This window comes from Vigna unguiculata, chromosome 7 (genome assembly GCF_037176805.1).
Source record: "Vigna unguiculata cultivar grain cowpea cultivar isolate G323 ecotype 2 chromosome 7, ASM3717680v1, whole genome shotgun sequence".
Lineage (NCBI taxonomy): Eukaryota > Viridiplantae > Streptophyta > Magnoliopsida > Fabales > Fabaceae > Vigna > Vigna unguiculata.
This window is the reverse complement of record NC_140798.1, coordinates 8,008,764-8,080,852: the sequence shown is the minus strand read 5'-3', so window position 1 is coordinate 8,080,852 and position 72,089 is coordinate 8,008,764. Positions and strand designations below refer to the sequence as shown.

The following is a 72,089-nucleotide window of genomic DNA, read 5'->3' as shown; positions in this document are numbered from 1 at the left end:
TTTATATTTAACATTCGCATTTAATTTATTAAAGAGATAAAAGAAATATTTTCTAAAATGAAACATTTTTAGCTTGGGAGAAAGCTTTTTATTTTTGACGAATTTAATCGAGAGCAAGAGTTGAGTTGAGTTCTAACTATTTTTAATTGAACGAAAATAAAATCAAAAACAATTTGTTCCATTTTGGTTTCGAAAAGTTTTACTAATTCATAAACTAATCTACAGAAAATTGTTAGAAACCAACCTAATCCATTTGAATCATATTCAAAACCCATTTAGGGGAACTCTACTTTGACATGCATAATTAAATCATTATATTAGCGTATCAACAAGAATATCGAGTTTCGAGTTTGAAGTACACCAAATTATACATTTATGAACTGAAACTCCGACTTGTATTCAACTTAAACTCAAAATATATTGACTCAGTTTTCAAACATTCAATCTATGTTAAAAAGAACAAAACACTAACCTTGCACAAAAATCAAGATAGTGTGATCAACCCACCTTGATATATAAATTATTTATTATAAGATTATCTAAAAGAACATAAATAATTTCTCTTACATGTAATTCCTTACTTTAAATAACTTTCAACCTAAATAAGAGAACTATCAAAATCTATAGGTGTAAAGTAAAGTATCAAGCCATAACAAAATTTTAGTACAAAGGTTAGTTAAGCCCAGAGGATCTTCCAACTAACTCACCAAGATTGACTATAAATCCAAAATAAAATGAAGAAAATAAAGAATCTACATAGCAAAAAAGAAATTACTCTTATTGAAAAGAATGACTAGATGAAAATGATTATTGGATTCCTATCTATTACAAAGTGTGATAAGATTTTGAAAGAGATGAGGTTTGGGATAATGAAAACAGAGAGAAATTAGAGGAGGGAAAAGAGAAATTTATGAAGGAAAGAGAATGGAAAAGTGAAGGTGAAGGAGCGGATAAAGTAAAAAAAAAAAGAAACACTTTATAAAAGTTCTACTTACATTAAAATAAGAATATTTATGAAAATACAACCTTAAAGAAAAATTTACAAAATTAAACACTATGAGATGAAAAAAATCAAATAAAGTAACTCGAATATTTACACTACAATAATATGTCTAAATAGTATCCAATTTCAGAGAAAAAAAATTAGTCAGTGACCAATTTAAATACCAATTTATAAATTATAAATTTTTTATATCTAAAATAATCTATATTATAAATAAAAAATAATAATTGCGTTGTGAAATGGTCACTGATTGGTCTTTAACAGTACCTACTAAGGTTTTGACTACCAAAATATTTAGTGTATAAATTGGTCACTACTAAAGGCAATAGTTTAAGACGGGTCAATGTGGGTCGAAGGTCAAAATAGGTCGGTTTGGGCTAAAGGTAATACTTGGATAGTTTGGCTGAAGGTCAAGCTTATTAAGACTGAAAGTCGAGACGAGCTAGCATGCGCCAAAAGACGAGACGGGTCGAGTCAGGCCGGCTTGGGTCTAAGTTTGAGACTAACCAACCCGAGACGAGCTGACTTGGGCCAAAAGTCGAGACATGTCAGACCGAGACGAAAGGCGAGACAAATCAAGTCAGTTGAAATTCAAGATAATCCAATTTGGACCTAACGTTGAGATGGGCCTACCAAGGATGAAACCAAGCTTGACTGGCATAGACTGAAGGGTGAGACAATCTGGCCTAGACCCAGGGTCGAGATGGACTTGCCAGAGCCAAGGGTCAAGACTTGTTAGACCAAGTCTAGGATTGAGACATATTGGGTTGGGCTGACGACACAAGGTTTACAAAATTCAATTTAACTTGATTTTATTAAGAAAATGGATTTTGGATTTAAAAGTAGGATGACCCTCCTCAATCTCAGTTGTGAGATCGAGGTCAGCCCATTCTTCATATGAATCCGAATGAGTTTGTTTGAGTTTGATGTTATGACATTGTTCTTGAAGACTGTTTTCTTCACTTATTGTATTATCTAGAAGATCCAATACTTCAACTTGAGTTAATTTGCTAGCTTATGGTACTTTCAAAGAGTAAATATTACCTTTTTAAGTTGTGAGCATAACATTGTAATGCTAATACGAGGTAAACTTTAACACTTATGATGACTTCCATATAAAGTTGTCAAAATGGACTACCCGGTCCAACCTGGTCCACCATGGGTTGACTACTTAATGAGGTAACTTAACCCGACGCAGTCATTAGCGAGCTAAAAAAAAATTCAAACTTGTCTTGGCCCACCACAGGTTGGCTCACAACTACAATATTATGTGACTGTTTATCTTTTAGCTGGGTTGGTGAGCCAGCACAACTCACCATGGGTTCAACTCGGGTTCTTGGTGGGTCGGGTAAAAATTTAACTCGTATTAAAATTTGTATAGAAAGTTTAACACAACCCGATCCGAACCCGTGGTGGGCAGGGATGACCCACGGGTTCTGACCCACTTTGACAACTATACTCCCATATCTTAAGGGAATTTCATATTCTTGTGTAGAATAAATATTATGGCTCTGAGTTGATTAAGTTAGGGTAGCAAAGTGGCTTGGCCTGGTGGGTCGACCCGTAGGCCCACTAAAAAAATACAGGTTGGGCTGAGATACTAAGCCTATTGGCTCGCAAAAGCCTGACTTGCATAACATGTTGCCCGTGCGGGTTGGCTTGCGTCCGGCATGAGTGTTCCTGCGGTTGACACGAGTTGGCCCGTCGCTCGCATAAAAGAAGTTGCATTTGTGTATATTGGTTACATTCCTTTTGGACTTTTGTATGACTTAAAAAGACAAGTGTTATGTATTTTTAAATGTGCTAAAATTTGAATAATTCATCGCGCATGTTAAAGTATGAATATGAATATGATGAAAATGTTGAATTATCATTTTATTATTCAACTCCCCAAAGTCTTTGCTTAATTTTGTGAACATGCTCAAGTTTCCCAATTTATTGAACATTGAAAGCTTTATCATAAGAAATAAAAAAAAGGTCGACCCACGAGCCATAACTTATGAGGGGCAAACCAAACTTTTCAACCCACATTTTCAATGTGGGATGGGCTAGCATGACCCGCATTTTGCATGCCAGGTGTGGGGCAGACCTAAACGGGGCGTGTCGACCCACATTGCAACCCTTATGATTAAGCATTCTTAGTCTAATAAGAACGTTATGAGAAGCATATGTCTATACAATAATATATCAGGCCATGAGTGTTTGATGTGACTCATTGGTAAAAAAATTGTTAATAGATGGACATATGTTCAAGTGTTGACACTTTCCCTAGCGAATATGAATATTGAATTTGGATACAATTTCACTAGTGAATAAGAAGTATTGAGCTTAAAAAATGTGAACCATTACAAAACATTAATTAATCTTTCTTGGTCGATGACTAACTATTTAGCTTGCTAGTTGGCTATAATAGTAGTAACAATAATCAGATGATTTTTGTGCAATCCCATTTATACATAAATCATCATATAAAAAAGTGTTTTGTGGTAGAGATCTTGGTGGCAAGTGATTTACTAAGTTAATGCTTTGAAGATGTCTCTTCCTTGCCCAACTAGAACTTACCCCACCAACAAATCCACCAATAATATTTCTTATAACTCCTATAACCTCACTGAGAATTTGTTGAGATTGGTGTATGACTAGATGCTCTTGTTAAATAGTTGTGCCTTTTGTTCCTCTTGGCGATTTTCACATCCTCATCTTATAACCTTCCTCAATTTACCTGACCACATCCTACTTATCCTTAACCTTCTCTAATTTGATCATGTTATACAATATAAGTCTCTCTCTCTCTCTCCCCCCTCTCTCTCTCTTTCTCTCTCTCTCTCTCTCTCTCTCTATATATATATATATATATATATATATATATATATATATATATATATATATATATATATATATATATATATATACGAGTTATTTTACGGACAATGGTATGTTAACTACCATTTTTTGACTCCAAAGTGACTCCCTAACGTGGAAAATGAATATAATGTGTTTTTTATTTGCAAAAGTGAGAGTGACATGTGAGGGATGGAGAACATTAATGAAGAGGAACATTTGAAAGTGGTGAGAGAAGAGAAAGGCGGTTTTAGAGCAAAAACCACTCTCACACCATTGAGAGAAAGGCCGTAAGCCTTGGAAACTTTTCACCCCTCCTTCGAAATCCACACCATCGGTAGTCTTCCTTAGAAAATCTCCACCCTTCCTGCGAAAGGCAAAAGTAGAAACAATGAGAGAAGAGAAAGGCAAAAGGGAAAACAAGTGAGAGAAGAGAAAAGTGGTTTTCACAAAACACTCATAAGCATCGAAAGGAAGGGTTTCTCGTGCAGGGGTAGGGAGAAGTGGTGAAGACGAAAGTGTGGGAAGAAGACGATTGTTGTTGAACCATAAGGGAAACCCATTTTGTTCAAAGATTTGTGTTTTATAATTGTTTGCCATGGATTGTATTCATTGCAAAATACTATTGTGGCCAGCAATCCATTAAAACTGGTTTAGAGGATCAATACCCTAACAACATACCATAGTTGATATTGTTGCACAAAAAATAATGGGTAGGTCACCATGTAATACATCAGGGGTCACTATTAATGGATCCACTATTATCATGTGTGTGAGGTGGAAGTTATGGACCAATTATTCCACATCAATTTATCTCAGGACTAAATATACCTTCCATACATGTTATTGATGTCTTCTAATAGACTATAAAGGCTATAGTTTTGGACTTCCTTAAAACAAAGCAATGGTCATACTGTTGTGCAAAAAGTTAAAGGTCGGTCACCGGTTAATAAGGTCGGTCTTTCGATGCTTACGAGTGTTCTACGAAAACCGCTTTTCTATTCTCTCACTTATTTTCCCTTTTGCCTTTCTCTTCTCTCATTGTTCCCACTTTCGCCTTTCGTAGGGAGGGTGGAGATTTTCCAAGGAAGATGATCGGCGGTGTGGAATTCGCAAGGAGGGGTGGAGAGTTTCAAAGGCTTCTAGCCTTTCTCTCAATGGTGTGGGAGTGTTTTTTGCTCTAAAACCCCCTTTCTCTTCTCTCGCCACTTTCAAATGTTCTCTTCATTAATGTTGTCCTTCCCTCATGTGCCACTCTCACTTTTGCAAATAAAAAAAAAATCATAATTCATTTTTCATGTCAAGGAGTCAGTTTGGAGTCAAAAAATTGTAGTTAACATACCATTATCCTTATTTTATTATGTTATGTACCTTGTAGCATTTTTCAATTGTGTGACCTATGTTTCTGATGATATTTATATCTCTTACTTGAATCGATTTGAGAAAGAGAAGGCATGGGTGGTGTAATAACTCAAGGTTAAATGTCTCGATTATTTGTATCTTGACTAGCATTGAGTAGGGTATAGTTGTCATATCTCTTTATGCATCCATGTTTAAACATTAATAATAAGTGTGTGGTAGTAGAGAAAAGTAGAGGAATATGGAGTTGCAACATCCTTCAATATAATTCTTAAGTATGAGAACCTAACCGGAACAAAGTTTCAGATAGGAATAAAAACCAAAATCGCGTTATAATTTACAAGTGAAAAGCATAATTAACCCAATTTTTTATTATTGTTTAATAACTAAAATTTATAAATATGTTATTATTATAAAAGATGTTAACATCAAATAATGACCTTTATAATAAAATATATCTTTTGTCCTTATAAAATTATAATATTTAATTTTCATCCCTTTAAAATTTAAAATATTTTAAATTCTTCAACATTGTAGTTGTGTTATATCTATTACAATATATTAAAAAAAATGTTACCATGTTAGCATTTTAATAAGAGTTAAATATGTTTTTAATTTATGTATTTTTTTTGTTAAACTTTCTCTCTTTAAATTATTATACTTTTTCAAATTAATAAAATTTTCAAACTTTTGAATATGTGATTTTAGTAATTTGCTATAATTAAATTTGATATTCAACTATTGTTTTATGCTGTCACAAAGTTAATGCGAGAATTAAATATGTTTTTAGTTCTTAAATTTTGATACAAAATTGAAAACTATTCCTATTTGAAATTTTGGTACATTTTAGTCACTCACTTGTTTAGAATAAAAAAACTTAAACAAAACAACTTCACTTATTCACGTTTTGTTTTAATCAACCATGATCTTTTTCCTGTACTCCATAATTTATAATTCCTCTCTTGTAATGTTTAAAATAATAATTTTACCCTTTATAAAAGTCATTTATGGATTACCTGATATGAAGAAGTTTTGTGAAATTTTCTAAATTTTCAAAACAAGTTTTCTAGATTGGAATAGGATTTACATAACAAAATCTTTGTAACAAGATTGTTAGAACAATTTTGTAGAACACATGAATTACACTTTAAAACAATTTTTTAGGAACATAATTTTTATAATATAATTTCTGAAACAAGTTTTTCAGAAAATACATGAATTCTTTTAGAATGAACTTTTCAAAACAAGTCTTTGCAATAAACTTTACTTCTCAAAACATATGAGATGTGTTTCAATGATTTCCATAAAATTTCACGAACAAGCTTTCCAAAACAAAATTTGGAGACAACAACGACAATGGCAGAGACAACGACAAAGCGTAGAAAGTCTTTTAATCGTTAGTGTGGGTGCAAGTAGTGATCATGGGGTGCAGAAAGAAAAGACCCTCAGCCATTATAAATATTTTATGGCTTTGTGCTTCTTGCACCCACACAAAGTATTTGTGCACCGCTCAAGGTTGTATGCTTCATAAGTGACTTTTGGGATTACTGTTCCAAAATATTTTCAAAACAAGTTTTTTAGAATTTCTAGAATAAGATTTAGAAATTTTGGGATTACTGAGATAAGATTCTAGAAAGGGACATCGAGATATTTCTGAAATATCTTAAAATAGGACTTTAGGAATAAACTTTTCGAAATACATATAATACCTTTTTAAATGTGTTTTCCTAACATTAACTTTCAGAAATAAGTTTTGCTTTTCAAAACACATGAAAGGCTTTATGAAAACTTTTTGTTTTCACATTTTCTTTCTCTTATTCTTTTATAACATTTTCCATCTTTTTTCCTCCTCTTCTTTTGACAACAACAATGTGATACAGCAAATAAGGATATTTTAGTCTTTTTGAATATTATAGGTATACATTTGGTAAAGCTGGGTGCAGAAAGCAAAAAGCCATATTTCATTCTCATGATCCATACTGAAGTTGGTAGATGCTTGGTATCTCAGTATTTTCTACGTGCACCCCTTTAATCCTTAAAAAAAGACATTTTCCCTTGATAAAAGATAAATAAGACACTACTTTTCCTTCTTCTCTTTAATTTTATTATATATATATATATATATATATATATAATATAAAATAACAAATTCTTCTATATAACATATCTCTTATATTTATTATATGTCTCACATATCATATATCTTTCATATTTTCATAATTCATAAAAAATCTCAAACACCCAAAATATTTTATATTTTAATTATATGACCTATTCTATATTGTAATTATATGATTCTTAAATAAATTCACATCAAACTTCTCATATTAATACCTGAACTTAAGCGAATGTCTAATGTATATTTCAAAATTTTCATTCTAAAATATATTTTCAAATCCAAAATTACATCTTGAATTATATTTCTAAACTATTTTCAGATTATCCAATCCAAAAGAGAAAACAAAAGCAAATTGTTTTCAAGAACTTGCCTCTCCAAGCGATACAATACACGGGAGTAATGACATTCTAAAGGGTTTCAATAGTCAGTCAAGGATACGAGGTTTTCACTATCCGATTGAGAAGAAGATGGAAGGAAGGAAGGAGAACATGGAGAGTTGACGAAGGAAAAGTAGGATTTAATTTTTTGTTCAGGAAAGGCAAAAATGTCTTTTCACCATTTATGATACTGGATGGAAAATATTGGGTTTAGGGGAAAATATGGGGGTGCAGAAAGCATTGGCTGAAGAAGTTTTCAGCTTGGAATTTAATCCAAAATTGAAAAGCCCAGTCCAACTCATCGACTGAGAAAAAGATATTAAAATACTTGGAGGGAAGAAAAAATTATGAAGTTGGCGCAAAGGCGGCAAAAAGATTTAATTTGCGCTCATTCCCACCCGCGCCGCACCATCTCTTTCATATTGTCTTCTCTCCCTCAACCCTATCGATGTTCCTTTTCCCTGAATCGAAGTTGTTCTCTGCTCGCGCCAAACAGTTCTCAAGGTACGCTTTCTTGTTCAAAACCTCTAATCTATGATAATCGCTTCCTTGACCGAAACCTTCACTGTATGTTAATTCACTTCTCCTCACTTCGAGTATTTACTCTGTTAATTTGCTGTTCCTCATTACAGTGTTTGGGGGCGAAATTTGTTTTGCATTCAATGTTTGCGTCGATTATTGTGTTAATACTTTCAGATGAATTGATTTAATATTACTATTTATTTATGCCATGAAATTGTTTTCTTCCAATTGTTTGAAGACAATTTTCTGTTGCCCGTTTTTGAGTTAGGATTTGTTTTCGTTGCTAATAGGATTCGGAATTTTGTAGTAGCGCGAGTTAGTCCAGTGGATTGTATTTCATTTTACTCTTTGCTATGCTGTCTCGAAAGTTTTCAATCATCATTTCCAGCTTGTCGGAAAACCTCATTGTAAATATCAATGGGTTTTAATTGTACTTTGTATTAATCCATATAACTGGGCACCTTCTATTAATCCATATAATAGAGCTCACGTTATAATCTGATTAAGTACGCGCTGCGCTGGTGAAGAGAGGGGCATGACACTGAAATCTAGAATTCGTAAGTTTAAGCAGTAGTTTGGGTAGAAGGTACTTTGCTGTTACGCAAGTATCCCAGTTAATCTCATATAATAACATTACATGGCTCACAATCCACATCATGTGTTTCTTTTTTCTGGAAACAAGAAACTAGAGCCTAAGTGCTACCACTAGTACATTATTGGGGTCCTAATATGGAAAAACTGCTCAGTCTCTGAGCACGATAGAAAGAACTCAAAGTTAAATTAAATAATGACTTCGTCATTTTATACATGCTACCGGTCAACACACTACGGGTGCGTAATACTGATTTGTCTGCAGTTTCTTCCCCTCAATTAAAAGTTGCTACTGTTAGAAATCAATTCCGGCTGTTCTACATTTGATTTCATTCCTCGTGATTTTGCGGAACTCGATCCCTTTTCTGTCTTCTCTTTGGTCTTAGCCAACTTGCTAGCTGGGAAATGTAGTCTAGCCATCAGAGGACGGGGTGCTCGTGTTTCCCTGTCAAATCCCCGCACGCAGACATAACCTGCAAAACATTTTCAGATAGGTTATATTTTCTGGATACCCACTTTTCTATTCAGCTATGACATGGTTCCTCCCAATTAGGATAGATTGTTCATAATAATTCATTTTCCTTTTTTCTAATTAATAATAAATATACTTCCATATGTTATATAAATCACAATTTGAATAGTAATGCCTACATTTTCTTTAATTTTTTAATTATGTTTTCACAATATTTTCTCTCTTCTTTCATATGTTCATTTCCCACACCACTCTCTGCAATTAATTAAAAAAGTTCTCAACCATCTCAAACTAGTCTTCATTTCTGTGTCCACTTTAGCTACTAATATTTACAATCGATACTCGGATCCACATCTTTAATTGGTTTTTTAAAATGATTTTGTAATATTGAAAATAGCCATTATAATTCAAATTATTCTTCATAAATCCAAAAATAGAATTCATATAATAAAATAATTATCTATTATATATTTTAATCATAATATAATTTATATATTATAAATTTTAATACATAAAAGAAAACATTTATTTTGTTTATTTATAAGTTTTAATTATTTAAACATACTAGTGAATGATAACAACAAAAAACATCATGACTCTTACATCTTGAAGTTTGTTTAGGACACTTACGTTATCATTAATGAAGTTCTAAACGTGCTTGTAATTTGTATTGCAAAGTAGTACATCATGCGTTTGTTTAAGCTTTTGTAGAAAAAAATTCCATTTAATAACATAACCACTTATTACCATAGTAGTGTTACGATTTTCAACAACCAGCATGAAGTTGTTTATAGAAAATGTAAATCCGGTAGAAGAGAATGCTTTTTTACAAGTAACAAACACGCAAAAATGTATGTTATATAAGAATATAAGAATTACTAAAAAAAAAATTACTGTTTAGCAATCACCTTTTTTTAGCACAAACAAACCCGTAGTGTCATGTAAAGAAGGGTATGCGAATACGATAATTGCGTCTGTAAAACAATATATGGAAAGAGAGGCACGTCGGAAGTGTTCTAAAGTGTCTAGTATTAGTGTTAATGCATGCTGGAATGCGCATGAATCTTCTACTAGGAGAAGAGGGTATGACTAATAGAACACTGACAATGCAATGACTGGAAAATATGGAAACAAGGTTGCTAAAATCATCAGACGAAGTGGGTTTAGAGTGGATTGCTACGGCACAAGGTAGTAAGGAGTTTTGATACCAAGTACATTGAAGTGGTAAACAGTGCAAGTTGTCAATTAGACATTGTCATTAGGCCACAGAATGCTTCTGGGTGAGATTAAGATAAGAAACAAGTCGCTCTCTGTTACAACGATAATTTACTCCTAATTAGGTATTTCATATCTTCCGCTTTGGTTAAGAAACTAAGATATATTTGGTTGGTTTGCTATTTATCTTCGATTTTGTTAGAGCAAACTGTTGTCAACTTAAGTCAACGAATAAAGCAAGTTTTAGGTCTATTCGAAAGTTTTAGAATTTATTCGGACGAATTAAGTGGTAAGAAGTGCGTTTATTTAGTCCTTTTGATCCTGTAGTCTAAAAAGTGCAAATTAGTGATCTTACTCACCCCAATAAAAAACTAACTATAGTAGGATATTCAATTAACAAAGCAGGATTACATTCTGAATTAAATCATACCTCTCCAAAAGCATTGTTGAATTTCTTGAGTTGTTAAACCTGATTGGCAAAAAAAATATATCCAACTTCATTCTTTGATGTATAGTCATGAAATCGTAATATATTCCTATGAATTCTAAAGTCTTTACCTTTAAATATTGTTGGTACGGAGGTTCCAAAATATACTGTTCGTCTATTTAGGTTCCAGATCCAACTTCGGGGCACACTGATTGGGTTAAGACTGGACTCATGATCAGCAAATACCTGGTTCAAATCATACGAGTTGGTACTATCTTTTATTTCAATAAATCAATAAATATGCACAAGAGGAAAAGAGATTTAGCAGTCTAATAATTGCACATTATCTTACCTCATTGACCTGGAAATAGGTGCCATTCAGTGGAAAACTTCCCCGCATAGCTGTTCGACATGGTATCTGTTCAGATATTTATGATGAACTAAAGTCAGTCTACTATCATGCTTGGATTCTATGCAGATGTATTCCCTCCCCTGCCCTTAATACTGTATATGAATTATTACGCTGATATGGTTTAAATAATGATTTTGACAAGCACTAATACCAGGAGTGTCCCTCTAACTATCTGTGAATTAGCTTCTCGGAAACTGTTGCATGAAAAACATTCCTTTTCATTACAGAGTTGGCCATATTCTTCTCGGGAGCTGCATTTGCTTTCTGGTGGCTGTATAGAATTTGCTGTTTCACCTGATGTAAAGTTTATTCGAGAAAATTAGTTTAGAGACACCAGAAAGCTGAAAGAAAATATGTATTTTAAAACTTGCGGTGTAACTTATTGTGCTGATGCATGAAGCAGACTAATGCTAGACCGTGTATCTAAATTAATCTGGATGGAGGCAAAGTAGTGAAATGGTTATTTGTCTACCTGGAGTCCATATGGCAAGAAGGTATTTCCCTGGGTCATCAGGCTCTCGTGTGTCCCACTGTAATGCATAAGTAGTCAATAAAAGATTGGGCAGACAGGACAAAACATAGCTTTGATTAACAGATGCAGCAATAACTAACCCCTTGCAGAAGAGCATGTGTATCTGGGAGTTCATAACTGTAAAAGTAAACACAACCAGTATATATTGTTAGAATTTGACTGCTGGATCAGGGTGGTTGTGATGCATTCTAAACTCTGGATGTATTACATGCAAGATTCTTATTACACTCGTCTTATAATATCGCTGAATTATAATTTTGGACTTGTCATTACTAATAGCTGGTCTTGCTTTTGAGGTAACCATTATGCAATTGGAGACGAGTTTGTTATTTTACTTACACACAGTGCTCTGTTCGTAATCGGCTCACATTCTTTAGCTTGGGCATAGGAATTGAAGCAGCTTCTGGATTCAAAGCAATCAATGCCTTTGACATTTCACCTTCTTGAAGTTCCATCTTTTCTTGCATGTAATTTTGTAAATTCAGAGTGAACTCTTCTATGTTAAGCTTGATGGTAGGAATTTCACATGAATCCTCATAGAAAGCATCCTCTATATCAGTTTGTGATACATTGGAGCATTCTGGCTCTGGAGTTGTTGGCTCTTCAATGATAGGGTGACAAATATTCATCTCTGATATTGATTCCAATGTCCTGCACACTTCTGTTAGTTGAATTTCTTCTCCTTGGGTTGTGTTCTCAGGGGGAGGCAAGTGAAACTGACTGATGATTTCAGATGGCTTCTGGTCAATCACACTATTTCCAGCTATGCTAACTATACTCTTCTGCTCTGGTCCAGGCAGTGCAAGCCTTGCACTGCATACAATATTGTTTATTTGTAATTGATCTATCATAACTTGCAATGCATGCATATTATTAGGTTCTGTGTGGCATTGAGATAATTTCCAACTGTTACTTTAGTAAACATTTCTTTATTAAATCATTGTAAAAAAAGATAGAATGCAAAAATACTTTTATTTAATGAGTTGGTGATTATTATAATTTTTATATGAACCTCCAAGAATTCTGTCTGTCAAGTTTCTCATCTATATTGCTAAACTTAATATTTGCAGCGCCTTCTAGAGTGCTAAAGTTTGCAAAGAATTTAGTATTTTACGTATACGTACCTTGCAAATGCACTTGCAAAATGTCTACATTCTCCTCTCATTGGGCATGCATTACAATTTGGTTTGCTTTTTGTACAGAACACCTGCATTCATTGCAGTTTTCGTCTTTGTCATAATGGGTTTTGGTTAAGTACAGTCAGTCTCTTGAGAAAATGCAATATACCTTTCCAAATGTAATCATCTGATAATGTAGCTCATATCTGCATCATATTGAAAAATAACATAAAATAAACAAACAAGAGGAATCAATATTGCCCTTGCCAAACAGCCGGAACAGAGAATATATCGTATGCTATTTTGCTACAGTAATTAAAAACAAACTCTATACAGTGTTTTTTGATCTAGCTTGCACAGTCGGGGCCAGAGGTATTTCTGTATTGATTCCAACACTGGGTACCTACATAAAGCAATGATATTAGTTTTCTTCTGAATAGAAAAGTGCCTCGTATCATTTATGTGGTACTCACAATTCCAGGAGATGCAACTGCAGTGATTCAGGTAGTGGCTGCAGAGGTACCCACCCCAGTCGAACTGCTATTCGTCCAACATTTGTGTCTACCTGTGTTATATGTCAATAATTTATCAGATTTATTCCATATTCCAGTAATTGCACAAACTTCTTTCAACTTACCGGGAAGGCAAGATGATGCAGTGTTAAAAGCCGCACACATTCCACACTTTTCAATCCCAATCCTTTTACACTGAGCAAGTATTCTCTGTATGTGTAAATCAATTTTATTATGGATATATTGCCTTAATGGAAAAAAAGTATCATCACTTGTGTGTGTTTTACTAGTGAATTGAGAGAGCTCAGGATGTTGGTGAAACCAACAAGATTAAATAAATGCTAACTTTATTGTATGAGAAATAGTACTTCATTAGGAAGTTTAATTAACCACTGGACTTACTTTGCTTTGTCTGGTGGAACGTCTCTTAGCCATTCAAGGTCAATGCTTCCATGTTCTTCAACCAGTCGATTCAGGAAATTCTGCATAGTGTATCATGTACTATAAGCTGCATTCATAGGGTGTCTGTCTCAAGAAAGTTATAAGTATTTCATGGTATTTTATTCTACCTGAATCCGTTCTGCAAGCCTGTTGTTCATACCCCGTTCTTTGATGGTCTGGGCAATTTCATTGACATCTACACATCTCACAGCATCCCAATCCAAAGAATCCATGGTGTTTTGTGTCTTTTCTCTTTTCCCAGCCTTAGCTTGTGCTTCTATTCTTAAACTATCCCAGTTAAAATCATCCTTTTGATCTTTTCCTTGACCCTTGCTCTTTGTTTTTATTGGGGCAGAACTTATCTCATTGGTTCCATTCGTGGCATTTTTGTGCTTGCCAAGATCTGATCCTCTTTCTTTCTGCATAAGATCTTGAGTTTGTCCATGGCTGTTGAAATTGAAAAAGCTTTGCTGCTGGTGATTGCTTTGTTCCTGAGGATGGACTTGAGACACCATAGTTTGAGAAAGAGTAATTGCAACTTGGCTGGCAGGTTCTGTTGTTTGTGAACTAGATCTGTTCATACCATTTTCATCCCTTTTCATCAAGTCACTTGATGATTTGGTTTCGAAAGGATCAAAGCAGTCATGGGAGAGGTTGATGGATGCTTCTGAAGAGCCTTGAGTAACACTTGATTTTTGCAAGCTTTCTTTTGGGTTGTCATGCTGCCTGCATAAAGGTTGATCATATGCATCTCTTAAGTTCAGATTTGATTTGCTTTTCTGATTGTTATCTTCATAAAACTTGGTTGAACTAACCATTTCAAGGAGTTTACTGAAAGAGGTGTTACTATCAAAATGGTTGTACTTTGCTGTTTTCGATAGAACTTCTACTTCCGAGTTGCTATCTGAACATGATCCAATTTTCTCAGGATTTTGATCATTTGAAAAATCTCCAGAAATTTGGGATGAAATGACAGAGCCTTGGGATGAAACTATGTCAATGAACTCTTTCCTATCACCATTACATGATTTTTCTTCTCCTTCCTCAATTGTGGAACAATATAGTCCACTTCCCATTGGACTACAGTGTTCCTTAATATTTTGTTGAGATGATACTGACAATCTGGAGTTTGATTCATCTGACAAACTAATTACACTGCTGGTCGTTCCACAGGAATCATTGCTGTTGATGGCTTCTTTTTCTGCAGAACGCTCAACTATATCTGTTGTCAAAGAACTCTGGTCATTAACAGATTGATTCAATAATTTTACATTCCATTCAGTCCCTTCTTCTGGTTCCACTACACGCACTTGTGGTTCCAGCCCTGTGTCTTCGTCCTGGTGTTCTTTGCACATGCTGCTTAAATTTTTAGGAAATCGAGCAGCAAGGGACATGAATGCAGAGCTGTGAACAGAGAATAGAAACTGTTACTGTGGCATGACATCAAATTTATAAATGCACCAAAGTTAAGCTTGTAATGCTTATACCTGGAAAGATGGTCAGAGACATTCTGGGTGAGGAAAACTCCAACCACTGAATCCACAACTGATCCTTTCCATCGAGAAAATCGTCTGTCTCCTGTTGATTATGATATATATTAGCATATGAACTCTTTTATGCAATTGAAGAAACTCTTATTGGATGAAGTTGCTGATTGTTGATGGTGTAGAGATTCTGCATAGTCTTTCTTTCAAGATAAAATTGCAATTATTTTATTCTCTTTAAAGCAGTAACATCCTGGGAGTGTGGTTTCATTATGCTATTTCAGTAACTGGTATATATATCTTAGTCAAATTAGGTAAGTCATTTGATTTATGTATACTAAACCTGAACAAATATTTCAGATACTCATTTTACGTTGCATTATGATGAAACAGCAGGTACTGTCTTTGATCATTTGTTAAAAAGAGATGCTGGAGATATGAATAAATGAGATATCTATGCTATTGTATCTGTCATACTCATACACGTTTATTGCCTTTTAATCAATTCCTGGAAAACCCCCCTAGATGACCACTGATGTTTAGGTATTAAATTTTTTAAACAGGGAATGGCCAATCCATCGTTCTTGTTATATCATCACTAACCTAGGTAGTTCAGATATAATCATTTCATAATTCATGGTTGTGGTGGTCTAAGATGACTATTGTTGTTATAGTTGTTGGAGGTGGGGTTTATCATCGACATTTTGGTTCACATTTATGAAACCTAGGTCAACATATAGTGTTCACTACTCTATTAAGATGCATTATTGCCTTGCAAGAGGTGTATCAAAGGAGAATAATGTCAAACATGATACCTTGTACAAGATGCATCCGTGCAATAAATGAGTCTGCTCGTCCTCGGAACACATTCCGCTCTTCTTCCCACCATTTGGCCTTATCTTCATCTGTTCCATCAATTCCAGGACTGTTTATATCAAGCAACAAAAGCTTCCAGACTCTATCAGTCTCATCATCAAGGTCAACCTTTGGTCGTAGCTGCTGTTTCTTGATTTGAAGGGGAACAATGGTCCCATCTCCACAGATAAGGCTGTTTTGCTTTTGATTTTGCTGTTTATACAGAACAAGTGCATTATGCTGAAAAGCAAGGTCTCTGGCTTCTGTGTTTATGTTTAGTCGTCTAAACTGCAATGCTAATGCATCAACATAGCTCATGCTCTTCCACAGTACTTCGGAAGCAACATCTGCAATGCAAAAAATTTCATGGAGGAATTATTTGTCCTCTCAGATGTATAATGATATTGACACAAAAATAAGGATTTAGTTCAAACCTGATGGCTTCCCCACTGGCATAGGGTAATTTCCCAAAGTAAAATTATGGTGCTGTAGCATCTCGTTTGTGCTAGAATGTGCTGAACTGGAAAGGACTTTCTTCTTTCTATTCCGCTTCTTTTTTGGAAGTGATGTAGGTGTATCTGCGAGTAAAGCATCAACGCATGTTTGAGGTCTTTTTGCATCTCCAAATGTTTCTCTGGCAGCTATCCCTACTTGTTTTGTAGTATAATTTGGTTCAGTATCACCGTTTCTAATTCTGGTAGGAGAACCAGAACCACAATTAGAGGTTTGGGACCTTTCTGCCAGCCTTTTCAAAGACAAGACAAACTCATTAAATGGTCTAGTATTATCAATAAAATTTTCAGCAGATTCACCAATGACTGGGACCGCAGTTGTATTATATCCAGATCCATAAATCCAGCAGCTAGGGCTTGATGCATAAGGATGTCCTGGAGCACCTTCCTGAGGGTATGCCTGTTGGACTTCTTTTGTTGCAGTCACAGATTTGTTGTACGTGGCAGAAGTTTTCCCCTTTTCAGTTCTCCTTTTCTTCTGTATGTTTGGAAACTGAAGGTAAAAGCTAGACTGGTATGAGAACAATCCATTATACTGTGCTCCAATCAGATTCATGCTGCTGTCATCTGCATGACTAAAGTTACCAGAATATTTCCTCTTTGTACCATCCATTTGTAACCTCATGGTTGAACTTTGACTATTACTGATGTTTCCATCCCAAGCGGTTGCCTGTCCCTTGTTTTTGTTCGCTACAGAGTTGTCATTTAGCTTTGCCCCAAGGTGGGTGTATTTTGAAATGGATGTACTAAGATGTGTAGCCCCAGGAGATGTACCAAGTTGTTGCATTCCGTCAGGTAATGGCATGCAATTAGTTAATGTTGCATTCATCCAAGGGTCTTGATTACAGGTGAGACCTACTTTTGTTTCCTCTAACACCACATTTTCCTTTCCCATGTGCAAATGTAAATTTTCTCTCCCTACAGACCTTACATCTCTAGTTCCCATGTCAGGATTTGAAGGCCTCCATGACATATTGTTAGAGTGAACTATCACTGCGTCAGTCAATCCCGTCATTTCTGAAGGAATAGAAGACGGATTCAATACTTTTTTCCTCACATTCTTCCTCTTGGTGGCCAGGTTTTCTTTTGTCTTTATCCCAGGGAGATTGATTTTTGAAGATGGACCTGGGGCTTGTGAGTCCTTAGGTAATGTCATATCTTCATTTAATGTCTGCTTCATCGAAGTGTTTAAATCATAGGCAAGGCTTACATTCATTTCCTGCATGACTACACCAATTTCACTGTCTGGATGTCCACTTAAATTTTCTTCGACTGCATAAGTTTTTTCTCTTTCTCTTTCATCAAAATTTGTGGACTGTGTGCATAATGTTTGGGCAGATGCAGACATCTTTTCTCTAGTCAATTCTCCTGGTACTTCAATTGAAGGAGCAGATGATATCACCCTTTTCTTTCTCACATACTTCCTCTTGGCAGTTGGGTTTTCGTCTGGCTTTGTCCTAGATCTTTTTTTTCTTGAAGATGTATTTGTGGCTTGTGTTTCTTCTAGTAATGACACATAAGTGTTTGATGCCAGCTTCATGGCAGTGTTTAGATCATAGGCAAAGCCTACATTAGTATCCTGCATGGCTACACCAATTTCATTGCCTGGAATGACAATTGGATTATCTTGGGCTGATCCAGGAACATTTTCTGTAATCATTTCTCCAGCTACTTCTGTTGGAGAAGTCGAATTCACCTTTTTCCTTGTATTCTTCTTAACAGCTGAGTTTTCCTCTAGTCCTGTCACAGAGCTATTTCTTCCTGAAGATGTATTTAGGGCTCGTGAGTCGTCTGCTAAAAACATGCAATCGTTTGATGGCTGCATAATGGAAGTGTTTAAATAGTTTGCTAGGCCTGCATTCATTTCCCGCCTGATTACACCAATTTCACTACCCGTACATACTGTTGCATGCTCTTTGACTTCACAGCTTTGATCTCTTGTTCTTTCATCAAAATTTCTGAACTCTGTACATGACATTTGGGTGGACTGGGGCATCTCGTTCGTCATTTCTGCTGCAGGAGCAGAAGTCATGCTCATTCCTTTCCTTCTCACATACTTCCTCTTTGCAGCTGGCTTTGTCCCTGAGCCTTTTCTTCCCGAAGGAAATGTATTTTGGGCTTGTGTGTCTTCTGGTATTGATGTGTAACTGTTTGACGCCTGCTTCACAGAAGTGTTCAGATCATCTGCAAGGCCTACATTCACACCATTTTCTTTTCCCAATAGTGCAGTTATGTTTTCTATGCCAGCAGAACTTTCATCTTTTGCTCCCATGTCAAAATTTATGACCCTTCTACAAGATGTTTTGGCAGTTTCAGGCATTTCTTTTGTCAATTCGCTAGTCACTTCCGTTGGAGGAATAGAAGTCTTGGTCAATGCATTCTTTCTCACATATTTCCTCTTCACAGTTGGGTTTCCTTTTGATTGAACGGGCTTTGGGGTAACAGGCTTCCGAGTTCTTTTGGGTTTGCCTTCTTTGATGACCTTGGGACGGTGCTTTCTTCTCCTTGGTTTTGGTTGTGGTGTTTTATTAAGATCAGTATCAAGATTGCTTCCCTTATCCTGGTTTTGATTCTCCTTGAATGGTGAAGAAATAGCAGCAAATTCCATGATAGGGTCACAGAGTTCTTTGCTGCTTGGCAGTACATTATTGTCAAGCGTACTAGTAGGGCCATCTCTCTCTTTTCCTCCTGAATCATTTTCTTCCATATGTTGCATTGATGCTATTTGTCCGCTTTCTTTGTTGGCATTGTCAAGTGTAAATGGGGTATCCTGTGAAATTCTGTTGCTACAGCAAGCAATGTATGTTTCTGTCTCGAAAGAGAGTATGCAAAGTGTTAGAGCAATATATGATCCTAGATAGACCAAGTAATAAAAGGAAATTAAAACAGAAACTTATAAGAAAATTAGTGGGTGTTGTGCTTGCTGTGCAGGTTTGATGAATGTTACAGAGCAACATATTTTCAAGGTTGATAACTTTCAAGGAGAAAAGTGCATGCAAACAACCTCGCATTCATACTCTCCTCATTTCAATACAAAAATGGAATTTAATGTATCCGTAATATCCCGTTCTAATTTACCGGGTATCCGCTCACTCTAGCTGTTACTAATTTTTTTATTGCCCTATGTCATCATCAGTCTTCTGCTTGGTACGATCATTATGGGTGCACAGAGTTCCAGAGAGACATGAGGGGAAAATCTAATAAAATTATGACACACAACGAGTAGCAAGGACAACATATAGGACTTACCCTGAGGGTCTCGAATATTGTCAAGGATGAAAGAAGGAACAAATGAATTGTTCAATCCTTCATTAAACCCTTTTGTCACACTAGAGTTCCTCGATTCAGCCTCAACTGCGAACAAATGATCACAAAACCCGAGTTTGCTGAAGCTGGAAGCAGCATCCGAAGCTGTATGTTCACAAGTATTGCCACTGTCTCCGGCAACGTTTGACCCAACTTCGGCGACGTTTGACCCAACATCCGACCTACACAATTTCTCCTGGCCAATTGAAAATTCATAACATGCAACAGCTCCATTTGCATGATAACCCATTTGGTTAATCACCCCAGGCGTGTAGATCGGCACTGGTTTTAGAGGAACAGGCTTAATAGGGGTGGCAGGTACCAAAGGAACCTCAACTTGTGGCTCCTTTCCATCCATCTCCGCAACCTCCATTCACTTCACTTATCCAATCCTCAATGAAAAACGTCAAGGAAAAGAAAATAATTAGATTCCTTCCTGGGACTATCACAGGGTCCTCTCAGAAGCTCAATTTCTCCATAAAGGTCACAACTTTATTCAATCAAGATATTTTCCTTACCAGAAGGAGCACCTCCACGGTTGAACCTAATTAAAAAAAATATATAGAATGTGAAATAAGTGTAATAAATTAGTGAAATTGAAGAACAAAATCATAGGCACAGTTCCAAGGTGATGGAATAAAGCAACATTGACAAAGATAGGTTTGTGATACCTTTCACCGACTGACCGCTTAGTGATGAAGCATGTGAGTACTCAGTAAGTGCAGAAGGGATCGAATATTTTATTTGTGTCCAATTAATTTAAAAAAAATCCAAAACCGATAGACTATAGAAAACCAGAAAGCAGAACCAAAATAGTGATTATCCTCTTTGGAATCTCCGCTTTCTGCTCTGCTGCATGACCACCGCTTCTTCCATTCGGCAAAAGCAAAAGCAAAACCAAAATTAAAAGGACAAATTGATGGGAAAGTTAGTTACATAGAGTCAATGCTGGAGATCTAGATATCTCATGTAGGTTAGGCTCACTTCTAACTTGTGAGTTCTCACAGAGTGAGCAGGGAGAGAGAGAAAGAACACACAATTCTGTATGGAAGAATGTGCATTCCGAACTAGGTTAATTTCATTTCTATCTTGCATTAGGTTGAAGACATCACATTTAAAGGGAATGGAATAAATATATTTTAATATTCACTCCCATACTTAAGTCCTGGCTCACTCATAAAGATGATTCATTAGCACTTTAAAAGAATAATGTTATTCTTACATAATGTTTTACTTTCATCCATTTAATTTTAACATATTTTCTCACAATCACCTTTTATTTGAATGCACTCTACGAAATTACCAAGTTCTCACCTTAAAAACTGTACAAAATCTAAACTCAACTCAAACAGAGACTAATTATGTTTATATCTAAGGAAATTCTTACCTATAGAGATGATAAAATATTAAATCAAATAAAATTACTTGTACTGTCAATATCTAGATTTGTCAACTTATCTATACATTTATTATCTTCCTAAGAAAACTGAAGTAACATTGAAATCAATAACTTTAGTCATAATTCAACAATTCCAGTAATTTCTAATCAAAAGGAAGGAATACTTTTATTTCATTAAGTTTTAAAAAATAAATGTTAATTCAAGCCATAAATTAGTCTAACTGTTATTAATATTATTCATACATTATTGTACATTATTTTATACATATGAAATAAACATAAAAATTCATTTAAATTAATTTTAATATGTTAGTATCATCTTAAGAATAGATGAATAATTTTATAAACTTTTAAAATCACTTTAAATTTCTACTTTTGCTAACAGTTTTGAAAATTTATGATTTTTTATTCACCAAGCATATTTTATCTAATAATATTTTTTAGTTTTAATAATATTACAAAATTATTAAAATTTGATTTTGTTTATTGTAAAAGGGTTTTCTTGAACTTTTGTTTTTATTTTTCTTTATTATTATTATTATTATTATTATTATTTAATTATTTAAACATGCTTTTAGTATTATAGAATGAGTTTTGATATTGATATTTGTAGAACATGTTTTTATCACTTTTAATCATTATTATATAATATTAATTAACTACTTAGGTATGGAAAGAAATGTTAAATAACAATTCCAAGGAAATAGTAGTTTATATATGTAAAATGAATTATTCTATTTTAAAATGAATATAAAAAGTTAGAAATAGTAGTTTAAAATTTTAGGGAAAAGTGAGTTAAATAAAAATATCTTACACAGATCAAAATAAGCATTTATACATTTTGTAAGTATTAAGATATAATAAAAAAATAGTTAATTTGGTACAAACCAAAACATATTTAAATCTATTTGATATTTATGACAATTAATATATTTAAGTTTTGTACTTAAAATATTTTAGATGAAAAATAGCCTGGTTAAGAGAAGAGGATCTGCTGAAAATGATAGCTTGAACGGGTGTACAGATAACATGATTTCGTATAAAGCACCTCAAAATATATTATTTACTTTGAACCGCCTGAGTTTGTCTTTTTCTGTTCCCTAAGGAAAGTTAAGTCAGTTGATGTTATCAATTTGAAAAATTTTATGTTTGTATGAATTAGACTTAAATATGTCATTTTAAAAATATATTAATTTTAATTATCTTTAAATTGGAAGGGAAAAATTTCGTATGACCATTAAAAGATTAACTATTTAATAAATATGACAGTTGATAATTATGTGTGGAAAAAAAATATAGTTTTAAATAATATTTAATAAAAATTGTTACATTTATATCGATTAAAAGATAAAAAAAAATAAGAATGAAAAAAAAACTATATTAAATTCGCATTGTAACAGTGAGATATGTTTATATATATATATATATATATATATATATATAAAGACTCCTTCTCTCCACATTTTAAAATATATATTTTATTTTTTAAAATATAATTATTTATTAAATTTTTGAAAATTGATCGATATTTTTATAAGTTTTTTAAAAAACTGACATCTCTGCTTCTTTTCTTTTTTTCTATTTATCAATAATTATTCTCTCATCTTTTCTGATATGTTTCATTTTAATTTTTAAAATATAATTTTATTTTATATATTAGCTTAATAACATTATATTATTATCATCTAATAATATAATATCAAGAATACGTACACAGACATGATTCTAGTAATTAATAAATTTATTTTCAATGAAATTAATTCATGTATTAAGTGTAACACCCCATTTAAATAATAACTTTAATTTAAATGAAATGCCACACAGATAAAAATTTAGAGACAAGTCCTGGAGTATGGACGTTACTTAGAAGAAACTAAGGCACACCATGATGCCAGATACAACCAAGAATCCAAGGACTTAACGAAATTTAATAAAATACTAAAGAGCAAAGCGTACATGGGCCATAACCCTAAAGAAAAGCCCAAAAGCAGAAGTCAATCCCAAGGCTAAGTAGCAGAACCATCACCTTCCTGTTGACCAAGGGTGTTCCTCGCATCTGCTCACATCAACAAGTTGATGATCATCGCAAAAGAGAGTACCACACAACAAAACACACAACAATAATAAAAGGGTAAGCTAGAGCCGAAAATGGTTTTATGATGCAGACATATATACTTTCACAGTCAATTATACATACACCACCCAAGCATGTTATGACTTTTCAAAACAATACACTAAGACTCGACTCGATTCGACTCATCCAGATACATATAACTTGGTCGGATTTAGCGGATGCTTGCACTTGTGGTGGATACCTCTGCTCACCCCCGAGCTATATGTTACAAGTGTTACAATGAATCAATTTTCCCTCACCACAAGGTTAGCCCTTAATGAATTTCAGGCCTCCTGCTACTCTCACCACATGAGTCAGTCTGCTCTAGGTGAGACTAACTGACTCCTTAGAATGTCAGGATGCAACCTTACCTTGAATCCTTACCTAGTTATACAGATGGGGCACCACCATGGACACCCACTAACAGGGGCCATGGGATTATGTCCCGACCACTGAAGCACGACCCTAAGAATCTCACCTAGAGATCCCAAAGAATTACGCACTGACACAGACCAACATTCTTAATCAATCAAACAAGTTCAACATGCGTATACACATATATACATATACATCACATACAGTTTCTCATAATTTACCTCTTTCGTATTCCCAGCCAAACCATACCAACTCATTATTCTCGAACCATGAATATGGAACTCCGTCTCATATCATTATCATGCCACATTGATACCAACCCTTTCGTGTCTCATGTCGAACTCATGCCAAACTCATCATTTCAATTCCATGAATCACCTCATACATATATCATACTCACATCATGTAAAACTCATAAATCTCAATGTTACCATCTCATGCATACAAAATCACTCAATTCATAACTCATGAACCACATCCCTCATGCATAAACATTCAGAACATACTTTAGCACAATAATCCAGTCCTACATGTGATATTCACCCAATTAACATAGAAGAAAATAGTACAGGGTGCATCCTCGCCCAACTCTCGCTCAATCTGAGGATACTCGTTCAGACGAGAGGTTTCCCTCGCTCAGGCGGACTCCCCTCGCTCAGGCGAGAATTCGAGGAGTGGGAACAGTGGCTCCCCGCGGGGTCTCGCTTAGGTGAGCCCTCCTCGCTTAAGCGAGAATGCATCTCGCTCAAAACGGGGACTCTTCGCTTAAGCGACCCTCGCGTAGGAATCCTGGGCGAAACCTCTGCTTGTCTCGCCTAGGCGAGACAAGCTCGCTTGGGCGAGATTATCAGACTTCGCCACTGCCCGCACCTGCATCAGTTATATTTTACGCATATGCAATATTACCAACCCTTCCCCGCATTCACAGTAGCATACCAGTTCAAGAATCACGAAACACCAACCAGACAACAGACAAGCACATGAAACAGAAAAGGGTTCTAGCTTTCCTTACCTGGAATAAGCTAGCACAGTACTTCGACACCAACCACGAAACACAGTAGCTCTAGGAAAAAGCTTAGAACTGGAAAACAGTGGAACAACTCTTAAGATTGGGTTCACTATGAAAACTCCAACTGATAACACTCGAGACTACACGAAGAAAGGGAGAATATGAGTTGAGGGGCAACTTACGATGAGTAGAAACGAGCTTTGAGCGAACTGGTCTGAGACGGGAAAGCAAAACCTAGCAGAGTAACGGCTGCACATCTTAGAACAAAGGGGCAGATTCTGAAAGTGAGTAAGAGTGTTAGGGTTAGGACAGACTTAGGGTGTGTTTTTTCCTTTGGGCCAACCCTTAGGCCCAACTCAAATGGGGCAGCCCTTTTTAAATTTGGGCAGAAAAAGTGGGCCTTACATTCTCCCCAACAACAAAAATTTTTGTCCCCGAAAATTCATCGAGGAGGTAGGAAGAAACTACATTCTCGTTGTTTCCTCTAAGAACCACCACTCAGACATGACTGATATAACGACTCAAACACCTATATTCACTAGAAACTTTGCCTCTGTGCTAGGGATATGTGTTCAACCGGGTAGATTGGTTTAGTCACTACTTTCGAAGTAACTTCCAACCTGTAACCTCAAAACTAGGATGCTCCTTCATACTTGCCCAACCAACTTGTATCTGATATATCGACTCGTCTACCATATGTTCTCCGCTACCTCTTGAAGGTTTTTATCAAAGTCTGAGATGACTTCAAGTCTCAAATTAAAGCATGTAGTTATCACTTCACATCACTTTGTTCTCTCCTTTAAGCATTTTCTCCATCACTCTTGAATTCTAGCCAACTGCCCCACCATCAACACTCTTGACCACTTTTACGCATAACGACACTCATAACATTTTACTTCCTTTGCTGGCTTCATCCGAGGCAACAAAGTTCCCTACCGAGTTATTCCATTTCCAATTTAAAACTCTCAACTGATTCCATCGCCATATCGTTTTAGCATCCTATCCTCATTTTTTTTATCCTTTAGCTCGTAACCATCATTCCACCAAACCACAGTACCATAACTTCCATTGACTCCAAATCTCTAGTCTGTTTTGCACCAAACAACCCTACGATACACCTCAAACTAAGATTGCTCGATTTGGCTTTTTCCCCAACCTCTTTGAGACACTTACTTGTCCTAGTTGAATAACTAGACCAAGGAAATCTCCTCACATCTCCTTCTCCCGACTTAGACACCTACTTCCTTACTTCAAGGTTGGTACCCTAACTTGAAAACATAATTCAACCACCTCTCATTTCCTTGGTTTAACTTCCTCTGCGCAACCCTACACTTCCAACTCTGAACTATCATTGCACACTTTTACTCGATACTCACAAGAACGAAACCTTTGATGTTTTTAAAGAACTGGTCTTCGTAGAAATCTCTAGGTCTTGAATAAGATAGTTCTTCTCGCGCACCTCTTATCATTTCTAAGCATCATCTGCCACCATCCCGCTGCACTACTTTGATCTATACCCAAGCTCACTTGTTTGTTTACTCAAAATAATGATCCCTTCATGTCCGCCATGACAAGGAAGCAATTGTCGTTGAGAAATCCTCCTCGAGACCCCTATAAAACTTGCAGAACCCTTTAAACTCCTCTTTTGATAGCCTTAGCATTCCATTTTCTCAACAATGTATCTACCCTTTTATAACCATATTCCTTATTAGTCACTCCAACCTTAGTCAATACTCTTCTTGAACGGCTTGACACACCACAACTTCTATTTAAAGATTCACAAAACTCACAGTCCTCCTGGTGATTATACTGAGTTTATACCATTATGTCTCCAACAACTCTTTCACTTGTTTCACTTACTTCACAATCCTAGCATAAAGCTTCCAATTAGAAACTATCAGCACAAGTTCGACTTCAGACCCAAATGCAAAAGGGAACTTCACCACTCTAAAGCAAAAATTCTAATGTTTACTTCAGAACAAATCTATAACTCTTCTACCACTGAGATTCCTTGCGTCTATTTTTCGCTTGCCTTTATCGTTTAACTCTGACTCACATGACACCCTGCCCTCATCTTTCAGCTTGATCCACACTTGTTACACCACCACTGACATATCTCTTCAAATTAAAGGATACTACTTCGTTGGAGATCGCATCTCCTAAGAATGAGATTAAGAAAACAACCAATTCACTCTTGAGATTATGTCCCAACCTTGTAAAGGAAACAATTCAAATTGGCTTTGAATTTAAATACTTTGATCACCACGAAAGCACCACACACCCGAGCGAGTCTCCACTTGGTCGCAATTGTAGCAAAACCATCGTCTCAACCTCAGCCCCTTCTTAAGGCAACTATGACTTCTTTACCATACTGGCGACATCAAGCAGTACACGATCCCAAGAAAATCGGCTCTTAGTCCAAGCATCACCTCGTAAGGTGCATCTCTGGATGAGATTTATTCGTGCTAATTACTTTATCATCAACCCTTGTAGACACCATGTCAACTACTCAAAACTTTTCTTTTCACCCCCTTTCATCATTGTGCTCCGACGTCAGTTGGGTTATCCTTCCATACGAGAATAACCTTTAAAGGTGTGTCCTTCCTTCTGGTGCGTGAAACCTTTCACTTTATACCCAAGGTCAAATTTCTTGCTCATGGGAACTACTTTTCCTTGAAACATCCCATTAACAAAGTTGAAAAGACCCCTTTCCACCTGCTGACTGTTAATTCTAGTATGAACCTCTTATCCATCTCAGCCTCTCACTAGAGGTTTTCCATCTCTTCGCACTTCACAGTCTCTTCCCTTCTTAGCTTGCTCGTTGGTAAGCGATCTCTCCACTCCTTGCAGCCTAGAATTTGCCTATTGTTCCTCTTCCACCACTCCAAGAAGCACTAGGTGTGACCATATGACTATATTCAATGACACTTCTTCTAACACTGTATGCATTTGCATGACTCTGAACTTCAACATTGTCGGGATGTAGAATCAGGTTGATTTTTCTCAAACGATGTGGCACTTGCATGCACTGATACCTTTCAGTGTTCTTAATCTTTGGATTCGACTCCTTTTTATAAAACTTGTAGTATCGCTTTTCAAGAGTCTATCCTTAAAGCTCCCTCTGCCCAAACGTGATTTTGTGAAATCTAGCACCTTTTCCAGTTTATCAACCCAGAACTTAGCTTTCCTTACTCAATTATATACATCGTACATCAACTTTCTATCTCTGAGGCAAGACGTCGTCTTAGAGACCCCATTCAACGATTATAAAGATGATCAAGCCAAGTTGACATTGAATCCACATTCTCTTATCTCCGTAGACACTAGACACAAAGCACAGAGGCGTAGCAAGACAACCTAGATCCTATAAAGCAACACCCTATCACTTATAGACAACCAACCCTCTTGTTTGTCACCCTTCTTTCCTAAACCATTAGAATTAGGAAGGAAAACAACCTTTAATCTAGTCATGAGTGTGCACCCTCATTACTTTATCAAGCCGTTTTCTGTTCTCAAAACTTTTGGTTTCACTGACAAACTTGACTAGACATGACTACTTTCGCCCGCGAGGCATGACAAACCCACAACCTCAGGTCACCCTATTTAAATAATAACTTTAACTTAAATGAAATGCGACACAGATAGAAATTTAGAGACAGGTCCTGGAGTATGGACGTTACTCCTTACAATATCCAAAAAGCTAGGAGAAACTAAGGCACACCATGATGCCAGATACAAGCAAGAATCCAAGGACTTAACGAAATTTAATAGAATACTAAAGAGCAAAGCGTACATGGGCCATAGCCCTAAAGAAAAGCCCAAAAGCAGAAGTCAATCCCAAGGCTAAGCAGTGGAATCATCACCTTCCTGTTGACCACGGGGTTCCTCGCATCTGCTCACATCAACAAGTTGATGATCATCGCAAAAGAGAGTACCACACAGCAGAACACACAACAATAATAGAAGGGTAAGCTAGAGCCAACAATGGTTTTATCATGCAGTCAGATATACTTTCACAGTCAATTATACATACACCACCCAAGCATGTTATGACATTTCAAAACAATACACTAAGACTCGACTCGATTCGACTCATCCAGATACATATAACTTGGTCGGATTTAGCGGATGCTTGCACTTGTGGTGGATACCTCTGCTCACCCCCGAGCTATATGTTACAAGTGTTACAATGAATCAATTTTCCCTCACCACAAGGTTAGCCCTTAATGAATTTCAGGCCTCCTGCTACTCTCACCACATGAGTCAGTCCGCTCTAGGTGAGACTAACTGACTCCTTAGAGTGTCAGGATGCAACCTTACCTTGAATCCTTACCTAGTTATATAGATGGGGCACCACCATGGACACCCACTAACAGGGGCCATGGGATTACGTCCCGACCACTGAAGCACGACCCTGAGAATCTCACCTAGAGATCCCAAAGAATTACGCACTGACACGGACCAACATTCTTAATCAATCAAACGAGTTCAACATGCGTATACACATATATACATATACATCACATACAGTTTCTCATAATTTACCTCTTTCGTATTCCCAGCCAAACCATACCAACTCATTATTCTCGAACCATGAATATGGAACTCCGTCTCATATCATTATCATGCCACATTGATACCAACCCTTTCGTGTCTCATGTCGAAGTCATGCCAAACTCATCATTTCAATTCCATGAATCACCTCATACATATATCATACTCACATCATGTAAAACTCATAAATCTCAATGTTACCATCTCATGCATACAAAATCACTCAATTCATAACTCATGAACCACATCCCTCATGCATAAACATTCAGAACATACTTTAGCACAATAATCCAGTCCTACATGTGATATTTACCCAATTAACAAAGAAGAAAATAGTATAGGGTGCATCCTCGCCCAACTCTCGCTCAATCTGAGGATACTCGCTCAGACGAGAGGTTTCCCTTGCTCAGGCGGACTCCCCTCGCTCAGGCGAGAATTTGAGGAGTGGGAATAGTGGCTCCCCGCGGGGTCTCGCTTAGGCGAGCCCTCCTTGCTTAAGCAAGAATGCATCTCGCTCAAAACGGGGACTCTTCGCTTAAGCGACCCTCGCGTAGGAATCCTGGGCGAAACCTCTGCTTGTCTCGCCTAGGCTAGACAAGCTCGCTTGGGCGAGATTATCAGACTTCGCCATTGTCCGCACCTGCATCAGTTATATTTTACGCATATGCAATATTACCAACCCTTCCCCACATTCACAATAGCATACCAGTTCAAGAATCACGAAACACCAACCAGACAACAGACAAACACATGAAACAGAAAAAGGTTATAGCTTCCCTTACCTGGAATAAGCTAGCACAGTACTCCGACATCAACCACGAAACACAACATCTCTAGGAAAAAGCTTAGAACTGGAAAACAGTGGAATAGATCTTAAGATTGGGTTCACTACGAAAACTCCAACTGATAACACTCGAGATTACACTAAGAAAGAGAGAATATGAGTTGAGGGGCAACTTATGTTGAGTAGAAACGAGCTTCGAGCGAACTGGTCCGATTCGGGAAAGCAAACTTAGGGTCAGATTTTGAAAGTTAGTAAAAGGGTTAGGGTTAGGGCAGACTTAGGGTCTGTTTTTCCCTTTGGGCCAGCCCTTAGGCCCAACTCAAATGGGGCATCCTTTTTAAATTAGGACAGAAAAAGTGGGCCTTACATTTTAACTTTTAAAATATAATTTTATTTTATATATTAACTTAATAACATTATATTATTATCATCTAATAATATAATATCAAGAATACGTACACAATGCTAGTAATTAATAAAATTTTATGCGTAATATTATTTTAAATATTTGTTATATATGCATTATTTAACTTTCATTAACATATATAAATGCCAGACTAATCTCTGTATCTATATATACATATATATATACATATATATATACATATATATGTATATATATATGTATATATATATATACATATATATATATATATACATATATATATATATATATATATACATATATATATATATATATACATATATATATATATATATATGTATATATATATATATGGGATCAAAAATAGTGATTAAATTTCAATCAGGAATCATTTCCAAATTTAGGTCAAATTTCAGGGACAAAAAACATAGTTTTACCTTTTCCTTTTGTAAAATTTTTAGATGTTTAACACTATTTTTTTCTAATGATTTTTTATTTATTTTAAACTTTCTTACGTTTAATTGTATTTAATTTTTAACAACATTAAAATATAGTTATTTTATTATTTTTTAATTTTATTGGTGAATATTAAATAATAAATAATTTTAAAAAACACATAAAAATAATTGTTAGTCTTTATATATATATATATATATATATATATATATATATATTTGTTCACTTTTTTATTATTATTGTGTATTTTTATTAATTATAAAATGAAGTATAAATAATTTTTATAATTTCGTTGTAAATAAGTTCTATATATATTGTATGTAGTTTTATAATTAAAAAAAATAGTCAAGTTTTAGAAAATGTCAAACTGAAAAAAAAAACGATTAAATTTAAAGAAATGGTCCCTTAAAGAATAAATCTAATAAAAAATTATTTTAATTTAAAGAAAAAATATTTAAATGGGTAATATTAGAAAACAAATGTGGACATCAAAAAAGAAAAATTCCCTTTATATATACTACGTCCACATAGGCGCTATCGTGCCTGCATGTACGCATTTTTATATATGAATGATAGTATGTTAATATAATAGTATAATGTTATTAAGTTAATATATAAAATAAATTTATATTTATTAAAAATAAAGTGAAATGAATAGAGAAATTAATGTTTGATGAACAAAAAAAAAAGAAAAAAAGAAAAACAGTTTTATAGAAAATAAGTAAAAGTAACCATTAATTTTTAAAAATTTAATAAATAATTATATTGTAAAGGATAAAATTAGTATTATGAAATGTGGATACAAAAGAGAGAATGCTTTTTTATATCATGAACTAGATTTTTAATGATTCAATCTACATCCGTTTTAGATCTAAATAATTGGATAAGATTTTTGATATAAATCCATTTTTTTAGCAAATCTAGTTTGGATTTTTTTAAAATTTAGATCCAAATATTTGGATCAAGATTTAAATTTAGATTCAAATAATTGAATCAAGTTCAAAATTCTGAATCCATTTTTTATAAAAGAAATTGAAATTGAATTTTCTAAAACTTGGGTCCTTAATACCGACACCATCAAATTTGGCATATTTTTTGTCAAGGCCAACTCATCCGAATTTCAGCATTGGATGGACTCGACTGACTTACGGTCGTGGCCAACTCGGCCAAATTTTGGTTAGGGTCGACTCGACAAAATTTGAACAAATTTTGACCGTGATCGAATCATCTGAATACAACCAAATTTGGTTTGGGGTCGTCTCAACCAAATACTACCAAATTTCAACCGTGGTTGACTCGACTGAATTCGACCACATTTTTACCGGAGCTGACTAGGCTGAATACAACCAAACTTTGGTCACGACCAACTCAGCCAAATGTGACCAAAATTCATCCTAGGTCGACTCAGTCCAATGCGGTCAAATTTTGGTTGGGATCAGCTCTACCGAATACTTCCAAATTTGGTCCAGTGTCGGTTGGGCCAAATTTTGACCAAGGCCGACTTGACTGAATTTGGCTGAATACGACCAAATTTGGGCTAGTCCATCTCAATCTTTAGCCTAACCCAACTAAAAATTTAAATTGAAAATTTGGATTGGATTTTTTAGATTATCCATATTTGAAAATGTAGATTTAGAGAATAGATATCCAATCTGTAAAATACATAAAATGTATATCAAATTGAAATCTAGACCCAAAAAAAATGAATTTTAAATCGATTAGATTTTTAATAAAATGGATCTTAAATGGTTTGAATTGGATCAAAAGTGGATCGGATAAAAAAAATAAGATTTTTTACCCACCTCTACTTTTTTCATGTGGACGAAACATCTTGATTACTAAAGAGTGATTAAAGAAGCCTGGAATAAGTTACATTAGGTGTCATATGTTCATTGTTATTAAATAAAAAAATTGAGGAATTTAATATTAGAATTAAGCTTTTGCATAGGAAAGCTTTTCGCAATGTACGCCATAAAATTGAGGAAACATCTACAAGGTTCAAAAAATTCAAACTAAAATTACACAATCAAATTATGATGAAGATCTAAATTAAAGGAAAACAAGTTATCATTGATCTGGAAAGTGCACAAGCATTTCAAAAGACGTTTTGAAGGAAAAATATAAAATAAAATAGTTTGTTGAAGGAGATAGGAACATTAAATACTTCCATTATTAGATTATTACTATAGTTTTTACTAACATATACTTTTCAATAAATCTGCAATTATGGCATGTGCTACGAATTAATTTCAGTATTTATTTTCTATTCCTAAAATATGTTGTAATGATTATGATATCATTAATGTTTTACCTAGGACTTTAATTGACACTAATAGTCGTGTTTTTGTTAAGCATTAAACAACCTGGTAGGGAAAAAGTCCAAAGTCATGTGATTATGCTTCATTTGAAAGACGATGGTTAATTTTAACAACAAATAATGTAAAACTCAAGGGTTTCATCTAATAGATTATGTGATCTTGTTTTACAATCTGACATGGCATGAATATGCTTAAACGATAAGCACACAAAAGTAAGCTAACATTTTACTAAATAAAAAACAAATAAATTTTTATTCTATGTTGTTCCATCTGCAAAAAAGATCTGTTAAGGCAGTGGACAAGTCATATCGTAGTGGTGTTATCGAATTTCGGTCGTGGTGGAAATCGGTAGTGGTTTCCCAACCTGCCGCCACAACAAGGCGGTGGCGAATTGAGTTTTCCATGACGGCACATGGCGGCTATTTTTGGCATGGCAATTGGTAGTGGTAAAATTGTCATGTTAGGAAAAACGGGCTGGAAAAAGAAGACAATAACTTGAACAAAAGAGAAGAAAAGAAATGGACAACTAAGGCTTGGAAACAAAAGTAGAAAGTGGAAGAGACATGGTACGCCGACGTGGGAGAAGGAAGACATAACCAACAGAAAACCATAATTGCATCCTTAGTTTTCCGAGTGTTTAAAAAATAAAGTAACAAATTGGGCCAGACCCATATAAAATATATTTAAGGGTTAAATATGTTTTTGCTCCCTTAACTTTGAGTGAAAATTGGAATTAGTCAATCTTTGAAACTTTGGCTCAACTTAGTCTCCAAACTTTAGAAATGCATAGATTTAGTTCTTTTAACCAAATTTTGTTAAGTTTATTTCACATTTCAAACACGTTTCATGATAGCATTTGAGTTGTTTACACTGTTTGACACATTTTCGCTTCAATGTTAGCAGAGAAACGTGTTTCAAACATCAAATAAACTTAACAAAATTTGGTTAAAAGAATTAAATTCACGCATTTCTAAAGAGGAAGACTAAATTTGTCCAAAATTTCAAAGAGGACTAATTTCAATTTTTACTGAAAGCTAAGGAATCAAAAACATATTTAACCTTTTATTTAATCTAACCTAATGCACATAACTCCTTTAACCTTTTACACTATGTTACTGCATCCACCAACAGTTGTAGTAAAATTTTAATTAACCTAAAACAATCACTCCCATCTCTTTTTCCCTTGCCTACCAACAACCACCACCACTGTTGTCATCGATTGTCGTCTGGTATAGCCAACCACCACTAGTTGTCGTTGCCTGCCATCGCCAAGTCTGTTTTTTTTAATGTTTTTTTTTCTACTTTTCTACTTTTACTATAATTATTTTGCAAAAAATATACCTATTTTCTAGCAACAAGTATGGCCAATGATTAGGATAGTTCAAAAGCATCTCACAGAAGTGATTCAGTTTGGAAACATTGTCACCTGATGATGAATTAAATTTAAATACAAATGTTTGTAATTATTATGGGAAAGTTATGAAAGGAAGATTTACCAGAGTAAAAGAACATCTAATGGCAAAGAAGGGTAATGTTGCTACTTGCACCAAGACTCCAAAAAATGTGAGAGACGAACTTTGAAAATTATATAGAGAAAAAACAGACAGTTCCTCTATCAATCCTGGATATATTACAACCAATGATAATCATGATAGTGAATGAAGTTGAAATTTCCACTACTAGTAATGATAAAAGGAGAAATAACGGTGGAAGAAAAGGAAGTTGATTACATTGAGAAGTTGTTGCAGGATCATAAATTCCCGTGGAGGAAACATAATTGTTCTATTATGTCATATGCATGGAATGATCGAAAACAATGATTCATGATTAAATTTTTTGTTAGCTCCCTTAGAGGCAATGTTTATCAAGTCCATTGATGGTTTTAAATTTGTGAAGATAGGAGAAAAAACTATTGAGATGCTTGATTCTCTTGTGGAGGAAATTGGAGAAGAAAATGTTTTTCAACTTATAATAGATAATGGGAACAATTATGTGTTGGTTGGTAAGTTGTTGGAAGAGAAAATGCCCCATCTTTATTGGACTCCTTGTGTTGCCCATTGTATAGATTTAATGCTTGAAGATATTGGAAAGCTTCCTTTGATAAAAAAGACAATTTAAAGAGGAGTTAGTCTTGTTGGCTTTATCTATAGCCATTCTAGTACTTTGAATTTGCCGAGACAATTTACAAATAAGAGAGAATTGGTAAGGCATGTAGTTACAAGGTTGATACATCCTATTTATCATTATAAAGGTTGCACCAAAAGAAGGAAAATTTGAGAAAGATATTCACTTTTGATGAATGGAGCAATAACAAGCTATCTACGTAAGCTAAGGGGATGGAGACTACAAAAACTGTTCTTATGCCTTCATTTTTGAATCATGTTGTATTTACTCTCAAAGTTACAACTCCTCTTTTTCATGTGCGTCATCTAGTGGATGGGAAAGAAAAAGAGTTATAGGATATATATATATATATATATATATATATATATATATATATATATATATATATATATATATATATATATATGTATGTACATGTACAATATGTATATATGTATATATGTATATATATACATATATACATATATACATGTACATATATATACATATATACATATATACATATATATGTATATACATATATATGTATATATGTATATGTATATATGTATATATGTATATGTATATACATATATACATATACATATACATATACATATATATATATATATATATATATATAACAATGGAGAAAGCCAAGGAAACTATAATGAATTCATTCAACAACAATGAAAGTAAATACAATGATGTATTTGCAATCATTGATAGTAGATGGACATGTCAATTTCATCACCTCTTGCGTGCAACTGGTCACTTCTTAAACCCAAAGTTTTATTATTCTAACTCAGACATGAAATATGATTTCGAGTTTATAAATGGATTGTATGCTTGCATCAAGGGGTTGGTGTCAAGTAAGGATGTGCAACAATTTTTTTTAACTGAGTTGCCTCTCTATTAGATTGCAAGTGGACTCTTTGGTGATGTTTTTGCCAAAGAATCAAGGAAGACCACAATCCTAAGTACGAGACTTAAACACTTTCTAAATTGCATTAAGATATAATGGTTACATTCTAAGTTACTTTCTTTGCTTTTGTAGCTCAATGGTGGAAGAGTTACAAGCATGCAACTCCCAACTTACAAAAGCTAGCAATCAAGATTTTAAGTTTGCATGTAGTTCATAAAGATGTGAGCGCACAAAAAACCAATAAAAAAAAGCAACCATCAAGTTGTGGTATTGTTATTGGATCTTCCCATGCTTCTAAGAAAGGTCCAGGTGCAACTCCAACACCAACCAAGAAGGGTAAAGAGAAGACTTAAATTGGGGTTCAAAATGAATTGCATGATAGCTTTGATTCTGAGTTTTAAAGATTACTTAACTTTGAGAAGAGTCTTTCAGAAGGGGAAGAGGAGGAAGAATATACCTCATTGGATGGTAATATTGAAGATAATTATGTTGGGATTGAAGAAGAATTTGATGATTAGAAACTTAATAGATCTATTTTATGATTTGTTTTTATTTTATGTTTCAAACTTCAAATTTGAAGTGTTTTGATATGATGTTATTATTATTTTAATTTTTAGACATAATATAATTACTTTTATATTAGAATTATATGTGGTGATATTATATTTCTTTTGACCGCAATGTTTTTACCGTAAATCATTATGGTTTCCATTATAACTTTTTAAAGGATTTTTGGATCACCAATATTTTACGTTATCCGATATTGATAACACTACATCGAAGTATCTTTTAAACAAAGAAATGTTTTTTTTTTCAATAAATCCATAAACTAAGCATGGTCAACTTTAGAAAAGTTGTCTACTTTGTACGACACTAAAATTTGGATAAATTAAGGAAATGCACATTGCTCAAGAAGAAGGTAAATACATCCAAAAATTGGGATGTAAAAAAGAAAATAACATTTATTATTGCATTAAGTGTATTAAATGCATTTATCGATGTCAAGCTCTTACAAAGGAATACATTAAAAAAACATTAAACTCCTGAATGACAAAAAACAATTTCACATTGACTACTTTCTTTGAATACTATATAAAGAAATTGAAGAATAATAAGAAAGAGAGAGACTACATTTTGTAATACCAAAACATAGCTAAAGTTTTCTAAGCTAACAAAAATCTTCAAAAGGAACACAATTTGTGTTCAATCCAACATCAATGTTATATACATCAACATATGATCAACATCTCTAGTGAGCAATCATGTGATCACTAATCACTTCATTGTAAACATCTTATCTTAACCAAGAATGTCTGTTTGGTAAAAAAACACTCAAATTGAAAAAAAAATGACATGTAAAAGGAATAGATGAACAGGTCAACAAAGAGTGATTGAGAGGCAAAAGAATACTCAAACTGAGTCAAAAATGACTTATAGAAAGAATATTTGAACAAGGTCTACAAGAAGTGGCTAAGATCTGAAATAATACTCGATTTGAACCAGGAGTATTTTGTTGAAAGAGTACTCAAAGAATTAGTCAAGAGTGACTATAAGCACAAAGAATACTCAAATTGTACTTCACAACACTAGTCTACTTAATGAAACTCACTCAATTGATCGAGAATATGACAGTCTACCGATTGGATGAATTAGTATAAAAATGATGTTTATTCTCTCCTTTATCTTTATACTTTGCATTTCATTTTATTTTTATTGCTCTAACATAAAAGGATAGTCATGACAAAATTTCATATAACTAAAACGATTTTAACAAGAAAATAAGTTTTGCATGATTATTTCATCAAATGCAACTACCATAGATTGAATATTTACTGTATAAAATTGTCGTTTAAATATTCCCTATAACACAATATTTGCAAAAAGTGTACAATAGATTTTAGAAACACAATTGAACTCTCCCTTGTGATAGAGGACTATCTCAAGATTCTATACAAGAAGAACTTGAATATGAACTTGAAGATCAACCTTTGGGTTTTCTTTTAGAAATTAGTTATGTTCTATGTTTTTGGCTTTAGGCTTTCTTTTATAAATTAGTTTATGTTTGTATGTTTTTGAGCTTGGGCCTTCTTGTAAGGTTTTCAGGTTTTCTTAAACTTATGTGCCTATATATAGAGGTATAAAAAACTAATGTAGACTTTTAGTCATATATTGAATTTTATTTCATTAAAGAGAGGATTCTCTTTGTTCTTGGCTTAGGGCCTTTGGTTCTTATCAAAGAATAACATCTTTATGACAAATCTTCACTTGACTTATCAATCTGCTAGATTGTGGCATCCTCCATCTATGTGTAGCATCCTCCATCTCTGTCTTATTCTGCGTTCTTCTCTGATTTATTCATGTCGTGCCTCTTGATGATTCAAATTTAGAAACAATTGTACTTTTTTCTGGATAGGATCGTATCACCTTGTATTTTCAATATTTTTACACATCCTTCGTTGGGTATTTCAATGTTTTTACACAACCTTCGTTGCTTGAAGTGAAACATTATATATCTTAATGAGAATTGGAAGTAATATTTAGAATATAATTTCCAGTGTTGTAAATCGTTTTAAATCAACAATAGTAGGTAGCATTGCTGACTTAAAATTCTAAAGGCTTTTGTTATTCCTTGCATGTCAAGGAAAGAAGATACTGTCATTTAAAAAAATTAGTCCCCTCCAAATGAAAGTTAGATCAAATTAATACATATGGAGCATACATTAGTTATGTCAAGAAAACATGTGAGGGAAATTTTAGGAATTCAAGTGCTGTGAGAACATAACGTGAAATTTACTAAAGCATATTGAACTTTTGTTCTCGACAAGGGTAACAACGAAAATGTCAGGATTTTTTTTGTGTATTCACATATTAACTTCATGCTCTTAGTTGTGGTCTTAGTTTCATACTTACCATTTTCAATGTTCATGGTAATTAGAAAATTGAAAAGGGATTTGGAGCATTAAGAGCTGGTAGTTGCATTTCAGCAGTTCTGGTGTGTCCCACTGTACAACCTGCAAAATCTTTATATCTTCAAGAAATCAATGATTTTGTTTCTTTTTTAAGCAAATTGTTTCTCATTATGAATCCAACAGTTTTTTAACATTCTACTAAGGAAGCAACTATTTTGACATGCGACTTCAACTTGATTCCAATAGGAATATCATTCCCAACATTACTGGTGATTATAAGATAAGCCAAGGATCTTGCACCATGCCATTCTCATTTCAAAACAAATAGAGAAATATCATATCAAAAAGAGATGGCCATAAAAAAGAAAGCCATGAGCATGATAATCCATACACAAACAAGAAAAGATCCAAGAACCAATTTACATCAAAGTGTTTAGTAGCATTGGCAAAATGAAGCCCTTATTATGCTCCTAATAAACATAAGGCAATATTCTCCATGGCACAAGTTTACGATACTCTGCCCATATCTCTTTATACTTCTCTGCACAACGAGTTTCATCCCTTCTCTCTCTCCAAATCAACAGAATAAGAAGATAAACTGGATAGAAGTATGGAATTGGTGAACTGCAAAAATGAGTTAAATACAAATGTTTGACATTAATTTCTTTTAGAAAAATAACAAATATCCATGATTTATGTCAACATAATAAAGCAACTAGTTAAGGAGATCACCTTATCCCACAAGGTAAGCTAAAGGAGAGAGCAAGCAGCAAATCCCCTAGGTAATTACAGTGCCTAGCAACACCCCTTCAACATAATAAGAACAATAAAAATAAGAAAGATTCATGACTTCAATAAGAAAAAGAATAAGGATATGAACTTTGCTATAGCCAGCTCTAGGATGACAAATGATTAAAGACAGCACCAAATATAAATTCTTGCAAAAAGAAGTTTGTCACAAATTATGAGCTATATGAAGGGTTCAAAAAATAAGCCAGGCATGCATATGAATCCCATAAAAATATGACAATCATCTTTTCTTTTTACCTCATAACATCAGAAGTAGTTAGAGAACAAGAAAAAGGGATATCAAACAGTATTTAGGATTAGTTTTCCTGTTTCTGAGTTTCCATATTTCTTTATATTTCATGATGTTTCCTTAGTTCACTATTAAGAGTCTAGTCACTAGTGTTTGTATGAACAAGGCCAGTGCTTATCTATTATTGCATCACATTGTAAAACTTCATACTGAATATCAGTTTCAGAGTGTTACACTATATTCTCCTTTACCCCTATATCTAAAACCCTGTAATTTCAACATAAATGAAAGCTTACCAATAACCAGACGCTAGTAGCTTGCCTCCAACAACTTTTGGAGGCTTACCCCAAATAGGAGCCTTTGGATTCTTTTTGAACACGTGTTTTTGCTTGTTTGCTCCTCGAAATACCATATATCTGCACGGTTATATTACACAAATTACAGTTTATAAGGTTTACTGATAGAAATGTATGAGTTTATTAGATCAGTTTCAGTCTTCATAAAATTTTCTTTTATGTCACTTCAGGAGTATATGCATTACAGAAGTCACTTTTACATGTTACAAGTTACCCGATCAAGAAGACAAAGCAATTAGCTACCACGGCAGCGGTTGTTAACTCCACACTGTTCTTCAATAGCCACCACCCCTAATAGCAATTGCAGATTGTCAATACATGCAAGATTTTAATGCAATAGATATAATATGGAGCTAAATAAATCAGTAGCAAGTTTCATTTCCAACACAGATGAACTATGTTTGAAGCGTGCTTTATACCTTTGTTGGTTACTATCAAGTCTTGACCATAGCTCACACGTACACACGCACAAAAGAAAATAAACAAAATGGATTCAGCATATGAGAAATTTCTCTTATTTAAATATGAAAAACATGCATTAACAAGAGAGGAAGAGAGTCTCTTGGAAAATGATTTGGAAAGTCCCCTCATTTATAGAAATCTAAAATGTCAGACAGAAACCAGAGCAAACAAAAAGGAAGACATAAATAACACACATTTCATATTTAACAATTGTAATGGTACTTATGCACACATTGAAGAAATTATAAGTCAGGGGCTGCTATCTGAAAAAGCAGCATTATTCTAAGAGGAATGCAAATTCAAATTCTTCATTGGCCCGTTTTCTAGGCCTTTAGGCATTGTTTTCCAACTAGTTTTCTTTTAGTTCAGTAGGTTATCTTCTTCAACTGATTCTATCACGGATGAGTAATACACCAAGTATTTAGTTACTGAATTAACTGTATATGATTGATGTTCTTGTGCTTCCTTTTGTACAGAAAAAGAGGAAAGAAAAGAAACATGATTTAAAGCATTTGAAAGCACTGCACTTTATATGCATGTGCAAATATCCAGGCGGCATATAATCGATACCATTTTTTGAATAATTGACTTAGTATTCAGAATCATAATAAGTCAAAAAGACTATGATCAAATCAACCTACCAAAATCCTCACAATTACCTAAGCAAATATTCCTACTAGGGAAACAAATTTAAAATACAGAGTGTACCACAGCTAATAAAACTACTATACTAATTATTCAAGTTCTAAATAGATGATGTGATCATGATTCATTATTACTTGTACACAATAAATTACTAGTATATTGATTGTCACAATTCACCCAAATAGAACATGTGTCATAGTTCAAATTGGCAAGACAAAAGTGTGCTCAGGAAATCAACAGAACAAATAATAATCGTTGACTCCATCTCACCAATTTCTTTTACATGTCGACAAACATCATTACATGCATTGGCAAGTTTCGGCATATATACTTTATACCAAAAGATTTATTCACAAAAGGCTGGTATACCATAGAACTTGAGAAAGTGGCCAGAGTAGAAAATGACTTATATCACACATAAATACAATAAACAGAGAAAAAAAAAATCAGATAATGGATGAAAAGCCCAGCACAATTGTCAAAAAGGACACTACGGAACCTCCTTCCATGCCCAAGCAAAAGATCAGAAGGCCATTTGGATGGAAAATTTGTTCAATTAGGCTTTTTTTATTTTATTTTAAAGATTGCTCTTGTTTGTGTTTTATGGATCATACTTGTGTATGTTGCAGATCCTCCAACCGTTGGGTTTCAGAAGGACCCTCAGCTGGTAATAAAGGACAAGAATAAGATCTGTCAGAATTTTCTGTCCTTTAGACTTAGCCTAACCTAATACAGACCTGATTTACATACGTAGTAGTGACTGACCATCCACCAAAATCACTTTCAAGTTAATCCACAATCAAGATGACAAACAGAATGGAGTATTCAATGTCAACACAAGAACTCCTCAAACACCTTTGAGAGGTGAAACTAAGTTCATGAATGGAAAAGTTCAGTTTACAACTGTATGTATGACTATGAACAAAAAAGGTAACGTTTCCCCTGCTTACACAAACAAATTGGAAGTTCGAACTCTTCTATTTCTCATCCAAATTCACAAGTATGGCAAATACCTGTATGCTGAAAGTGAAAGGTATCCACACTAAATCTCCAAAGACCAACATGAAGCCCAATCTCTCAGCAATTATGTCCCAGCTGCAGAAGACAAAACAATAATAAGGTTAGAAAGGGGAATTGGATCATATGTGATTGATCAAATGGATATCCTGATCACAGTTTACTGTAAAATTCAGGAGAAATGTTGTTCAGTTAAATCTTTGTAGATTTTTAGATGAAAAATTATGTATATATACTGTGTTGAACCTAGATCCTGGGTTTTGATAAATTGTTCTACCCACATATTTGGTTTATTCGAGTAGACTTTTCAGTAAAAATTTTAACTAAGCTTATGCCAAAACTAATTTATAAAAGTTCTCTTATATTAGCTTCTCTACAAGATGATTTTTAACTCATGCACAAGTTAATTTTAGTGTATAAATTTTTTTCATTTTCCCTTCTTATTTTGTTCTTCCGATAATGCTTATGAAGAAGCTAACCCAAATAGGCCCATTGTATTTTGGACATTGTACTTATAAGTTATACTCGTTCCTCCACAACCTGGTTTTTACAATCTAATGTTTTGAAGCGAATTTTAAAAATCATGTTTCACCCTATCAAGAACTGCAGATAATACAACTACTCATCCACCTAATGCAGCTATGGCATATAATTCAATTATGTCAATTTATTATCTTAGGAATTCTACAATGGGTAGTAGTACTAGTACTTCATATTTCTTTCCTTGATGCAGAAAGTTAAAGTGATTCATGCATTGTGACTACAAACTTTATCATAGCAAAAGTACTGAGGCTTTTACAGCAAAATAAATTAGCATCAGTGTCACAAACACCCCATCCCCTTCCCTCTCCTCTAAAAATATTGTAAATGGATTTAGGACTTAGAGGTGTGATGGTTATGGTTTGACTTTGAACCTCTACTAGGCCATGCATGCTTCTCCATCCAGGTGCTTGCACTTCCAATGTCACCATGCCCCATTCAAAAATATTAAAAAAAGAAAAGAACACAAAAACCTACCACTTTCAAGCCTGTTTTCGATGGCCAACTTGTTGATGTTCTTGTTCATTTGAAAAGTATATTATAAATTAATTTAAACATATTTAAATTGCATAAAAAATGTGAAATTTTATAAGCAAAATATGGATCAATGCGAAGGTAGATTTTATTAAAAATTCATCATATGAAAGTTTCTCATTGGTGTAAGAATTTTAATTGGCAATAAAGTGAATGAGTATCAACATCTTAAAACTTAGCATAACAGGTAACCCATGATGAAATTTATAGAACCCAAGTCTTCTAGTGGAACATATGTAACTCACGTGGATGTCATGTATTCTTCATGTACAAAATAGTCCAGGATGTATAGCTGGAATAGAAATGCAGAAATTCACATGTCAAGCACAGAATATAGCACATTTTAATTTTGCAACAGACATGAAAGTTTTTGAGATTACTGCACAGAATAGCTGGTAGAGAATCATTGACTGGCTCAAAGTACCATCTTGAATGCTCTTCATAAGAATAGATAAATTGATAAGTAGCCACCCCATCATTCCAGCTCTAACAAAGAAAAATCTGCAATTTGATAATCCATTAAATCCATAACAAAATGCCAGATTGATTTCAGTTATCATTCACACCTCGTTAAATATGCTGATGATGTAATCTTATATGCAAAAATCAGTGGACATGCATGTGAAATATATGTACAAATGATGTGAAAATAAAAATCTAAGGAATATGCAGAAGGGCATTTAAAAACCTAAGAAAATAAGGATAAGGATACTATCCCAAATTTAGCCAAATGATGAAATATAGAACAAACATTGAAAGATAAAAAATTTAAAATTTGGCCATGAGAGTAGGATGTGCAGAAGGGCACAAATAACTTCAAGAATTATTATTCATGTCTTAAGACCGATTTGAAAACCGTTTGTTATTCTATTTATGGTTACATCGATATCTCCTTTTTTGTAGGTTAAAATTACAACACAATACAAGCATCTCTTATCCATGTTTGCTCTATCATATGATTACTAGTACAGTGTCCAGTATAAAAATTCCAATTTTTATTCTTTAAAACACACATTTATGCTTTCTACTTTTTTTAAGACCTAGTCTGTTTGGCCAGTGTTAAAAAAATAGGATGTCAAAACATGACATGTAGGTTGTCAATAAACCTTGCAGGGAAAACTGAGTCAAGTTTCTCAAAGAAAAGAATAGAACAATCTACAGATCATATAAAAACCAGAGTTTGATATTCAGAATAATCATGATGGTATTCTAGATGAGATACAAATTTCATTGGTAGGTTGGGGCAAGATGTATCATTCATAGTAAGATCATAAATCAGAATTGAACCAGTCAAGTTAAATGAGAAAAAGAAAATACATCTTTCACTGGCAGAGATGGGGAATAAAAATATATTTTTAACATGGCTTAAATTGAAAACAGTCAAGTGAAATGAGAACAAGCAGGAAATTTGGGAAAATCACATACTTGAGGTCAATACCCATGAAGTGAGGATTTAGTTGTATTCCAAACCACCTATTTAAATAAAAAGAAAGCAAAATATCAATTTAGAATATATGGCCCCACTTCTCAATTAAATTAGCCATTAGCTAAAGTAATTTCAATTTAGAATATACCAATCATGTATCAGGTTCCCACTGATATGAGGTTTTAGAGATGAACCTTTACTTTGTGACTCGCAACCAGAAAAATACAGTACCAGGGTCACCTGCCATTTTTACTCAAAAGATCAACAAAACTGACAACCAAAAGGGTATAAAATTATCATGCCATGCTGAATAGTAAGAACATCATAAATGATGATTGAAATAAACCATCCTATGTCAAATTTGTAAGGGGATAACCAAAATGTAGGTAGAAGTGATTGAACACTAACTGCAGGAAGAAGGTATTGATGTCCACATAGTGGTCATATAATTTCTTTTCATCAGTTAAGTTTAAAAATGGATCAAATGGAATAGTTCAATTAAACAGGTTAAGGAATGTCAAAGAAAACTGCATACAAACCATTTGAAAAGACCACGCTCTAACCAGTTTTACTAATAGAGCCCAATGGAGTAAGTGGCCATCTCATCCAATAGGATAAGACTATATTGTTGATTGATTTTAAAATGTAATATGTTCATAATTTCATTTCTAGTATATCTGTAGGATGGATTTGAAAACTAATATATTTATACCAAATTGGTATTTACAAATGAGCCCCATTATTGGTGAAGCAATGGCCTCGACAACAAGATCAGTGCATGCAACCTATTGAAGAAAAGTAGAAAACCTTAAATACGAAAAACAAACAAATTAATGTTCAACATATACTAGTTTAGCAGCAAAACGTAACATTCAAATCAGCCGTAACTTGTGAACAAATTGCTAATCTCGGGAAGAGACACTAATCCAAGAATACATGTCACTTAGAGTATTTAAATAGACAAAGATGACAAATAATAAATTACACAAAACTACAGGCAAGTTCGGTTTTAGAAGGTGTTTTTGGGTGTAATCTAATCAAAATTAGAGTTTCAACTCGATAATACAAGTAATAAAAGTTCGCATCAAATACGAAATTTCAATTCTGATCAGATAACAATACCAAAAACACTTATAGAGCATGTAAGTTTAGTCCAATAAATGATCAGATGCCAAACTTTGGCACTCGAAATATCAACTCTAAGCTTACATACAAGAAAACTAAAGAGAAACGTTGTGGACAGCAACTCAAGTCCTCTGTCTGATATGGCCTGCAATAATTACCACAAAAGCACATTAAACATCTTAACCTCAATCTTCACGAAAGAAGCTGAACAATCTAATCCATCTTCCATTTCATGAGTTCACTATAATAAAACTAGAAAAAACAGAAAAACTCAGGGAACACATACAGTGGGAGACACAAAACCCATATTGGCACCGATCCCAAGAAGCGCAACCAACAGAAGAAGCGAGAGCAGACCTGAGAAAATGTAAACATAGTTAAAAATCCCCCAACACACTTTTTCTTATGTATATATAAAAGAACGACCACATTGTCGTTAACATGCATATATTATAACTGACCATTGCATCGATAGTGAAGACGAGTTGCATCAGGTAGAGCAACCCCAGGAACAACTTTCCCAGGGAGAACGGATCCAGCAATGGCCAAGTAAGTGAAGAACCCCGAAAGCAAAGGAACCTGACCCAGTTTATGAAAGAGGGAAAAGATTGTAAATTGATCATTATTTTCGTATAATCGGTGAATTAGCAGAGATTGGGGTTGAGTGTTGAGGACTAACGGAGTTCCAAGATGGCATGAGAGCGTGTAGGAGAAAACCCAGATCCACGTGCGACTCCATCACTTCCGAGTGAGTTCAAAATTGAGACTTTTCAATAAAAGTTTGAGGTTTTAGATTGTGCTATGTTGCTACTTTAAAACACTCTCAGCCGCAGATGAAAAATGACAGAACATTGCGATCTACACACTACTCCTGAGTCCAACCATTATCTGTTTAAGATTAAAAATTTCGTTTTTCCTTGGCTTCTTTAATCTACTGCAATTTTTTTTTTATATTTTTGGTAACAAAAATCTTCATGTAGATTTTTCAAGCGGGATTTATATGGGTGCACTACCCTAGAGTGTTGTATTACAGATGCATTGAATGGAATATTCTATGACATGGATCCTTGTTCAATTTTCTCATGATATGTTGTAGTGGAAATCTTGGGTTTATCCTTCTTTTTCTTAAAAACTAAACAGATGAAATGATATTAAAATTTGTGTATACTTACAAAGAGAGAGATAATCACGAAAATTTCATATAATATGATAATGTGAAACTTCAGTATGAAAAATCTTTTTCATTCTCCTGTGATAAGTGCGATTATTTGTTTGTGTTTTCTGGTGTTTATTACTACAATTTGTTTTTTTTTTTCAGTGACCTAATTTTTGTAATCAGTATAATAACATTACAATATCTGTAACAATCCTATAGAAAATGTCTAATCTTTATTGTAGTAGCAGCTTGTGGTAAAAAAAAAAAATTGTTCCTTTGTGGGTTAAGTTTCTTTGAGGTTAAATATGTTTTTGTCCCTCCATCTTCAGTAAATTTTGGAATTAGTTTATTTAAAAATTTTGAATTAATTTAGTCTTTTATCTCTCGAAATACATGTATTTAGTCTTTTAAATCAAATTTTGTTAGGTTTATTTGATGTTTCATAAGCATTTCAGGATTGTATTTGAGTTATTTATATTGTTTGACACATTTTTACTTCAATGTTAAGTCAAATACTATTATGAAAGACATTTGAAATATCAAATAAACTTAATAAGATTTGATCAGAAAAACTACATCTCATGTATTTCAGAAGATGAAAGACTAACTTGGTTCAAGATTTCCAAATGAATTAATTCCAAAATTCATTGAGAGTTAAGGGACAAAAACATATTTAACCCATTTCTTTGAAGTACTTGTTTATGTATTGTTTGTGATTTTTTTTACACAAATAACACTATCACAATTTTTTTTCTCTCTCAAAATACTTGATTATATTATACTAGCTACTTAATGCGTTTTAATTATTTATAAAAAGTATTTTAAGTATAATTAAACGTTTCAATAATTGCTTCTTTTGGCATAAATATCCTTTAAGTTTTTTAGGTAACTTTTAATCAAATTAAACAAACATTCATAAATACAAGGAATATAATTTTCGAATTGTAAATTCCTACGCCGCACGAGACAAACTGAAAATGACTTATTCAGCCGAATGTGATGTGGAATTTACAAACTGAAATACATCCACAAGATTAATGTTGATAAAGTTCTTTGGTTATCAATTTGTTTATTTAGGTAATTATTATTCTTTTTAAGATTATGATATCAATGGTATTTGAATATTTTTTTTATTATGTTTGTAACATAGTAAAATGCTTATCTGTCAAGAGAAAATGTAGTTATTATATTATGCTGGATGTGTATCATATTCATATTCAGTATTGTTGATTATTAGAAATGAGTATTAAAACAATTTAAATAATTATAAAAAATTGACTATATATTTCATATATACTATTATGAATATTTTATTTCATATTTTAGTTTTTTTTTTTGCAAATAATAATTTTTTGGGCACTAACACAATTGAAGAAATTCGTGATGAATGACTAAATATTTCCTACAAATTAGAAACTAGTACTTATTTTGTTTAGATTATGTGTGGTACTTATACATTGTCTTCTCATATAAATAGTTTAATTTTCTTTAGTAGTAATGAATACTTATGTTTTAATTCATGGAAGTATTCATGCACTTAATTTTATTTTTGGACAAATTTCACTATTTGTGTTGATAAAATACATACATTTTTTTTTTTTTACAATTTGGTTTCTAATTGACAATTACGGTAACACTTTAGAAATTAAATTACCATTTATGCAATAAACTAGTCAAAGGGTTTGTACAGTACGTATCGATACAAATATTTATACAAATGAAGTTGAAATAAAAGAAAAACTCTATTCACTTTTAGATATTTTCCTTATATTTGTGTGTATACATAGTATTGGAATTACAGTTAAAAAAAACATATACAAGAATAAGTTATTGAGATTATTTTTTAGTTTAAGAAAATATTGAGATTATTTTTGAATTTAAGAAAATATGTATAAAGGAAACATTGTAATTAGATAACTAAAAACAATTTAATTTCATCAAAACACCAATATTCAAAAATCATAAAGATCACATACAAATCTTATTAATAAAAGATATTTAAGGAGCGAAATATACTAGAAACCAACATTTGATCCAATCCATAATGTTGATTTATAAGCGAATCCACGAATCATGAAATTAAGATAAGCTCATCATACTAAAGTTTGCACATCTACATATGTTACAATGTGTGAGAACTCTCCCTCACATTCTCATCACCTAATATCTCAATCTGTGACTTACATTTTTTTATAAGCACATGTTGAAATTCACTTAACTAGAATTCTGCTTGCGTAGCCAATAACCTCTAACGACAAGTGAATTTTTTGCTCCCCTAGCGAAAATTCAACTTGCCCAACAAGTAACAACTAAAGCTTGTTCAAAGACTCTAAAAAAGGCTTGCATGTCAAGGTTTGAATTATGCAGGGACCCAACCATCTTGAGCTCTTTGAATTTCTAATTTTCCACTTTCATCCAGTGACTAGCTAACCTGCCCAACAAGTTTGCATGACTTAGAAACATCAGCAAAAATATCAATGGTTCCAATTAGTTCTATGTGGGTGTTTTTACCCATTCCTCATATCAAAAACACTACATTCAATTCAAACTTAATCTCAGATAAAACCAATTAACTCAACTGATAAATATAAAAAAGGATAATGTTCACACAACAATAAAATTAATGAAAAAAAAAATCAAATTCAACAACACATATCAAATTAACATTAATATTCAACAACACACAATTATTCAAATTATTTAGTTGGTAATATTAATAGGGATTGAGCTAGTTTCCCTTACCTATAGCTCCTCATCCCAAATAATGTCAATTCAAATAAGAACTTACTCAAAAATTTAGAACCTAGAGCAATGTTTTCAAGCATAACCAAATTTTAGTACGTGATAAAAGAAGTTGAGATTATATTTTTTTCAACTAATCTTACCAAGATTGATGATAAAATCATAAGAAAATCAAGAAAAGAAATACTGCATGAGGTTAGTACAAACTTACTCTATTTGAAAATTTGATTAATTAGAATTGATGCTTACCTCCTCAACTATAAAATGTATGATTAAATTATGTAATAAATAAGGTAAGAAGGAGGAAAACTAGAGAGATTTGAGAGAGAGAATGGTTAGAGAAAGAGAAGGAAAATTGAGAAAAAGGAGAGATGCGCATCACAATCACAATTATAGGTTGAAAATATATTGAAAACTGCATCGATTTATTTGTTATAATATTGTTTCAAAATTGAAGCATTGATTCATGCCTTAAGTGATGTAATATATTGATTCAAAAAATAAATATTTATTATTTTTGTGAAAGAAACACTCATTATGTACATAAACGATGCAATTGGTGTTTTTTTGTTCTATCATCTACATCCATGAATATCCAACCTTGTATTTTTAGTTTACATCGATTTTGTAATTGACGTAATATGTGTATGACTTCTACATTGGTAATATTTACATTGAGTATTTAACTAATGTAATATCTCATAAACAACCAATATAAAATGTACTTTTTTTTTTTTGTAATAGTGATATATGTAGCCATGTTTTGAAATATATTGATTGATAATAACTTAAGTAGTTGTTAATTGATTTATTGATAATAACTTATTTTATAAAATATTTGAGTTTTACTTTTCCTTACTTTAATATTTGAATTCTTAATATGATTTATATTTCAAGAGCAATGGAGATATTTTTTTTTGTTAAACATATTCCTCACTCTTAATAATGTGAATGATAATTTATTTAAAATTTAGAATAGTTTTTAATTTGAAATTAACATTATATAATATTTTTAATGTGAACTATTTTTTATTTTTCTAATCAAATTTGGCGAGAATGAATACGCACAAAAGAAATTATCAGAATAAATACTTTAAGAAACCATATAATTATTGTCTAATTATAGAAAATACTTACGTCTTAATCTAAATGAAATTAATCATAACCATCAAGCAGGTTTGCCCGAGTGGTTAAGGGGGAAGACTTAAGATCTTCTGCACATAAGTGCGCGTGGGTTCGAACCCCACAGCCTGCATTTTATTTTTTTCCTGCATTTTACCACTTTGTGATATTATGTTTTTTTTTCCTGCTTTTTACCACACTTATTTTTTTTCTGCTTTTTTACCACTTTGTGATATTATGTTTATTTATTTTTTACTTATTTTTTATTAACATCAAGTAAGATTTGAAGAAGAAATAAAAGTCCAATCTCCCATAATCCATTATAGGTGTTTCTAAGAGCTAAAAGTGGTTTAAATTCAAGATAAAATTCTTGAACTTTTTTTTTTAAAGGTGGAATAGCTCAGTAGTGATGTTATCTTGTTTCTTTTTCTTTTTTGCTTTCGACAAATTCTTTCTATCTCAAAATTTCCTTTTCCAAAGTTGAACAAACTTATGCGTACAAAAAAGAAGTGTGATGTGACAAATAGAAATCGTGAAGACCAATAGGAAAAAAAAGAAAGATTGATAGAATAGTTTTTATCAGAAAAAGAAAGAATGACCAAATTGAAGGAGTAAACAACACCACAGAAAACTTGATCCATGAAACCTTCAAGTGTACATTATGGTCAATTTAAAAAATATCATATCCACAAGGAATACGTGTTTGTCTTTATACTTATATTAATTTAGAAGGAAAAAATTATAAAAGTTTACTATTGAATTTGTAGTAAGAATTGAAGGTGAGAGAACCATGAATTAAATATATTTTAAATAAAAGTGATAATATAACATTTTTAGAATTGGATGGTAATGTGAATTTTTGTTTGTTGACTTAAACTCTTTATTTATATTCTCTTTTAATTCTTTTTTGAATCTGAGTTAATTTAACTATATATTTGAACGAGAAATGTCACAATTTCAATACAATTAATTTAATTTTATTGAATCTAATTTTTTATTTAAATATCCAACATCCTATTTAACTAAGAATTAAAAATAATTAAGTATGAAAATGTGATTATATTTCGTCTTAAAAGACAATGATTTAATGTATAACATATATCATGAAAGGTGTAAGTACTTTGTCTTTGTCTGACAAACAATATATTACTATGCAGCCTTAGTTTGTGTTCGATAAATCATAAATGTTCTTAGATAACAAAATACATAAAAGTAAATTAGTTTTGTACTAAAATGAAAATCACAAAAGGTCATTTTATATTGTAGGGAATATTTACATCTTTCTTGACAAAAAAGATCTATTAGATAAATGACAAAGAAATTCTTGAACAAAGAGCTAAAGTTGTGTTTTTTTGAACAAATCCTTAAGCAACACAATTGTCAACTCTGAAAGAGTTTTCCAATTCGTACGACACGAATAAAGGAAAAACATATTGTCCAAGAAGGAGACAAGTACATCAAACTATTGGGATGTTGATAAAAGAAAAAAAAGAGAGAGGATAATTTATTATTGCATGGAGTGCATTAATCACATCCATCACTATCAAGCACTTTAAAGGAAGGAAAATAAATTCAAAATAGCGAAAGTTAGTCAATGACCATAAATGGTTTTGCAACACGAATCTATATAAAGCCACTTAAGAAGAGAAAGAAGAAAGTGAGAGACAACATATGTAGTGTACTGCTTAAATCTTTGGGTCAACAAAAAACTTTAAAAGAGAATTTTGGTAGTGTACAAGTATGCAAGTTAGAAGAAACAGAGCCTCAGTCTTTCAAATGTCAACAAACTATTATCTTCTTTGATGAGAAAAAGTGTGATCAGTGATCACAAAACGTGTAATTTCTTCATCTCAGCCAGGAGTGATTGTTTAGAAAAAATTATTTGGTTAATAGCCAAAAGTGACTGTTATTATAAGAACATTTTTTTAAGTCAGAAGTGGCTAGTAGAAAAAAAAATACTTGAATGGGGTCAATCAAGAATGATTGAGAGTCGAAAGAATTCTCGTGTTGAGTTAGGAGTGACTTATTGAAAGAGTACTTAATAAGTTAGTAGGAGTGACTACAAGCCCAATGAATACTCAAAATATACTTCATAACATTGATAAATGGATAAAATATATGTGTATTCATGCATTAGTTTAGGCCATTTTTATTCATTTGTGCATTATTTGACTAATTCCATCATGCATTATCTTGTTTTGGATCATATATTTGGATTTATGCATTGTTTGTTTAAACAGTTTTGGAGGAAGTTAGTTAGACACAAAACAACATGTTTCACAAGTGCCTGATAGATTTTTCCACAACTTGTGGATTTGGCTTCAAAAATGTAGGATTTAAAACAACGTGTTCCATAGGTGCCTGGTGGAATTTTCCATGACCTATGGATTTTGTTTCAAATTGTAGGATACAAAACAGCATGTTCCAGTTCCATAGGTGTCCGGTGAGTCTTTCCATGAGTTCCATAGGTGGCCTGTGGATTTTTCCACAACCTATGGATGTTTTAGCGAGAAATCTTAAGATGACATGGACTGACAAGGATTTAAAGGAAAAAGAAAATAAAAGAAAGATAAAAAGGGGGACAACGGTTAAGGGAGAGAAGTAACCACCTCAGCAAGTGGAGAAAACATGGAAAAGATAAAAGGGGAGGATAGTTCACGAGAGAGGTTCTCTTCTTCTTCGTCATTCTCTTCTTTTGTTAGTTTTAGTTTTTTTTTTTTCATTATGCAAAACTAATTTTCTTTTTGTTGGAGGATTGATGTAAGACTCTGGATTTTAGTTTCTACTCTTTACAATAGATGTTTTGTTAATGTTATTTATCTTAGTACTCTGTTTATGAATTTATTGTTTATTCTATGAGCAATTTCACAATTGGAAAATTAGGGATTGTTTGCGATTATAAACAAAACAGGTTAGGTTATGTCACAATTGGAAAATTAGGCATATCTAAGTAGTTTGCAATAGAGATTATTATCCATTTTTCATGATTCTATTGAATTTTTATAAATTGACCTAAGGAATTGGGAGTTCGAATTCAATGAATAGATTTTACCTACTAAGGAATTAGGGGTAAAACAACTCTAAGTAAACTCAAGTGGATGATTACATTACTTACATCAATTAAAAAGGAGTCGAATTCTATAGGAAAGGGTACGAAATCAATCCTCTGACAATTCTTATATTGATTGAAGTTTTTATCATTATTCTATGCTTACAAATCTATTGAATCTTATTTGCTCAAAATTGCGTGAATTAGGAATCTAGTATTCAACGAATCAATCCCAGAGGACAATATTTTATTACTACGTTAACGATCGATTCACTTGCCAAATGTTTATCAATAATTAATGTGCTTCATGAAACTCAGTTGATAGAGAATTGGACATAGTCTGTGTAATAAGACAGACTAGTATAAAAATACAAAGTGTATTCTCTCTTCCTCTATCTATTTACAATGTTTATTGTTTTTATTTGTAGTACCGTGCAAGAAGAGTCATTGCAAGATTATATATAACAAACACATTTATTTAAATATGTAAATTAGTTAAGTTCTAAAGTTTCGTTTGATGCACTTTATCAAACATGACTACCATGTATCAAAGCATGGAGGAAACCAAAAACCTAGAAGACAACGAAGAAGGTCACCCTATAATACTGAATCACACAAATACATATTTATATGTATTTTCAATTTAGTTATTTCATTTTAATTATTTTTAATTTTCCTCAAGTTCTTACTAATGTTACTACAATTTTTTCTTACTTTATTATCTTTGTCGTGTATTCAATTAATTAATTCCAAATATCATATTAATTAAATAAAAATAAATAAATTTCATTAAACATAATAGAATAAAAAAATTTCATTAATCATAAAAAGAATAAAAAAAAATCACTTTACTTTAAATAAAATTAAAAACCAATTGTTCATAAAAAAATATCTTTTAAACAGTCTGCATAATTATGACGACTTTAGTAAAAATAAAAGTCGTCAAGTCTCATATGACTTTAACTATAGTGAAAAAAATCAAAGTTTTAAACTAAAGTCCTTAAAGGTACGGTGACTTCAGTTAAAAAAAAAAAAGAAGAAAAAGTTGTCGTACATGTACGATTTCATCCTAACTCAGCTGAAATTGAGCCAGTTAGGACGACTTTACCTTTTGAAGTTGCTAGCCCCCATTTGACTTCACCTTGTTTCTTAAAGTTAAAAAAATTCAACTCATTTAAGTAAATACAAAAGTAAATTAATCCTATTTCATAAATTACCTGATATTTGCATCCACTTATATACTATACATTCGCTTTATCTCTAGTTGATGTGCAATCTCCAACATACTCCTTCACGCTGAAGCTTATAGATACCGAGTGTGTTACTAAACATTAATGAGTGGTCTGATAGCGGCTCGATAACAGGTGACACGATAGACCCAACAAACTATAAATCTTGCTAGAATAGACTCAAACTCATGACTCTAATACCATGTTAAGAAGTGAACTTTAAGTCTAACTCAATCTTACAAAACCAACTTAACTTTGTGATGGCCTTCCTCCATGCTCCTTGAAGACTTGCTTGATGAATGGAGTCTCCATGGATGAGTAGTGATGCGGAACCTATGAAATGGAGAAGAGGAAGAGGTGTTTGGTTCGATTTTATGTGAAGAATTCTTAAGAGATGTGAGACTAACTCCTACGGAAGGAAGTTAAAGTAGACTAGAGAGAATACTACTCTAAAGTGAGCTCAAAACAAGAGATTGTGTGGCAATTTTGATAGCAATTCAATACTCATATTCAAGCTAAGATTACATAAGGTAAGCCTCTCTATTTATAGGATAAAAGGAAAAAGAGAGGGAAAAATGGTCTAGAAACTTGAAAATTGGAGTAAAAAAGAGAACTTGCTCAAGGTGTGACTTGCCACCTAAGTAAGCAAATGTTTGACACCATGCTCATGCCCTCCACACTATGAGGCACTACTTGAAGTAGCTTGGTCTCCAAGTTAAGATTAAAAATCCTATTTTCCATACGCCACTCCTCTTAGCCCATAGTTAAGCCCAAACTACCCTACATGGTCCAAGCCCAAAACATGGTCCAAATAAAATCCTATTCTACTAGGAGCATTATACAAAGTCCAAAATATTATTCTAATATTTATAAAGAATCTTAGACTAGGTCTTCACATCTTCCTTAGCCCAGGTGAACATCAACTTGGGACTACTCAACTCAGATGAAGCCCAATTTTCTTTAATCCTTTTTGCCATTACTCTTATGGTTGGTCCTTTGGCTAGAGGTTTGCCATCACTTTAAGCCTAATTCAACCCCACAAAACTGGTTGGTGAGATGAGGTTTGCACCCATTTATTTATTGTAAATTCACCTTATTTCTAGTCAATGTAGAATCTCCAACAGATCACCTCACGTCGAGACATATACATCTCAAGTGTTGGACTAGACATTAAGAAGTGGTCTAATAACGGACCGATAACGGGTGGTGCGATAAGCCCAACAAACAACAAATCTCGTTAAAATAAATTCAAACTCATAACTCTAATATTACGTTAAGAAATAAATTTTAAGTCTAACTTAATATCATAAAATCAATTTTTAAGTTGAAATTTATATCTACTCATATAGTATAATTTCGTTATATTTCTAGTTGATGTAGTATCTTCGATGACTATAATTAATTATTGAAACATTGGTTATGGCAAATAACATTCACATTTTTTATTTCTTTCTGAAAGCTTGTCATAGAACGGGGATTGTGACAACAGCAAATTTAGCGACCTAATGTTTCCTTGTGTGAATAGAATGATGAAAATTGACTTGATTCAGATATGCTTGCTGGATTATTAAAGGAAAAAACATATATATATAGAGCGGACAGTAATAAATGCTGTTGGCATGTTTTTACCCTTCTCAGGATTCAGGAAAATGACTGATTTGGTTTACTTAAGATTCTGCTTCTGCTACCAAAGTGAACGCTTTTTTGGTGCTAACAACAAATACAAAGAAAAGGAAACTAGAGACAACTTTCCTTTGTTTCCTTGTGAGGCATACCAAATGTTGGTAGTTGGAACTCTTTAGTCAAAGACCAAGTCAACTAAAATATTCAATGGTTATTATTAAAACACTAGTGGCAAAACGAACTGTGTGTACATGTGATATTTTTTATAATAATATAAAATAATAAAATTATATTTATAAAATTAAATATAAATAATTTTGTACAATTTGATTATAATAGTTTTTATTTAAAACATGGTTACATGTTAAATTGAAAAAAAAGACGTGGACACAAAATGAATATTCTTTATATAATATATATATATATATATATATATATATATATATATATATATATAATATGGTATAGATGAATGTCTTGTTTCATATTTCTGATGATTTTTTCAGGTTTAGTTAGAAGTCCACAATTTCTAAACGTGATCTTTTGCATACATATTAGTTACCGACACACTATTTGTATAATTTTTACTAAAAGACAGAGTAAGACAAAAAGAAGATTCAACACGAAACTCTGTAATCTATCCCATTTATTGAAGATGTTTATTATTTCTTTGAACAAATTCAAATAAGAAAGGAAATGTTTGATAAAATTAGAAAAGAAAAAGAACTACAAAATCTTATAGCCATATGTCCAACCAAAGATGTCTGCCCCGGGAAGATCGATGCCTGTAGAGTGCTGTAATAATTTTCTGTATACTCCATATCCAAAGGAATAACTTCTGTAATTTTCTTATGTATCTTTGTTGAATATTCACAAAAAACTGTTCGAGCCACGACTCTGATTATGCAGAACCTTGAAGAATGACCACCCATAATACAAGCTTTAATTTAATGTCACAGATTATACTGTGAATGAACACTATTACAATATGTAAATATCCGAATGAAGTGTTCTGAAGTCCTTTTAGGAGTTGGGAACGATAGTGCCAACATATCCAAATGCCATGATGAAGAAAGCAATCGATTGAATGTATAGGAATATATAGAACCGGTTTTTCCCGAACATAACATCATAGCAGCCACAGAAGAAAAGGTAGAATCCAACAAGAAGTTCCAACATGTGAATTCTAATGATATTGAACACAAAGACAGCAAATATAGATTGGTAAGCACTGGGATATAATCTAGAATTTGAATAAGTGAATGCTATTGTTATATGATAAACGAAACCAAGAATAAGAAGTTAACAAGACTCCATTATTATACCTGTCTCCAATTCTGAATCGAATCTTCTTGGGTGCTTTACCCCCACCTTTACCCTTAAGAGCATCTCCAAGTTTTTCAGTGACAATCCATTCATTCACTCGACTAGCCTCTAGCAGACCAATAATTGTAGCCTTTGTTCGATGCAGAGACATGGTGTTCTCAAAGAGAATCCAGAATACCAGTAAGTGGAGTGACCTGAAAAATGCACCTTTAGTCAAGAAGGTTATACTTGTAAATCATATTCATTGTCTTTTGAAGTTTTAAAACATATTCGTTTCTCATTCCTCATTCCATTTACATGGTTTAAGGCCAGTCCTATGTGCTATATGCATAAAGAATCATATTTGATGTGTTTATTGTGCACTCTATGGATTTTCTAGATTTTAGAAGAAAGGAAAAGTTGAGAAAATGAAGACCTTGGAGTTCCAACAGCATTTAGGAGTGTGATGATGGAAGGGATATAAACAGCACCCCACTTGGGTACCACCACCTCAGGCACCACAACTGTTGCAGGTAAGACAATGCAATAGAACATGAAAGTGTTTATGTGGGCCACGACCTTCCGGACGAAGAAGAAGCTGTAAACCACATATATCTTCTTCCATAAGGATACTTTCTGCAATGGACACACACGAGAATTTTGGTCATAAATAGCCAATACTTTTTGTCCTGCCAATTCAATGGGGCAACCTTACCTTGTTCCTCATTATCTCCATCACCATTTTCCGGAAAAGATTGGCTGGTCCACAAGACCACCTGTGCTGTTGGTACCTGTAGGCCTTCAGAGTACTTGGTAGTTCATTTTTCACCTGTTTTCCAAGTAATAAACTCATGTCATACTAATTCATCACTGTCACCAACACCACATAATAGTCCTATCATGTCATTGACATTTCATCAAATAGTATACAGACATTCTTCCATTACCACTCTTATCAGAAAAAAAAAAAAAAACAAAACCTTCAAATTAGCCAGGTATAAGAATTTCCATCCTTTGAGACTTGCTCGAACAGCTAGGTCCATGTCTTCCACTGTGGTTCTATCCTTCCATCCCCCAGCCTCATTCAGTGCCGAAATTCTCCACACACCCGCAGTTCCTGTATCATTTACAACAGCACAAAAAATGGGTGTAAAATCACCACAAGAAAACATAACCATTTTCCACTGTAGCACTTAAAATCAATTATTCCTTTTTGAAAAGGAAAACAGATGAAACTGTTTTGTTTTTTTCTTTCTTATATTTTAAGGAGAGAAACTATTTTCTTCTATAGATGATTACCATTGAAGCCAAAGAATGCGTAAGTGGAAGACCCTACTTCTTGTTCCACAGTAAAATGGTAATCCAGTGACATCTCTTGCATCCTGGTCATCAAACATTCATTGGCATTCACTGCAAAACAAAATTAAACAAAAAAAAAAAAATGCATTGTTAATTGCACAAATTTTGCTGCAACGAAATCAACAATTTCATCGTGTTATTGTGCATGATTTAGAATGAGAGTGCGATATCAATTCAGCTGTCTTTTGGCAATAGATTTAGACAGTGACACGGAAATGGTGGTCCACCATTAAAATTGCACATGCAGCTGCCGGATGCAATAGTGGTGAATATTTTCTTTGGTGAATGAGTGTTTTCCAAGATTAATAACAAAAACAAAAAATATGTGCAGGAATAATACAGTACAATTAACTAGAGAAAATAAAAATGGAAGAAAGGTGATGAAAAAGAAAAAGAAAAAGAAAAAACATCTTATGAACAATTATGAGGTTAACAATCACAATTATACCAACAACAACATTGGTGTCTTCGTAAAACATAGGCACCCCTACGCATGCAGATTAATTTCAAAGTATTGCCTTCTTTTGCGGTCACAACAATCCACCATAATTATGTTTCGGACTTTAAGAATAGTTGAACCGAAATTGCAAAAATTAAAAATTAAAAACTTCAAAAGTTGAGTCTAAATTTTTCGGTAAAGTGCTAGTGCACATGCTCAAGTCTTTTCTTGGATTAGTACAATGTCCTTCTAAATTGGCAAGCATTCACAGAACACAAAACACAGAACAGATGCTATCATATTTTCCTCTGTGGGAATACGAATTATTCCTTATGCTTTTTAAACGTATATGTAATTCAATGCGTGCAATTTTTGTTTTATACATCATCATTTCTTTAACCTAATTATAGCATAGGAATTTTGTAAAATCATAAAGAACAGCACCACTCAAATAGCTAAGAATAATTAACAGGCCCACAAAACACCATAATTGACCACGCAGATTGCTAGATAAAATAATAGCCACTTACAACAATTGTAATTATTTTCATTTTTGTTTATGCAAGCAACTTTACTTGTTGAAGTGAGTGATTACATATACTTACCAATGTTCTTTAATTTTGATGTACTAATGACACTGTTACACTTCATGTTTCCAAAAAGATCATGCTTAGTGATGTAGATTATAATCATGTTTCTGTTGTTCTGCCTCGTATACGTACAAATCTAGCACATACTTTTGTATGTAGCTATTATGATGACCTAATTATTAGGTGAAGATGTAAATGACTCTAACTACATCTCTAACATAAAGTTACATGATCTTTAAAAAATAATAATTAACGAACCACCATCTTATCTAATGACTCTAACAAAATTTATGATGATTTTGCGTACCCATTCCAGTTTATTCATTGAGTTGCTGTGCCTATAAAAACACCCACACTAACTATTCTTTTATTTTATTTTATTTTTTCTGCATCTGTTATCTCACTTTTCGGCCACAGAAAACTGACCCATTCTCGCATTAAATGAACCCTTAAGCACACTCTTAGCCCCTGCAACATTATTGTTGTATCATGTTTAATCATCTTTCAGTTCATTCATGATGGTGACTTCTCATGCCAGACTCTATTCAAAAATTTGAAAGTAGAAAAACGAGATCTTGCTTTGTAACCACTCCCACTTTTTCAGAACTTAGAAGAAGACAAGTGAACCCAACCCAACAAAGAAGGAACAGAGCAGTGGCTAGAGTTGAATACACATGTTACACGCAGAGATAGACGATGAGTTTAATTTTATCTCATCATCGTAAAACTAATTTGCAAAATAATAATTAATATTATTTAATATACTGTAAATATAAATAAAATAAAAATTTAAATGTTATTTATTTTAGTAAAATTAATTCTAAAAAAGATTATTCTATGCATATATAGCATTTTGGAAACAAACAAGACCCACCGACAGTTTTTAATTGGCAACGTTGTATTTTCCGAACCATGAGCGTGGAATAAGGTTAAATTGTTAATCCGAGAAAAGAAAAGAAAGCCAAGTCGCCAAAAGCTTAGAATCAAAACCAAAGACAATGCTGTACTCTTTTTTTTTTTTTTTTTAATATGATAATTAAAAATTAGTATGACCAATAATTAAAAAGTGAAATATCTCTTGTTACTTTCAATAGAATATAACTAATGAAACGGGTTGGATTTTCATAATTTTTAGCACGAGTCAATTAACAAAAAATTTATAATAAACATATAAAAAATTAGTAATTTATTGAATATAACAATTTCTTATCAAAAGACTGTATACATTATCACAAATTACAAATAATAGAAAAAACTAGAGTAAAAACATTATTATTAAATCATAAACTATTATTTTGTGAAATTTCATCTATAAAAATTTTACGAGTAAAACACAAAAAATAAAATAAAATATTGTTTTCTTATATTAAAACTAATTTTATTATAAGCTAAAAACAGTTCATTAACAAATCACAAAATAAAAGTTTAATGAAGTGAAATGAAATCATTTCTACCAATTAACTTATGTATTAATTAATTTAATTCTTACAAAATTTAATTTAATTTTCTCAAAAAATTTATGACAAAAGTTCCTTAAAAAATAATTTTAAGTATAGTTAATCTGGAATTCAAATTGGTCAATTGGGTGCTATAAATTTATCTTCATCTTTACCCACAAACAAATCTTATATATAATAAATTTGTTAACTTTTATAATAATTATCACATAAACCATATAACAACAATAAAGTAATATCTAACTAGTTTCACAGAACTAAACTGAATTGCGTTTATTGAGGTGCAGATGAAGAAAAAGAAAAAAAGAGAATGTACCAAACTTCCAGCGTGCCTGAACAAGACCAAGTTCAGGATTGTTGACGAGGAACGGGACAGTTCGCCAGAGGAAATCAGGTTCTGGTTGAAAATCTGCGTCAAAAATGGCGACATAGTCACATTGCTTCACGTAGCTACGTTTCATCCCTTCTTTCAGAGCCCCTGCTTTGTACCCATTTCTGTTGTCCCGAACTTCGTACTTTATGTTCACTCCTTTACTCGCCCATCTGCTACATTCCATTTGCACCATTTCCTGCATTTTCTCCATTCATTCATTCATTCACTCTATCACCAATGTCTTCAACTTTTTTCACCCAAAATAAATGCTCATAACATGCATACCTTTATCGATGGGTCAGTAGAATCATCAAGAATTTGTATGATGATCCTGTCCGAAGGCCAAGAAAGGCCACAAGCAGCACCAATTGAGAGCTGATAAACCTGCATTTACAAATGTGAAAAAAGTGTGTCCAAGATGAAGAAGAAAGAAAGAAAATCTGCTATTCTCTGCTATGCTATGCTATGCTATGCTACCTCTCTTTCGTTGTACATTGGGACTTGAACCAGAACCATGGGATAGGTAGAGTTTCCCAGCTCAACGTCCTCCTTCAGAGCCTCCCATTTGTAACGCTTCTCAGGTCTTCTACCGAACACCTTCACCAAGCAAATCACCAGGCCCATGTACACTCTCTCCACCAACATCATCAACGACATCGCCAAGCACAAAAACACTGCCACTCTCAGCAGTGGCACCATCACTGGCTCCTTCACTTGCCTCCACACCAGACCCACTTGGGATGAAATGTCACCCCTCCTTATCCCTTCAAACGCTTCCATCTGAAAACCACCACAAAAACAACCAAACCCCATTAAATGGATTTCACAAAATTAACCATCTTTTTGTGAAAAAAGCAGCATCTTTTCTTCTGGGTAATTGCTGCATATGTTTTTGCTTCAAGCTCACGCAAAGAGAAAGCAGAAAAAAATGAACCTTGTTAATTTGTTCTGGATCTCTGAGCACTGAACTTTTATGTTTGAAGTTATGCAGTTGGTGATGCTAGTTTAGTAATTGCATGCCACTTTTTCTTCCATGAACAGAACACTGATCGTGTAAGTTGCTATTATTATTATGTGAGAGCCTAAGAAAAAAAAAAGTTGAAAAACAAAAGAATGAAGAGGAACAAGGAGAGAGAGAGAGTTCTTTGTTTTTGTTTTTATTTTTTGCAAGAGCAATGGCCTCTGAGAGGAAAAAGCTCTGTATTCTCTCTCTGTTTTTCTCTCTCTGTTTGTTGGCCTTTTATAATGGGTTTTTGCATTCAAAATGGTTCAAGATCTTGAAACTCTTGGCTGCCACAAGCATGAATGTTATTACTATATAAAAATCAAATGTCAATTAGAAGAGCCTCTCTTACCTGCACATTAAAATTTTGATATTAAAACCTTAACATCACACAATTCTTTATCAACATTTAATGAATATCTTTAGTTCATTTATTAAACTTGATTAAAGACATTTTTTTTTTATTAACATGACTATTAAAAAAAATCTTATATTTTAATGTAATATATGTACTTGTTTTTATTAAGAATTTTTTATAAGTTTGGTTTAAAATATATGTTAATTTATTTTAACAAAGTGCCATCTTGTGTATTTAAAAATAATACACCAATCCGACCTGGTGCTGAGCAAAGCATGAAATGATATATATATATATATATATATATATATATATATATATATATATATATAAACTAAGCATTTGATTAAAAACTTTATTAGCTTAAAAACCTACGCTAATCAATCTAACAATCCAGTTTCTCAACGAATTTAAAATCAAATCAATGGGATTCTAACAAAAATTAATGAAGGACAAAATTAAAATTGATATAAAAATTTACGGACTCAATTTTAAACTTTCAAAACACGGCACTTATTTAATAAAACTCCATTTATTTAGATTGATTTAATTTTTTATATTTTCATCTTAAATTTCTTTTATATACGCACATTTGTACTCTTTTCCTATTTTTGTTATATATAGCTCATCATATATCTTCGAAGGTTGAAAAAAAAAACAATATAATGTAAATTTATAACATGTTTTTTCTACATATTTTTATTTTTATTAGGGGTCGCAAATTAAACATTTAAATATCTTGCATAAAACGTGGTTTAAGTTTGTACTTCTTTATTTAATTATTAAATGAGTCATATTTAAACTCTGACTTGATTTGTTGAGAAGACATAAGATTTCAATGTTGATATGATTATTTATTTTATTTATTAAGAATATTTTTCAAATTCTTAAAATTTATTAGTTTAGATTAATTGACATTCCAATCTTAGAACGTGAGATGAAAGTGAGGAAAAAATAGAATAAAAAAATATTATCAGAAGAAATATATTTTAATTACAAATTATAATTTCCTAAAGACGTGACTTTTTTTTATTTAAAATTAATATTTAAAATCATTGTATATGTACTAATACAAGTTATTTAAAACCATTTAATGTCGCAACGTGACAATTTTTGAATCTATTTTATTTATATAAGTAAGGTCAAAATCAAATCTGAGATTTACTTTAAGAAAATAATATGATGATTGAACAAATTTTGAATAATTCATAGATAATTTAAGCCATTTTTGTTATTTGCTATCAAACGAATACTGTACGAAATGCTTTGTTATAGGGTACAAAGACAGAATGCTTTTATTGTTGATGAATCATCATCAAATGGAATTGTGGCATGAGAAAATGATAGCAGACACAGGCTGTTCTTGACTAAACTAAAATAATCTAAATAAAAAAGAAATATTTTTACTTTCATATTCTAACTATAGGACATTAAATCATTGTTTGAAATATTTGTAAAAGATGACTAATGATGATAATAAGAATTTAAGTTACACTAAGTAAATTTGGTAGTGTTACTTTTAATGTTTGACAGTTTTCAGTTTTGTCTGTTAAAAGTTAACATCTTTTTAGTATTGTAAAAATTCTTGAACTAACTAACACTTGAACTATGACTCCTATAAAAATTCTAGCTTTATTCATTTTCTGCTAGATCGTAACTGTTTTCAATAGATTATAAATAATTAGTTTGTAAGAATAAAGTGTAAGAAGTATTATATAGGAGGAAAAAAATGACAATGTTGTGTTTTAAGTTAACTTTTAAATGTTATAAATAGAAAATTACATAATTTTATTTTTTTAATTTTTGTCTCGCTAGTTTTTTTTTTTGGCTTTTCTATTTACCTTTTATATGCTTCTTCTTTAAATACTTGTGATGATCTTCTTTTTTTTCTAATGAGTTTAGAAGCTATAAAATCATTGAGAACAAATTTAAATTTCTTGAATATAACTTTATTTAAGTAAGTTTTATGTTCTTTCAAGTTGTTATTTTCTCCTTTTGCATGATCATGGTAAAAAAAGTTACAAACTCATATATATATATATATATATATATATATATATATATATATATATATATATATATATATATATATATATACACTTTCCATTTTTTGTTTCTTCTAATTATTTGGTTTGTCATGAAACTCATTGTCATCTCTAATATATTTTTCATTTTATCATAATCTTTATGTAATTATGTTAAAATGATGTATGTCAATTAAAAAAAATTTATGTCTCATATTTGAATATTTCTATTATTTTTAAATATTTTTATTTATTGTATATTTTTCTTTCACATGAGTATGATTAATACTCTCAATTTAAGTGTTTAATAACATAAAACTTTCATTTACTAGGTAATATAAAAAAAATTCTTTACTTATTTTTATTAATTTTTGTTTCATTTGAAGAACTCTCTTTTTTTCGCTAAAACAATTATTTCTCAACCATTGAATATATATGTTGATATTTGAAAAGTGTTCTTAGATGTCTAAGGTATTTTTCATCTTATCATACCCTTAATTATACATTTGTTTTCTTTTGTGTGATTTCTTTTAATAGTTTCTCAAATTTTTTCTAAGACATACATTTGTTAATTTTTTAATATTTTTATTTGTTGTTTATTTTCATCATGTAGAATACTATTTCAGTATATTTTATCTAATTATTTTTTACTTTCTAACTCATTATATCAATCATACTTTAATTTTTTCACTATAATTGTATAAATAACTTTTATTTACTACAATATCAAAATTTAATGTAATTTGCCATGAATATTTTTTTATCACCATCCAACATATATTGGAGTTCAAAAGATACAATATACATGTTAAAATATTATTATTATGTTTATTATTTATTATTTGCGTCATTTTGATTAAGTGATGTATTACCATTTTTATTAGTGTATAAAAAAAAGATTCATTAAAATTTAAAAAATTAAAGTAAACAAACATTTAAAATATATTTTAATTTGAATATTTGTTTTCCTTTAAATGTTTTTAAAAATATTTTCAAATTTTGTCAACTAAGTTTCATTAATGTTTGCAGTTTGCAAATTTAATAAATATTTTAGTTCTCATGAAATTTTATTTTTGTATTCTAATTTAAAATGTAAACAATTATAATTTATTTCAAAGTATTTGATATCGAAGAAACAATCATCCTCCTAATATTGAATATTTGATAATATTATGTTTACTTTACCGTATTTTTTTATTATTTTATAAAAATTAATTAAAATTTATATTGAAGTAGTGAGGAAACAAATACGGGTATGAATACGAGATTATACCCGTTACCCGATGGGGATGGGGATGAGATAAAACTTTGATACCCTTTGGGTTTGGGTATGGGGATGTGAATGAATTTTTTTTACGGAGATGGACATGGGATAGTGAAACATGTTCCCGTCCCGTCCCGTTGCCATCCCTAAATAGAAAGAAGTAAAGGGTTCCTCCTTTTACATAGGTAAATCCAAGAGCATTGAACGATAGAAGAATGAGATGATATCTTGATTTTTCAATAATTTTTTTTTTATATCATATATTGTGATTCATATATTTGTATTAGATTTTATAGGAGTAAGAGTTCGGACGGAAGAAAGAAGTATGGGAAGAAATATATAAACATGTTAATGAAGATTTTGTTTTATCAACAATAATAAATATATTAAAAACAGACAACTGGGTTGTCCAATTCATATACAAAGTTTATAGATTGAGGATATAGTTTTTTCTTTATTTCATTTAGAACTTCATCTTATTAAAACCGTCATTTTTGAACTTTCTGCAAGTTTGGTTAATAATTGAGACTATTTTATGTTGTCAAAATTATAGGAATTTATTTTGTGAAGACAATAAGATAAAGAGACCAATCATAAGTGTGTTCGATAAGTGGTTCAAATTCTATTAAGATTTATTTTGTTATCCTCTTTTGGATGATTCGTTGAGAGGAATATGATATATGGTTTGATTTTCAGAGTTTATTTGGATTATTTTGGATTTTTGAAAGTGTTACGAGGAAGATTTGCATGTAGGCATGCTTTAATTCAGATAAGGAGTTAATAATTGTTTCTATTTAATGGTTTGATTCCTTAGAAGCGTGGAGCTTAAGTTGATTGCAATGTTGGTGTGTGTATAGAAAAAGGTTGCGAATTATATTTTTGAACATGTTTTGGTATGAAATAAAGAACATATGTTGTTATTGGTTAACTTGGGAATAGAAAATGATTAAAAATGATATTAATGTATTACTAGAAGATGGTTTAAGAGATAAACTTTGTTTTTTCTTGATTTTCATAAGATCTTGAATTTAGTATTACTTAATGATGTATTGTCACTCAAACAATGCGAAAAAGGTACTTAAACGAGGGATTATGTAGCACAAGCAATAGTTTGTGTTGAAAATATTTTAATATAATTTAAAAAATAAATAATTAAAATAAAAAATTTACTGTTACTTATGTTTTTATAGACATTTAATTTATGGGTTAATGTTTTTGTATGGCTAACGGCTATATGCTTATTACTATTTACTCATTTGTCTCCTTTTGCTACCTATAAATACCATCTAGGTGTATGGGGAAAGAAACAACAACAACAACAACAACACAACAACAAAGACAACAAACACTAGAGTCATTCTTAAAAATATTATTCTTTTCTTCTCTATATTATCTTTAAGACAGTGGTGTTCATAAGGGTTGGAGATCCTTCGCTGCACTCGATCGATCTGACGGGACGGGTTGTTGTATCTTGGGAGAGAAACGCATATGATTGGAAACACATATGAGTGTGTATTTGTTTAGCCCTGTGCAGTATGGGCGTTTTCTCTCTAAGGATAGCGCTATGCATGCCTCAACCCAGAATATTTCTACTCCTTACTTTTTATCTTTTATTTATTATTATTATTATAATTGTTGATCTCCGATTAAAATTCATTGTTTTATATATTGTCTTAGTATTATTATTGCTCTAATTATTATTATTATATTATTTCATATTTTTATTATTATTAGTATTATTTGAGTAATCATTTTCTAACAGTTTATAGTTTGAGCAAGGAAGATACTGAAGTGATTCTTTTTAGACTAGAAACATATTGCTCAAAGTGATGTTGAGGCAATATGCATGATTTTAGAATTTGAAGATTCATGCATACGTATAACAACGAAACTCAAGAAACAAGTATAATGTGGATAAATGTTCTAGTTGCTCATGTAACAAGTTGAGCATTGGAATAAGAAAAGTACAAAATTGAATTTGTTGTTCAAATAAAGAGACATATTTCTAGTTATCGAAAAAGATATTACTCAAACAAGATGAACTCACTTAAACGATATGTTATTGTGTACATGTATATAAGTTATTATAAATAGAAAGGACATTGATGATATATATATATATATATATATATATATATATATATATATATATATATATATATATATATTTTTTTTTTTGAAATATATGATTAAGGATATGCATGATGATATGTATATGATAAATATGAAAATGTGATGTATATATGATGTGAAGTGTGTGATGATAATATCTCTAAGAGTACTTTATGTGATCAGATAATCCATAATGGGTATATGTGCATATAAAAATTTATTCTCATTTAGGGTGTGTTTCTTTGAGAGAATGGATATGGGGGAGAGTGTGAAGATGAATTTGTGTAGATTTGGGTGGATGAATTTTTGTGTTTTTTTTAGTGGATTTAGAGGGTAAAGTAAGTAGATTTGGAGATAAGTTATATGAAAATTAGTGAAAGATTTGATTGATGTTATAAATAAAATAAATTGTAAAAATAGATAGAATTAGAAAGTTACCAAAATACCCTTGATGAAAAAAGAGAATGATTTTGTAATTTGATGTTATAAAATAATTATAATTAATTAATACAATTTAAAAAAATATTAAAATTATATAAAATTTTAAAATAAAAAAAATTAAATTTTTATGAATGTAAAAAAAATATACAATTAAATTTTTAAAAAAATTATATAATTAAATTTTAAACTAAAGCTAAATAATGTTAAAAAAAGTTAAAAAAAAAAGTCAAAAGAAGTCAAGAAAAAGGTAAAAAAAAAAAAACCAACGACACTGGTGTCGTAACCGGTGTCGCCCCCTTTGAAAACAAGGCACCAGTTACGTAACCGATGCCGTCCCTCTCTCTTCATTCACAACACCGGTGCCATCCCACACCTCCCGCAACAATCACAACACCTCACCACCTGCAAGACACCGGTGCCATCCTAGTTCCCTCACCACTGCAAGACCTGCCAGTGCCATCCCACTCCTATCACCACCCCAACACCTGCCATACCGGTGCGCCACTCCCCCTGCAACACCTCCAACATCGCTCATGGCAGACGACGAATATTATACTGCGTGTGAAAGTAAAAACGAGGGCAATATGGTAATGTGGTCGATAATACTCGCTAATCTTCTGCTTCTATAGTGGATGAAAAAACTTGTGCATCCCTCAAATCTGCGCTCGCTTATCGGTCTGCATCTATGCAATGGAACACAATTTGAAAATGAATCCGCGCTCGCTTATTCCCTTCAACAGTTACATCCACGTAAGAGAAGAGGCCCTTAGTTCACTCTTACATGTAATGACAATAACAAATAGTATTACATGTGATAGTTACAAGTTTAGCGTAAATATTCGCTTAAGTCCTCACTTTAATCTGGGAAGTTTGATGCAAACTTAATTGGGATGTTGACTTATGAAATTTTAAGAGTTATATAATTACAATATGAAATATTAGGAGTCATATAATTATAGTATGAAATATTATAGGTGTTGGAAATTTTAGAGGTTATGAAACTAGGAGAGATATGAGATATATGATAGATAAAATAGATATGTTAGTTGGAGAAACTTGTTATTTTATTTTATTCTTATACTCTCTCTCTCTCTTTCTCTCTCTCTCTCCTAATTCTAAAATAATAACTAAATTCTAAAATTGAAAGATATTTTTAAAAACAAAAATATTTCTTAAAAATTAATTTAAATAAAAAAGTATATTAAATAAGTATTTTCAACCATCAATCATATAATAAATTTTATATTTTCTAAAAAAACAACTGAAAGAACAATTTACCTCATTGCAAAGGATGACTAGTCAAGCAAGGACCAAAGGTCTACATCTGAATGATCATCAATGCTTAGAAATTATTGCTTTGTTGAAGCAATTCAAACCGCAGTTCATGTGGAGTATTGTTCATCAGATTAGTTAAATCAAGCTAAGGATCACTCTTTATCGCATTATACAAAATGATCAATCAACAATCATACTTGAACAAATAAAAAATAATTACCAAATGACTTTACGTGATTTTTTATTTTGAATATAAAGTCACAATTTTATTAATCCAAGAATTTTTCCTTGTCAATTGCGGATTTAGACGGGATTAGAGATGTCAAAAAAATCTGTACCCGTAAGTATCCGTGGATAAAACCCGCAATGGGTAGGAAATGGATATTGTAAATGGATATCCGCGGGTAACGGGTACAAGTATTTTTAATACCCGCATGTTAATGGGGCGGGTACGGGTATCCGTACCCATGGATACCCGTACCCACTATACTCTAATTTAAATTAAAAAAAATAAAAAAATGATTAAAATATTAACATATTGATTTTAAATGAGTTATTTTTTATCAATTAATTTTAAAAAAAATCATTTCTTTGAA

General features: G+C 32.3%; 3 protein-coding genes, 1 long non-coding RNA gene and 1 other non-coding gene across 5 annotated transcripts; 2 read left to right on the top strand and 3 right to left on the bottom strand.

Annotated features, from left to right (window-relative positions):
- Window positions 1-7,991: 7,991 nt before the first annotated feature.
- Window positions 7,992-8,481, top strand: LOC146884587 (uncharacterized). Its single transcript, XR_014996791.1, has 2 exons — window positions 7,992-8,203; window positions 8,332-8,481. It is a non-coding gene; the product is annotated as an uncharacterized LOC146884587 (long non-coding RNA).
- A 314-nt stretch (window positions 8,482-8,795) lies between these two features.
- Window positions 8,796-21,184, bottom strand: LOC114190672 (uncharacterized). Its single transcript, XM_028079647.2, has 20 exons — window positions 20,770-21,184; window positions 20,042-20,642; window positions 16,715-19,600; window positions 16,241-16,627; window positions 15,429-15,519; window positions 14,070-15,345; window positions 13,903-13,982; window positions 13,626-13,710; window positions 13,462-13,553; window positions 13,323-13,391; window positions 13,158-13,194; window positions 12,995-13,077; window positions 12,210-12,683; window positions 11,951-11,987; window positions 11,811-11,868; window positions 11,490-11,632; window positions 11,279-11,344; window positions 11,058-11,172; window positions 10,930-10,968; window positions 8,796-9,285 (listed from the first exon to the last, which is right to left on the bottom strand). Exons 2-20 carry the CDS (start codon window positions 20,469-20,471, stop codon window positions 9,092-9,094), a joined length of 6,642 nt encoding a protein of 2,213 aa, XP_027935448.1. The 5' UTR covers window positions 20,472-20,642; window positions 20,770-21,184; the 3' UTR covers window positions 8,796-9,091.
- Window positions 21,185-39,701: 18,517 nt separating this feature from the next.
- On the bottom strand, window positions 39,702-47,525 carry FK (Ergosterol biosynthesis ERG4/ERG24 family). The gene is made up of 13 exons (XM_028081488.2): window positions 47,252-47,525; window positions 47,034-47,151; window positions 46,859-46,929; window positions 46,661-46,717; window positions 45,596-45,687; window positions 45,447-45,494; window positions 44,402-44,522; window positions 44,267-44,313; window positions 42,944-43,025; window positions 41,038-41,114; window positions 40,764-40,883; window positions 40,161-40,235; window positions 39,702-40,052 (listed from the first exon to the last, which is right to left on the bottom strand). Exons 1-13 carry the CDS (start codon window positions 47,309-47,311, stop codon window positions 39,899-39,901), a joined length of 1,122 nt encoding a protein of 373 aa, XP_027937289.1. The 5' UTR covers window positions 47,312-47,525; the 3' UTR covers window positions 39,702-39,898.
- Window positions 47,526-51,642: 4,117 nt separating this feature from the next.
- Window positions 51,643-51,725, top strand: TRNAL-UAA (transfer RNA leucine (anticodon UAA)). Its single transcript has one exon. It is a non-coding gene; the product is annotated as a tRNA-Leu (tRNA).
- Window positions 51,726-58,109: 6,384 nt separating this feature from the next.
- Window positions 58,110-64,235, bottom strand: LOC114190230 (glucomannan 4-beta-mannosyltransferase 9-like). Its single transcript, XM_028079029.2, has 10 exons — window positions 63,951-64,235; window positions 63,494-63,796; window positions 63,302-63,400; window positions 62,960-63,212; window positions 60,098-60,208; window positions 59,779-59,915; window positions 59,514-59,627; window positions 59,235-59,434; window positions 58,819-59,013; window positions 58,110-58,679 (listed from the first exon to the last, which is right to left on the bottom strand). Exons 2-10 carry the CDS (start codon window positions 63,794-63,796, stop codon window positions 58,517-58,519), a joined length of 1,575 nt encoding a protein of 524 aa, XP_027934830.1. The 5' UTR covers window positions 63,951-64,235; the 3' UTR covers window positions 58,110-58,516.
- Window positions 64,236-72,089: the final 7,854 nt, after the last annotated feature.

Excerpts from the sequence above, each read along its gene's own strand:
- LOC114190230 (XM_028079029.2), bottom strand. The coding sequence starts at position 63,796 with ATGGAAGCGTTTGAAGGGATAAGGAGGGGTGACATTTCATCCCAAGTG. Across the intron at positions 60,209-62,959 it reads TCAGGCACGCTGGAAGTTTG|TGAATGCCAATGAATGTTTG; the intron begins GTACATTCTCTT and ends TTTGTTTTGCAG. Across the intron at positions 59,435-59,513 it reads TGGAGATAATGAGGAACAAG|AAAGTATCCTTATGGAAGAA; the intron begins GTAAGGTTGCCC and ends TGTCCATTGCAG.
- LOC114190672 (XM_028079647.2), bottom strand. The coding sequence starts at position 20,471 with ATGGAGGTTGCGGAGATGGATGGAAAGGAGCCACAAGTTGAGGTTCCT. Across the intron at positions 13,711-13,902 it reads GTTCCACCAGACAAAGCAAA|AGAATACTTGCTCAGTGTAA; the intron begins GTAAGTCCAGTG and ends TTACACATACAG. Across the intron at positions 13,078-13,157 it reads AGATGATTACATTTGGAAAG|GTGTTCTGTACAAAAAGCAA; the intron begins GTATATTGCATT and ends CAATGAATGCAG.
- FK (XM_028081488.2), bottom strand. The coding sequence starts at position 47,311 with ATGGAGTCGCACGTGGATCTGGGTTTTCTCCTACACGCTCTCATGCCA. Across the intron at positions 44,523-45,446 it reads TTCATGGGTATTGACCTCAA|ATTTTTCTTTGTTAGAGCTG; the intron begins GTATGTGATTTT and ends ATCAAATTGCAG. Across the intron at positions 40,053-40,160 it reads AGCTTACCTTGTGGGATAAG|TTCACCAATTCCATACTTCT; the intron begins GTGATCTCCTTA and ends TCATTTTTGCAG.